General features: G+C 39.1%; 3 protein-coding genes and 1 pseudogene across 6 annotated transcripts in view; 2 read left to right on the top strand and 2 right to left on the bottom strand.

Annotated features, from left to right (window-relative positions):
• vegfab (vascular endothelial growth factor Ab) overlaps nt 1-13,473 on the top strand; it is a 21,505-nt gene extending 8,032 nt beyond the window's left edge. For 2 of the 4 annotated variants that reach the window (XM_047804093.1, XM_027151525.2), the window contains exons 4-8: nt 2,169-2,245; nt 2,502-2,534; nt 4,939-5,010; nt 11,746-11,892; nt 12,001-13,473. In XM_047804093.1, the coding sequence (XP_047660049.1) occupies nt 2,169-2,245; nt 2,502-2,534; nt 4,939-5,010; nt 11,746-11,892; nt 12,001-12,022 (351 nt within the window). In that variant the 3' untranslated portion in view covers nt 12,023-13,473. Of the gene's footprint in view, nt 1-2,168; nt 2,246-2,501; nt 2,535-4,938; nt 5,011-11,745; nt 11,897-12,000 lie in introns of those variants that run through there. The other 2 variants (XM_027151526.2, XM_047804094.1) reach the window with 2 other exon arrangements.
• An 11,802-nt stretch (nt 13,474-25,275) lies between these two features.
• LOC113645952 lies at nt 25,276-25,397 on the top strand (annotated as a pseudogene).
• Nucleotides 25,398-39,534: 14,137 nt separating this feature from the next.
• Nucleotides 39,535-52,189, bottom strand: naga (N-acetylgalactosaminidase, alpha). The gene is made up of 9 exons (XM_027151678.2): nt 51,964-52,189; nt 49,602-49,758; nt 47,091-47,231; nt 44,517-44,728; nt 43,968-44,062; nt 43,667-43,828; nt 40,790-40,987; nt 40,546-40,686; nt 39,535-40,389 (listed from the first exon to the last, which is right to left on the bottom strand). The coding sequence occupies exons 2-9, from the start codon at nt 49,754-49,756 to the stop codon at nt 40,219-40,221; spliced, it is 1,275 nt and encodes a 424-aa protein (XP_027007479.2). The 5' UTR covers nt 49,757-49,758; nt 51,964-52,189; the 3' UTR covers nt 39,535-40,218.
• A 5,535-nt stretch (nt 52,190-57,724) lies between these two features.
• LOC113645474 (glutamate receptor ionotropic, kainate 2-like) overlaps nt 57,725-72,089 on the bottom strand; it is a 51,113-nt gene continuing 36,748 nt past the window's right edge. The window contains exons 9-17 of the mRNA XM_047804422.1: nt 71,309-71,416; nt 71,089-71,202; nt 69,364-69,570; nt 67,103-67,326; nt 65,051-65,169; nt 62,923-63,140; nt 62,441-62,666; nt 61,520-61,770; nt 57,725-60,619 (exon numbers count right to left, since the gene is read on the bottom strand). Coding sequence (XP_047660378.1) covers nt 60,455-60,619; nt 61,520-61,770; nt 62,441-62,666; nt 62,923-63,140; nt 65,051-65,169; nt 67,103-67,326; nt 69,364-69,570; nt 71,089-71,202; nt 71,309-71,416 — 1,632 coding nt within the window. The 3' untranslated portion in view covers nt 57,725-60,454. The remainder of the gene's footprint in view (nt 60,620-61,519; nt 61,771-62,440; nt 62,667-62,922; nt 63,141-65,050; nt 65,170-67,102; nt 67,327-69,363; nt 69,571-71,088; nt 71,203-71,308; nt 71,417-72,089) is intronic.

Genomic DNA, 72,089 nt, shown 5'->3' with positions numbered 1-72,089 from the left:
ATTAACACCCACTGGTCCTTTATTTACACGTCGACAATCTCAAATCAACCCTCGTCGTATTGTAAATGCAAATCAACCGAGTTCAAATCAAATATTTCCCTCCAAGAAGATGCAAGTTTTCTACTACAGATTTCCCAAAGGAGTGATAATAACAGGAGTAAAAAGGAGTAAAACTGGAACGACACACGATGAATAGTTTGGGGTTTTTTCTTCTTCCATCTAGACTCACTACTAGAAAAATCTGGTATTTTATTTCTCTCGTTCAAAATGTCTCACGTCTTTCTCCGTTCGTTTCCGTGCTGTTCGCACTTACGTACGTATTATCTAATAATTTGCCTTCTTTTTTAAGCTTTATTTGAAAAGCACATACTACATTCAAGGAGCTGCACAATAAAGTAGTTTGTCATAAAATAGACCACTTAGATTACATAAGGTGTGATAAACCTTTAACTTTTTCAAGCCCACACTTCTTTCTCTGAAAAAGTAGACTTCTCTTATAAATAAAAAAACTGGAAGCTTCAGTGAAGGTTTTGCTGTGTTTACGCCACCTGGGCATCACGGTTATTATGACATCCATGTACGGCAGAGGAGAATACAGGATTTAAAAGAACCGAACGAGGCCTAGGTGGAAAACACCTACTGTATGAAGCCACCAGAACAACATACAGCAGGCATGTTTAATTGTGTTGGCTTTGTAGAAGCCAACATTCTGTTTTCCTATTTAAGCTTAGACAAAAATTTATCAAGAGTAACTCCTCCTAGGGCTTTCTAAGCGATCCGAGTACCGGTACTTCAGGTACCGGGTCTCAAAGTGGCCTATTTTCCCATAGATTCCCATTATAAACTTTGGAGGTTTATAACTCGGCAAGCTTTCGAACTATCTACACCAAACTCAGCCAGCTCCTTTAGGGTGATGCTCTGAACAAAGGTGTACCGACTGGCCTTCCGGTTGTCCCGCAGCCCCGCCCCCAAACATATGCAAAATCAAAAAACTTTTTACAACATGGACATGTGACATATCAAAACACTCAGGAACTTCCTCACGTGTATTCTGATGACATCACATGATGTCACATGAAAAAAATAATTAGCACAACATGGACATGTGACATATCAAAACACTTCCTCAAGAGTATTCGGATGACATCATATGCACCCTAGCTTTCTGTCTACTTGCTTCCAAAAGTAACACTGACCCTTATTTCCACTCGCCTCCAAAAAGCACCGGCCTTTGCGAATACTTGCATCGTCAAAGCCAACATCGAAGTTTTATCGCGACAAACTTTACAAATCTAGTTGTGTAATCCTTTCCTTTCTAATACACCGATTGCACCGCATTGTACGTTTGTAATGTTAAATGTTTTATTCATGCGAATCTTAGGCACATATTCAGACAATGAATATTGGAGTTGACCTACTTAACACAATCGTTATTAATGCTGGAGTGTGAATTTATGAAAGCCAAATGTCGTAAGAGGACGTTTTGTTAGTATTTTTTAGCATTTGTTAGCATCCGAACAGTGCCGTAAATGTGAACCCGATTAACAGTTCGAGGGCTTGTTGAATAAACCTTGGCGTGTCGTGTTGAGTTTGTTTGAAGACGTGTTTCACGGTACAGAGGTTTATAATCTATCATCATACGGAGTAGCCAGCATCTGCGTTTTAGCCGTATCACCTACAGTCTTTGACGTCTGGCTACTGTGTGTAAAAATGAGATCCTTAGCACCTCTTTGGCACCTTTGCACCAACAACACTTTCAAATTAAACAGCATTTTTCATTTCAGACTTCTATTAATAAGTAAATAACTATACACTCCATGGAAGGAAACACGGGCACTTTCTTCTTTAACGTCTTATAGAAAAGAAAAAAAAATACTTGACTTTTCATCATTAGCTTTATATAAATGCTTATGAATGTGTTATTAAGCCCCAGTGTAGGAATTACAGACTGTTATAATAAATAAATACATGGGTTATCACCACACATTTTTTTATTTAAGGACAAAATTCTGAAGGGAATGAAATGTTAAGCCTGTTGTGTATATATATATATATATATATATATATATATATATATATATATATATATATATATATATATATATATATATAAATATAATTTTGGATGTGTCATGGTGTTTTTTTGTTTTATTTTTTATTTTTTTTAGGTACAAAAATTAAAACCCATGCGCATCAAACGCAACTATCCAATGAGTTTTGCAGAACACACTGAATGTGAATGCAGGTACAACATTTTACTGTACACAATCTCAGCATGTTGAATTTATGTTGAACTTGAACATTTCCCTTTCTTTTTACTGTTAGTCGTGGGCAGTAATCTGTAGAGGTTTGCTTCCTGACTTTACCTTCAGTACCTTGTGTAGAGATTAGAGGCAGCACAGCTTTTTTTAATTTTGTACTTTCAGCCCTGTTGATGTCCAAAACGGTACGCAGAAACGTAACTCTCTCTCTTTCTCTCTCTCCCTTCTGTTTCATTTTAGAGTAAAGAAAGCAATGCAGGAGAATACAGACAAGTAAGTACACACATTTTCAAGTCCTGATTGTCTGTCTGTTTGGCAAGAGACTGTGTCTGGTATCAGTAGCTCCATTTCTTTTCCTTTCTTTTTTTCCATTCTCATTCCTTTCGGACCGGAATATGAATCCTATCTAGAGCTTTGACGTATTTTTCTCCTTGTTTGTAACGTTTATTGCCATGTATTATCTAGTAATGTTTATCATAATCATCAGCGATCGATCACAATTAACGTCATTCACAGAAGTTAGCTTTATTTAGTATAAATGTTCATGTTTATTGCATAAGTGTAGTTTATGATTCGGTAATAAAGGTAGCTTTGCCAAAGAGCATTCGACATCGGTGGATTTACAGTGCAGCACTATTTAGCATTTCACGGTGTGTGTGTGTTAATGCTAACACGTTCGGTAACCGTTTTATGATTTAAAGTAAACGGTTGATGGCGAGTTCATAGTCTCTGATATCTTTAGTGGTCTCAGATAAGAGCGAGCTTTCGATTCTGGCTTCTACACTTTATGATTTTCTTCTAAGACACCAAACTGCCTTCCTTATCTCAGAGTTGAAAGGAAGCTTAGCAAGATCAACATCTGCTTTTGTGCCCCTAAATTATCGGTACCTTTGTCCTTTGTGGCGTTCACAGAGAAACTTGTTTTGCGGGTCAGGAATATCGAAGTGGTGTCTGGAGGCAAAGGTTATACTGGAGAATGTTGTTACGCTGTCTGGTAAACAACTGTGCGCTAGCCGTCGGGAAATATATGGTTATAAAACACAGTGGATGGATTTCATTACTATTGCCCAATATATAATATGCAAATTATCTTCCAAGCTTCCTTCTGGATTCTGGACCACATCGCATAACAATCAGTTAAAGCGACCGCAGATAAGAGTTTCACATTTTAATAGTTAAACAATGCCTGAAGCAGAACCATTGCTCTGACCGAATACAGCTTCTTCTTTATAAATCTACTTGGATATTCTAGGAGCTCATGCGAAGATTTCAAGAAGAACATAATCTTAAGTGTTGACCAACTCAACTAGCCTTACCAACGTCGATTAGAAATCTGTGCTCTTAATTTGCAAAATGAAGAATATAAAGTAGCTTCGTATTCTGCACGAAGACGTCCATGATCCATTTTTAAGCTGTAGAGTTATAAAGTTCTCTCAGGATAAAGAGCTATACTGTATGAGGTTTGGGATGTTTTGACATTTCAGTTAGCGGTGTTCAGACTCAAAAAGGTCTATTTTGGATGCACATCGTAACGTTTACATCTGAACCATATTATTTTGTAAGCTCAACTACTGTTTGGTGTTATATTACTTTTTTTTGTCATCTGACTATTGCTTATTAAGCATCCCTCAGTCTCAGTAAATAGCTAATACTGTACATGTCACCAATCTCAGGCATTTAAGCCTATAAAGCCTATTGAGAAGTTATATTTTCTAAGACATTAGATTCATGCTGAAATATTAGATTTAAACAGTTTAAACAATGAAAGGCCATCAAGTACTGTTTTCTCTCTATTAAGTAAAGTATGTCTATGACATACAACTAAAACTATCTCGACGTGAAGAATGATCGTCTAAACAGCGAGCAAGTTTATACTGTATGGTTCATTCATTTTTTTGCACCTAAATATTATGGAGAAATTTAGAGCACTAAGGTCATTAAGTCTCTCCACGATCGAGCTGTTATTCTCTCTCCGTATAATAATCGTGATCCATTTAAAAACGGCAAACTAAACAGCACGACTTCATTTTTTTTAAAAGTAAGTAACCATAAATAAATTGTTATCATTGATTGACACACGTCTACTGTGAATACAGAATAAGGAAGGGTCCGGGTAAGGAATGACTGGCTTTAGATGTGTCCACATGGTTGGTCACCGTTAGTAGAAGGGAATGTGAGGTATTTTGTTTATCAGCTTGACGCCACAGGAAGGAGATCCGATTCAATTGAAATTCAGAAATTTCTGGCAGTTTGTTCATTAAACAAAACACATGTAACTTTCATTGCTTACTATCAAATAACAGGTTGCCATTTCTGGGCCATATTTTAAACTGATCCTCAATGTGTTTGAATTATTTGTCATTTGTGTCTCTACTTTCATCCGCCATGTCATCCATTTTAAAAATCACATTAGTGTTGTGTTGTATTGTCTCCCCATTTATTTCTTCTTTTATATATATATATATATATATATATATATATATATATATATATATATATATATATATATATATATATATAATAACATGGGAATTAGACTCTATAACATTCTGTGAGTCAGTTAATGCCTCTTTATTCCCCCTATTATTTTCCTCTGCATTGGCTGCTTATCTGTTGCATCATTTTCCCCAATTCAGTTGTTCTACTTCGTTGTTGTTTGTTTTTGTTCCTTTTCCAGAAAACCCCGGAAAGGCAAGGGGAAAGGTCAAAAGGGAAAGCGAAAGAAAAACCGCGACAAAATGCGGGATTTGTATGTTACCTCAGCCTTCTCCTCCACCCACCTGCACCTGAGTGTTATGCTCTTGGTCATCAGATTAATTTGGGAGGAGATTTGTTATCTCCTTTAATTAACCAAAATCACAATTAATTAGCATTAATCCATGGCAAGTACATACTGAGAACTTAATTTCAATTTTGTTTAAAGAACCAAATCGAAAACCGCAACGCAGCTACAATCCCCAGCCTAACCTTCTTCACACTTAGGGCCTGATTTGCTAATTGACAAGTACAAAGAAATGTAGGGGTGTAAAGTAGAGGTCTTCTCGGGTCTAAAGAAATGTACCTGACCCGAAGTGACCCGGATCACTTTTTTACCCAAAAACGACGTGCATAATTTTTTTTTTTAACAAAGATTCGACCCGAGACAAACCCGGAAAAATTAGCTCCTAGTCCGACCCGACAGCAATTTTTTTAACCCGAGTGGACCTGAATGTTGCATACTGTAACTCTACACTAAAGTAACCGCTACAGAGGGATTCAAAATTGATTGACAGGTCTGTTTCAACGAAAATTAACTTACCACCAGCCACACGTCGCCAGCCACGTGTCGCAAGCGGTCTTGGCAAACAGAGGAGCGGTTGGAAAAGGACTCGAGTCGATGCACACACACAAGATACAGCAGTTCGGGTCTTCTCGGGTCCGTTCGGCTAAAACACATTAATTTTAAATTACACAAGACCCGATGCCGCTATTATTATACCCGACCCGTGTCCGAGGCACACATGAAACTTTTAGACCCGAACCCGCTCGGGTCGGACCTCGGGTTTTCGGATCTAAGTGGACCCGTGAAGACCTCTAGTGTAAACATCGGGCTTCTACATGAGGTAGTTTAGGGATTTTGATTCTGATTTGATTACAATCAAAGACTACTATCTACTACAACTCAGATAGTCAGATCATTACACCCCTAGCATGCAGAAACTGGCTTAAGTATACTGTACTGACCAAAAATTGTCTTAAAAAAAGTCCTCAGCAAATCCAGCTCTGATTGGTAACAAAAGAAATATATTAAGGGACAAGATGTACAGAGTAACAGAGCGCCCTTTGCTTTCTCCAGCTGCATGCTGCTTACAGATAACGATACTAATCCTTTAAGATCTTTGTTGAAATCTTGGCTATTGTTTTTCTGTCTTTTTTTCAAGTCTGTCCTATGTTTTATGTCTTGAATGTTATTTTTCTAGTCTTTTATCAGCGGGTGTTACCCACATCACTGTGTTGTTGAGCTTTGATAAGAAGTGAGATCAATTCTTGGTTCGGTTTCAAACCTATGAGTTCTGTAAACCAATCAGTTTGGTCCGAGACATCACTGTGTAGTTTTCCTGGTTATGATCGCATTTAATATCAAAAGCAGACGTTTTTGGGGTTAGTTAAAGAGCAGATAAAGTGTAAAGAGGCAGGGTGATGTTCCTGTACGAGGACATCTTTTTTAAACCATTTACCACAGATTTTTGCTCTGCACATCCATGTGTTTTGTCAAAAATATTGAAATACACATAATAACTAAATCCCCTACAAAGAATAGCCCACTCTAAGCTTATAAGATCTCCTCTCTTTGCTAATCAATTCTGTCGCAGTGACCCATTAGACATTCTTACTGACCTTCTTGTTATAATCTTGAATGAATGAACAAGGTGTTGTAGAGTTATTAAGACTGTAACAGGTTGCACAAAGTCTTATAATACATACAGTATTTTATGTATTAGGAACACTATGTTTGTTTTTCTATAAAAAATCGTCTTAGACATTTATTTTGTATTTTGTTTTATTGTGTCAGTAGAAAAAAAATGGTTTACAAAAAGAATTGGAGTTACTAAAGAAAGCAGCATACAAGGTAACAACATTAATGTTGTCTGCAAACAAAGGTAGTCAAAGTCCAAGACAAAGCTATGGCATATTTTGAAATAGCCCACGAGGCAAGTGTGTATTTAAGGGCGCTGTTGCAATTTGAATATCAACACAAATCTTTACTAATTGGAATATAATGTTAAACATGTAAACATTGAATTTAAAGTTCTATTTTTAACCTTTTTTAAGTTCTTGAGTCATTTATTGATATGACACTGGAGCCAAATTCCATTAGTCATTCAAAAACAAAGAGAAAATTACAGAATACTTCAACCAATTGAGACCAAATTGTTTTGACCTCCATAAAGTAGGCAATGGCTATAAAAATAGCTCTGTGCCTGAAAATTCCCATGTCCGGTCGGGGCGATACTTAAGAAGATTAAGACTTATTAAGATCAACTAGAGCTGTAATGAACCTGGCTGGAACAGGACACAGGTGTATTTTTCACCCACGCAGAGTAATGAAGATGGTTAGAGAGACCAGGGATCCAGGGATCATGGTTAGAGAAGATTTGCAGAAGATGAGGGTCATCAAGTCTCCTAATGCACACTAAGACAACACATCCATGCCAACAAACTATTTAAAAACCTTTTCTTGCATCTGATGACAAATGTAAGCCCTAGACACAGATGGAGCACTGCATGCAACTGCGTTCTGTGGTCAGATACCGCAAAAATAGAGCTTTTGGGCAACAAACACAAACACTAGAGGAGGGTTTGGTTATAATGAAGGATATTTATACAGGAAAGGCCTTAATCCTGTCTGCTAATTATGGTGGAGGATTTGTGATGTTATGGGCCTTTTTTTTCCTTCGAAGCCCCAAAGAATCTTGTTACTTAAAATGTCACCATGAACTGCAAGAGGTATCACTGGATTTTAAATCCAGCTGAATTTACCAAGAAGGTTTAAGTGCACAAAATCGGGTCAGTGGCCACAGAATCAAGCTGTAATCAAAATGCACTGAAAACCTATGAGGTGAACTCAAGAGAATCAAGCATTAAAGAAGTCTACATGCTGTTAAGGTTCCATAAAGAGGTGTTACATGGTGCTTCATTCAGGGGTAACAATAACTATGACCGGTGGATTCGTTAAAATGTATAATGTGTGTGTGGTTTATTCAAATGTTAGATTTCTCTATATTTTAGTTGAGCTAATTAACCATAAACAAACATTTCCTCAACCCATGTTCCAAGGGTGCCAATAATTCTGGAGCTGATAATAATAATAATAATAATAATAATAATAATAATAATAATAATAATAATAATAATAATAATAATCCTTGTAATCATTGTTCTATTTTGTTCTATGTTCCATTTACATTTATGGCATTTGTCAGATGCCCTTATCCAGAGCAACTTCTCTTCTTATCTCATTTTATACAATTGAGGGTTAAGGGCCTTGCTCAGGGGCCCAACAGTCTCAGCTTGATGGACCTGGGATTTGAACCGACAACCTTCTGATCTGTAATGATGTTTCTTCCTTTGTGGACTACATTTGCTCCCCTGTTCAGTGGTTACTACAGAATTTAATGTACAGTGATCCCTCGTTTATCGCGGTTAATGGGGACCGGAACCCCTCGTGATAGGTGGAAATCCGCGAAGTAGGATTTTCCCTAAGTTTGACCTTTTCACTGATGGTCATCATCTTCCTCTTGGGCTCACTAGAGGAATCTTTCGCAGAGGCACGGCGCTTAGGAGGCATTGTAAGGGCTTAACGAAAAGGTAATTTCGAACACGATACGCGAGACACAGTTGACAGCATGAACGAGAGTGGCGAGATACAACAAGGGAAGAAGCTGGGAGAGGATGCGATGATGCTCAACCGATCAGCTCAGATCTCGCGCCGGGAACCAATCATGTGCCTTGTCTGAGTGCCCGTGGGTGTGTCTCGATATCCAGCGTAGCAGCTTCTGCCACCTTCTAGAATTCAGCAAACCTAATTGGTTCCTGGAAATCCTTGGTTCTTTGGTTCCTTATGCATGCTAAACATGGCAAATGTTGATAATTCCGTACACACAAAAATGAGTACAATCACTTCAATCTACTCTGGTTCTTCAGGTTCTTCCACCTGCTCTGAGACACAAGCCTTGTCCTGATATTTCAGGCAATGGTGTGACAGGCATAAGAAGAAAGTGATCATCACTGGTGGCAACTTTGATTTCTCTAATTAGTAGTCGCAAAAAAGTATCCTGAATCCCAGAGCCGCTAGCACGTGTGCTCTTATATGGGATTTATTCCAAGAATGATTAATTGGAGTTGATGTTCTGCCCAGTGCTTAATGTATCAGCCATATCTGCAGGGGCTTCTAGACACTAGCATGTCCCTCCTGGCTGTGCTGTGCTGGGCGATTTGGCAGTGGATGCCACCTTTCTGTAAACATAACAATGTTTAGGAGCTAGAGGAACTAGGCACTTCAGTCAACCATAATCCTGCAAGCGCCTGGTGTGGGGAATCTCCCTCATGCCAGGGATTCAGTAAAGCTCTCAGAGGAAAACTATTGGCCCACTGGGTGACAGAAATCATCACCACGGCATACAAACTGACTGAACATTCAGCCCTTACTGTGATTTGCCATTCAATTCCATGAGGAGTTTTCCACCCTCATGGGCACTACCTAGAGTAGAACCATGCCACTCCAGGAGCTCTGCATTGAAGCTACCTGGGCATCACTACTTATCCTTTTGAACACCTTTCAGGTAAGTCAGGATCTTTGTGTCAGGGATTATCCAGATGTTATACACAATACCTGATGGTTAGAAAGGGTGAAATGGAAAGCTAAGTGCAGATATACAGTAACTGGGGGCCTACGAACACTGGATATTCAACTGGTAAGATTTTGAGAAATTACAATTTAATCATCTCTACATAATATTTAATTGGCATTACATCCAGTGATGTTTACTTTGATTATATTATTATTATATTATTATTATATGATATTATATGATATTATATTATATTATAAGAGCTGTCTGTGTAAGAGCTAGTTACATGTGCAATATAAACAATTACAAATTCTTATCACTAAAATTTAATAATAAATGCTGATCATTACAGTGGAATCACTTAAAAATCCCCCAAATATCCTCCACCGTTGTCATTACCAATGACAGCAAGTAGCTCATGACTCCACAGTGGGTAATATTACTAGCCTTCCCTACTATGACTTCCCTTAACCTAAAGATGGTGGAAATGCTCGCTTCCAAACATCTGTCTTGCAAGTTATTTTAATGGTAAATCTCTATCAGGGATCAATAAATATTTGGATGAGAGCACATTTTTGGTTACCTCCTCTTTATCGAGCCACAGTTATATCTGTAACTAATGTTTTATCATCTTAAATCAAGCTTTAACTTTCAAAATTCATAGAAAGTCAATGTAAGAGTTTAATTGTACAATGATATTTCGGCGAGATTGTTGTGTGTCATGAACAAAAGTCTTGGAAAAAGTAATGGCAACATTTATATACCATACAACACCAACATGGCCAGACAGTTCCTTAAAGATACAGGCAACATAAACATACAGAATTTAGTAAGCGATGCTGTGTCGATCCTGATGAAACTCCATTCAGTTATTATTACTTCTTTATAGAGCTTTACAGCTTTGTTAGGATTCGTGGAATCACGTCGGTCAAGTTCACGAACGGTTTTAAATATTAATTGTGTTATTAATAATAATCTTGGATCATGCTTGTCTTGTTTTGGGTTTTGTTCTCTGCAGTTGCGTTTATGGCGAGATATTTTAGGGCTGTATTAATTTACCTTACAATGAGGTTAAGCCCGTTGTGTATACTTTACATTTTGTGAAAATGGTGAGCACTTATGCAAAAGTTACGTAAATGGTTAAGGCATCGGATTACAGATCGGAAGGTTGTGAGTTTGAATCCCATCTTTGCTACCACTACTGGGCCTCTGAGCAAGGTCCTTACTCCTCAGTTGTATAAAATAAGGTTAAAAGAATAATGTAAGTTGCTCTGGATAAGGGTTTCATTCACAAGGGTTTTATTAGCTACCAATTATTATCGTAAACAACAGGAATAACCAGAAGGAACTCACGCAGATCTCCCCTTTCTGTTATTAAACTAGACAGGAGGAGAATTCACAGATCCTACAGTATATTATAAGATGCCATTTCTCCGTTATTTGCAATGGAATCGTCATATAGATGTTTTAATACTACATTAGCATAAACGTGGTTGATTATTAAATAAACTTCTGCTATTACCGCTTTTCCTATCGCCTGGCATCCACACGAAATGCACGAGCACCTCAGGCTCATCTGTGAAATTGTACAGAGCACGTGGTTTATATATCTGATATATTTTCTTAAGACAAAATACAGGACCACCGAGTGGAATAAAAATTATTCTTAGTCGTTTTTTATTATTATTATTATTATTATTATTATTATTATTATTATTATTATTATTATTTTGTGATTTGTGTATTGATGTTAAGCATTGCCAGACTTTAAGTAGAGCTAGAGGGGAGATGTCCAATGGAAATGTGTGTCTGGTGATATGTGGCTACCGTGGTTACATGCCTCACACCTCAGCAGGGCTTGCAGGTGCATGCTACGCTGTGCATAACGTCTCCAAATCCCCCTGCGCACACTCAGGTGGGCCGTCCCCATGACTACCCCGAGACTCGGCTCAACATAATTCACTGCTTGCTGATTTTTCCTGTTCAAAAAAAAACTCACCCAAGCATCTTTGTGTGTCGGGAGCAAGTCATGATATGCATCTCATTGACTGATTTGATTTAAATATGATGAAAATATTTAATATTTAAATATTACTTAAGTCGTTTCTTCTCTTTTATTTCTCTTCCTGTCCCTTTCCTGTCTCTGTCCTCAGTATTCATTGTAAACCCTGCTGCAGTACATGTTCTGAGAGGAAAAAAAGGCTATACGTTCAGGACCCTGAAACATGCCAGTGTACCTGCAAACACTCGGAGGCTGACTGCAAGCAAAAGCAGCTCGAGCTCAATGAGAGGACTTGCAGGTGAGTAAGTGGATGTGTGACACGTGTGAATGTGTTTTGTTGTCGTATCAGTCTGAGTCGGATTCACCTGGTTTTTTTTAATCCCGTTTTATCCTACTTCTGTTTTAGATGTGACAAGCCAAGGAGATGAAGAGTGATCAGCCTATATGTGCTTTTTTTTTTCCTGAATTAAGGCATAAACACTAATAATTAATAGCACCGCACTTTGAACCTTCAATATAGATCTGTCAACCCTGGACTCTTGAAGCATTCCCCTTCGAATGACAGCGAGTGAGTGAGCGAGTGTGAGCGAGCAAGTCTTCCCCGTGTAAATATCACCATAAATGTGTATATTGAGTAAAGATTTGAGTGAAGACTGAAAAGAACGGTACACGTAGAATTGCTGCTATATTGCTGCCTGAGACGGTTGGCCGCGTCAGTGCTTTTGGCTACACATACGAATACTCACTGATGCAGCATATCACTGGATTAGCCATGTTTCCATATCCATTCATATGAACATTGACAAACAACAACGGATAGACACTTTTTAATGGGACTGAAAATGAACCGTACGTGAAAGAAGACTGGAGTTTGTCAGGACCGGCCTCTTGAAAGATAACCGAACTGTTCTCGATATCCAGCGTAACTCGTCTCTTCGATGAATGGCACAAGAATCGTAGAAGAAAAAAAAACAACAACAAACAACAGATCTTGTTTAATCTGCTTTTTCTTTTTTTTTTTCTTTTTTTTTTTTAAGGCATGCCACTTATTCTATACGGAGATCACTTTGCCTTGATTCTGTGACTTGACTTCATTCTCTACTGAACGACAGATGACTACTTGAGATTTATGGTCACTTATTTCTTTAAAATTGTGTGTATCTTTATTATATATTATTTTTTCTGTCATTCAGCTTACAGCGAATCACAAAATGGAGAACGCAAACACACAAGGTCATTCGAATGTTTATTAATATCCATTATTTTAACACGTGACCCCTCAAGTCCATAATTTATATTTTCAGTATTCTTACTGTCCATATTTAATTGGTTCTATTTATGTGCAGTGTTATATTCTGATCTGTTGCTAATCATTTTTATCGTCGATCGACGATCCGAAGAAAGCGAGTACATTCCCTCAGCTGATCATTTCTGTCTTTTCAGTTTGCCTCAAAAATGTTTTTCTCTGCATATATAAGGGTTGTGTGCTTTCTAAGAAAAAGCTAGGTGTGTGCGTGTGTGTGTGTGTGTGTTTGTGTTTGCGTGAGAGAAAGAGAGATTGAGGCAGTGTGTAGTACAGTATGAGAGACAGGGAAACTAAACTAGACTTGTGAGTGTGTTTTGAAGGCTCTTTACCTATAACAATAAAATATAGCCAAAAGAAATCTTAGGCTACCAAACACCTGCTACTTTTTATTTTTATTTTATTGTTGTCATGTAGAAAAGGTTGCCAAGTTTAGTTTATTTACATTCTCAGTTATTTATTTACTCCCTGTACATATGTCTAGATTTAAGGTCTTTTTTTGTGTTTGTGTAATGTAGTAAAGTATATTTATTTTCAGATTATATTACTTTTTTTTCTATAAAATGTTTGAAAATCTGTGCTTTTCTCTGATCATTGTGTTTTATGGTACAATTCCATTAAAACATACTTTATACTGTATGAAATTAAATTAAACCGTAGTCTGGGGCAATTTTCAAATATTAACCTTAAAGTTAATGTGTCAAAAGAATCGTGTCTTTCAAAGAAACGAAGAAAAACATATTCTAGTTTTCAGCGTAATAATTAATCGGTAATTAAATGGTTTGAAGGATTAGAAGATTTAAAATCTTCTTTAAAGGTTTCGTAGGATGAATACACGTTTTTAGTTTCTTGGTTTTATTGACAATTACTATATTAAATTTGAGAATTTAGCGGGGGGGGGGGCATGGTGGCTTAGTGGGTAGCACGTTCGCCTCACACCTCCAGGGTCGGGGGTTCGATTCCCGCCTCCGCCTTGTGTGTGTGGAGTTTGCATGTTCTCCCCGTGCCTCGGGGGTTTCCTCCGGGTACTCGGGTTTCCTCCCCCGGTCCAAAGACATGCATGGTAGGTTGATTGGCATCTCTGGAAAATTGTCCGTAGTGTATAAGTGTGTGTGCCCTGCGATGGGTTGGCACTCCGTCCAGGGATGTATCCTGCCTCGATGCCCGATGACGCCTGAGATAGACACAGGCTCCCCGTGACCCGAGAAGTTCGGATAAGCGGTAGAAAATGAATGAATGAATGAATGAATGAATGAATGAATGAATGAATGAATGAATGAATGAATGAGTGAGTGAGTGAGTGAGAGAATTTAGACAAAAATCGGTTCAAAAATTACAATTCAATAGACATAATATAATTTTAGACCCATGAGAACATGTTCCTACATACAGCGAGGGATGAGAAAAAAAATATTTGGCAATATTTAGAGCTTTCAACAAATTAACGAATCAAATACTGTACTTCCAATTCAACACACACACACACACACACACACACACACACACACACATACACACACAATATCATTGTTTTGCAATGCCTAATTGATTCACGGGAAACATTTGGTCTATGTTGCTGAGAGCAGTCCACAGAAACCTTTTTTTTTTTACATATACTTTGCCTTGTGCATTTAAATCAAACCTTGGTGTGTGTGTTCATTTATGGTCCATTTTGTTTAGGCAGGTCACAACACAACAATTACACTTGGTTTACAGACCGAAACAACTGGACCAAGTCTGGCTCTTGTTTCAAGTGAACTCTAGTGCGGTCAACTGCAGTAAAAAAAAGTAAGCTGATCCTGAATCGACCCAACTGCAGGAACTTAACCATTCATGTATTTTGGGTTGCAGGTAGCGCTTTCCTGCATATACGAGCTGCTAAACTGAGCCGTGAGGTGTAAAACGAGCCGTAGGACAGAGCCGAAGTGCTGCAGAAATGTAATACGTTCTGGATATTTGGACCAAACAAAAATAGCCTTCAAAAAGATGATGGGTAATGTTTGTGATTTCTACATGCACTTAGCAAAAGGTTATTTTTATTTTTATTAAAGTAAAAAATTCTCCTCAGCCAATGTTGTTCTTTGCTTTTTGGTTATTAGGTACAGGGGAACCAATGAGGTTTTTCTCTGATTCTGACACAAAAACAAGACAAAAAGCTGTGAAAGCAAATTAAATTGAGGAACAACTGTGCTCTGGGGAAGTGAACTAGGTTACACTGACCCTCTGAGACGTTTATGAAAAATTCTGAAATAATACATGCATAAGTGCTAAATCCTTAGATCTATTATATTTCACTTATTATAAGTGCTTTCTGCAATTTTTTATAGAGTCGCAATAATTCAGATAATTTAATAATATATTGAATGAATAATAATTCAATAATTCAACATTTTGGATTACACTGAGAACTGTTATGGTCTTTCATATGTAAGCGAAGTCAATATTTTGTTAACCATATCTTAAGCAACCTTAAACTAATTCATGTATTTTCAAGTCCAGTCCTGGAAAACTTCCGATTTGCTCAATTCAAAGTTTCCCATGCTCTCGATTACACCTGATCCGATATACAGAGAGCTTGGCAATACATCCATGAGCTGTATCGGGTGTTCATAAAGAAGAGTAAACTCTGCAGGGCCCTCATTTGTATCATCTGACAAATGTGGTTCTCATGAGTCAGATGGTAAATTAGTTTCTCAGGTCTGTCTAATATTAACAACTACAATAAAATTGAACAAAATATTTACAAAATAATTAGATGCGGCCTATGAATTCTAGCATTCCGGACCAAAATCGTAATGATAAGAGGGAAATTCAACTATTATTATTATTATTTAATTCCAGAACACAACCAGAAACAAAACAAATAGGGTGCACTTACTTAGAAACTTAGTTTATAGAGCTACAGAGCTACTATAGAGCTACTATAGAGCAGAAGTGTGTGTGGGTTTGTAGAATGCATAGCTCTTACTCTCTGCCAATAGTCTTTGAAGAAGTATGTGCCAATAGTCTCTACAGTCCCAAGACTGTTAATAAGGCTTAAAATCAGTTTGTCAGGACTTAGCAGTGTTTATTTTTTGCAACAAGTATTTTTACTCTTTTTACAAGTCCACTCGTTGTGGATTAGAGACCATTTTTGAAGTGATTTGACCATGTGAACCATTTGACAGCAGCAACGTTCCCCTACCTGTGCTATAAAAAGTAATCCAACCTCTCTCCCTCCTTCCCCAGGAAAAAAAGCCCTGGTTTAAAGACTCCCTCATTGGTTAAATACACAAAGAATGCTGTAAGTGATTTAATCCGAGATTAAGGGAGGAATTTGCAGAAGGCCGATATACAGTAGGCATTCTAAAATGACTTAATGCAAGTCTAATGCCGCCTCATTCGTTAGTTAAATTTATCGTGAATTACAATATCATAGATGTCATTTCAAATAAATAAATAAATAAATAAATACATTTTCTTTATAGGGCGCCATGGCATGTATTGTACTGGTTACTGGTTAGCATTGCCACCTCACATTCTCATTGGTCCCCATAATCAGCCATGAACTTGGGTTACTGGCTGTAAAAGATTTGCATATTCTGCAAAAGTTAAAATCTGTAATATTTTACTCATCCTTTTTGTTCAATATCACTTTTCTTTTTTCCTCTACTCATTAAGACCTATTGCCACAATCACTACAGTGCACTTGTTGTCCTTGGTTGTGTGACCATCCTGTGACCATGTGTCCTTAAACTCCTGGAACTGAGGCCGATTGTAAACCCTTGGGACTAGTGTTGCCCAAAATGAACACTGAATACAGACATAATCTCGCTCAAACTAATTGATTTTGGAGCTGAAGCCACATACGGTGTGCCTTGTGCTTGATCGAGATGCACATCGGTAGCACGTTCATTCATGCATCCAGAAAACAAACCAACAATTGAACCATACGACTCAAATCTGTCTCTTGTTACATTCATTAAGGAGTTGGACACCGCAACCGACACAAACATAATCTAATACTAATAATCAGAGTGCCAAAGTGTTTAAACAGATTTATTCACTAGCCTCAAGGTACGGTGTTATATTTAGTATAACATCTTCAAATTTGTAGATCATAATCATAAATTACATTGTGTTCACTGGAAAACTCCCAAAATATTTTCCTTACAAGAAGAGCATGTTATTAGCGTTCCCGTACTATAATCCTACTGAATGGTATGGCTTTTGGCATAGGAATCGACCACTGAAAAAACAGCAAAGAAATCATACTGTACTTTCAGTAGTGAGTCAAAATATCCCTACTACCACCAGAACTGATGGATTTATGGTTGATACAGTACATTCTTTTATCTGTTTGTTGTCCGGATGGCAGAAAGCAAAAGCAAAGCAAAATTGTAGTTAAGACACCAAATCAATCTCATTCCATGCATTTCGGTTGAAGCATGAGACGTGGTAAGCTTCCAGAAGGGTTATCTATTCCCTTAGCGGCTAAGACACCAGAGTATGAAATAAAACATTTTCAGACATGGAAACAGTATCTTCTCACAAATTACTGTCCCGTTCTGTATCAGACTAGACGAACCATTTACAAAAACCCAGACACTGATGCAATACTGCACTGTATCCTGACAGCTATTGCAAGCTCTCTCAGTCCATACTGTATATGATACACTAATATTAAGTTACTACTATAGACTTCCTGTCAGCTCAAACCAGACCGGTCATTTTCCTCCCCATACAGGGTGTTTTTCTCACCATTCTGTGTAAACTCTAGAGACTGTCGTGTGTGAAAGAAGATAAAATAAAGTTGAAGAAGGTTGAATGAATCCAGCTTACCAACATCCATGCCATGGTTAAAGACAGAGGTCATTTTTTTTTTTCCATATTCGGATTTATAATGCCCCAAATGCACAATCAATCCACTCCAGGTCCTAATATTAGTCTATTGTATCAGCCATTGCAGGCTGAGATTCACATAGCAATGACTGTGCCATGATGCTAGAGCTATTATTTTGCAGAGAGGTGTTAGGAAAGTAAGAAGTGTAGTTACCCTGAATGGTACATACAAAAGAAATCAGTGTTAGAAATATCAGGTTAAGTTATTAACCAATATTCTGGAACAAATAGTTTATATCCTACAAATAGATTATATTCTGAGAGAGATAATAAGACTTTATTTCAGATCATTTCATCTCAATGTGAGGTTACAGTAAGCTGTCTTCCTGAATAAACCTGAAAACAGTAATGCAGTTCCTAAAATTGCAGCAAGATTATAGACTTCTCCATTGGTGGGTGTTAGAATATAGCCTTAGAAACAGATTGTAGAGCTTTCCATTTCAGTCTAGACATCACAATCATGGCTTATCATATTTTCTTCTTTTTTTTGACTCCTGAACCTCAAATATATGACATAAGTGACTTAAAAGCTGTGCAGAATCCGAACATCTAAGTACCAAAACAGAATTTAATGGTCTGAATTACATTCAGGCCTAGAAACAATGAGACAGGGCAGGAAAACATATTAAAAAACACATGGCAGCGGTAAAATGCCACAAGAAGCAAGGAAGAATGTATCCCATCTGGACCCATGCAACAAGGGTGCACCGAGCTCAGTGCACAAATCCCCATGTTTGTTATTGTCCATTCAAGCTACTACCCATGACCACTCAACCACTCATCCCTGCAACAACATTTACCCTATTTCTGTAGTCGAACAACAAGCTATGGAGGAGTACATTCAGGTGTCACTCCAAGAGGCGTACACCTATCCATTCACATTTATTACTTCTGCCTATTTAGTGGAGAAAGGAGAGGAGTCATTAGACTATTTATTACCCTTTGACTCTATGGTCTCTGCAGTTCTTGTTCAGCTACGTTCTGCCAAGATGTTCATGAAGCTGGAGTTTGTTCCTGTGCTACAGTACATCCTCAGCCCGGTCAGGGTCACCATGGATTTGGTCAAGATTAATGATGTCAGATACTTATCCATCATGCAGTACCAGCAGGGAGAGCTTTTGAAAGTACTGTATTCTTACTTGATATGCTGATCACCTGACCTAAGCCTGTTTTGTCACTCTGTCTTTGCTACACAATTTGGATGCATTTGCCTGCCTTTTTATTAAAACACCTACGTAATCGGAATGGCATCAATCTCAGCCAAAACAGACTAGAGGCAGATATAATCAAGAACAGCTAAACAACACAAACTAAAAAAATGTAGTGATTGATAAACAAACAAACAAACAAACAAACAAACAAACAAATAAATCCCCCCTGCCCTTCCCCAGATTGTAATTCGAACACTTCTTCCATTACCAGATTTTCTGTTTCTTTTTAATGCTTTTGAATTTGTGACCTATGCTCCATAACCATGCAAGTCGCACAGCCACCAAGTAAGAAAAAAGTGAAGTCTGTTTCACCTAAGTGTATGAAAATTAGGGCATAGTGTATGACCACCCATTTTCTTTACTCGAAAACCATCTGTTGCAAAAAAAACATAACCTTTGCTCCTTTCACCTCAGACCACCCTCTACTCTCTGCCACACATAACTGCAATATTTCTGTAGCTGTATGAAAGGCATTCCAGCCGAAGGAAACATGTCACGATGTTCCCGAATACGTGTCACCAGCAAATATATGTTCCGGTTTTTCTTCTTTTGAAAATATTTTGGGATGATTTTTAATTCGGTAAAATAAACGGCACAGTGGTAAACAGAATACTGTATTTTTTTTTTTTTTTTTTGGTGACATGGTGACGTGACATACGGCTAAGTACGGTGACCCATACTCAGAATTTGTTCTCTGCATTTAACCCATCCAAAGTGCACACACACAGCAGTGAACACTCACACACCGTGAACACACACCATTTATGCTGCGGTGCCCGGGGAGCAGTTGGGGGGTTCGGTGCCTTGCTCAAGCTTCCCAACCTTCCCAACCTTTATTGCCCCGAAGGGAATTTCTTTTGCACTCAAGGAAGCCACATTAACATCCAACAACTTTACAAACATAGAAGACACGGAAAAAAAAACATAAACAACACAAACACAACAATGATAGTGACATACAATAATCAGTCCAATATCTAAAAAATGTTTAAAAATTTTTAAATCTTTAAAAATTCTATGTACCCGTGTCTAATCTGTTCAGTAACTGAATGCTCCTCGGTACAAATGATGTTTAGTGTTTGTTGGTGGAATTCGAAATCTATATCCAGATGGGAGCAAGGAGAACTCTAGGAAAAGTGGGTGGGATGGATCATCCAATATCCTCAATGCCAGATTGAGGGTATACTGATCTGTAAGATTGGAGATGCTTTTAACCAGTAGTTATTCAGCTGTTGAACGGTATTTTATCATATATATATAGATATATATATATATCAGGTATATTGCTTTGATAAATCGTTGTGTGTATGCGCATGCCTGAAATAGTGCTTGTGGGTTTTTTTTTTTTATATGTCCTTGTTTATTTCCCCTTAGTCATAAATCACAGCACAAGGGGAAGCGAGAGCAAGGGTGAGCTGAGTAAGGCGAATCCTAGAGACTGTGAACAGAGTTCAAAAAAATCTTATAACTGCATGTATTACATCACACAGTCTTTAAAATAGCATACTGTATGTAGTCTAAAGAGCTGACCTAACCTCACAATGTAGGCAAAAACTGACAAGACATATAACTGTTTTTTTATGTTATTGCAATCAATCAATAAATAAATAAATAAATAAATAAATAAATAACATTTTGAGTTACAGTTCATTCTTTTTGAAAATATTCATCAAACTGATTCATGAATATAATACTGTAGAATTTAATTTCCAATCGGTCAGAGGTGGGGGGGGGGGGGTGGTTTGCACGGTGGCTTGGTAGTTAGCACGTTTGCCTCACACCTGCAGGGGTGGGATTTCGATTCCCGTGTGTGTGTGTGTGTGTGTGTGTGGAGTTTGCATGTTCTCCCCGTGCCTCGGGGGTTTCCTCCGGGTACTCCGGTTTCCTCCCCCGGTCCAAAGACATGCATGGTAGGTTGATTGGCATCTGTGGAAAATTGTGTGTGAGTGTGTGAGTGAATGAGAGTGTGTGTGTGCCCTGCGATGGGTTGGCACTCCGTCCAGGGTGTATCCTGCCTCGATCCCCGATGACGCCTGAGATAGGCACAGGCTCCCCGTTACCCGAGTAGTTCGGATAAGCGGTAGAAAATGAATGAATGAATGAATGGATTGGTCAAGGGTTGGACTGTTTCTTCCATGTTGAGAATGAGATATTAAAAAGAGTATAAAAGAGTTTAAATCTCGTCTGTTTACAAGGGATGGTAGAGTGGTGCAAGAAATTGACAGATGGCTCGGTGCTGTGTCAGCAGTTATGTGGGCACTATACCTGTCTGTTGTGATGACAAAAGAGTTGAGCTGAGAGACAAAGGTATCAATTTACCAGTCCGTCTACATCCCAACTTTCACCTATGGGTACTGATTAAAAGAAGCGAGTCACAGATAGAAGCATCAGAAATAAGCTTCCTTCATAGGGTGAATGGGCTAGAGATATGTTGAGGAGGTTCATGGATCTGGTAAGAATGTCTCTTGGATGCCTCCCTGGGGAGGTGTTTTGAGCATGTCCAATGGGAGACCAAGGACTAGATGGAGATATTCTATATATTATCTTGACAAGGAATTCAAATAAGCAAAAGAAGGTAGATGGATGGATGGATGGATGGATGGATGGATGGATAAACAGCATTAGTACCAATCTAAATGTCACAGTTCACTTTCCAAAGACTACTTTAGTAACATTTGTGAGGCCACAACACTAAATGTGTGTACATATGGAATGAAAAGTTTCAGAGCGATGGTTCTGATATTCCAAACATGGGACATTTCTGAAATATTTAGTATGAAAAAAGTAATTTAAGTTGCATCCACTGCTTCAACTTTTACAGCATGAAAGTTTTTTTTTTCCAGCATCTGACTCTTTATTCTGATTATTCGATTAATGTAATATTTATAACTAGGACTAAGTGAAGAGAAAAAGGCCTATGGTTGAGCAGGACAAGCGTTAATAAAGCCTCATGCAGAGCAAGATCTTGGCAATGGAGCACTAGAGTCTAATATTACAGGCAAACATCGTTATCATGGGAATCTCCTAAATCTTTAACAATACAAACAGACACAGGTCACATTGAAACACAAAGGAATATCAAACACAAAAACAAGGCTTTGACCTAATGAGACAAGAATGAATGTCAAGAAGTCTCAAACAGATGGAATATACACAATTTAAATGTAAATACAGTGAATCTGGTCAAATCTATAAACTATAGCTGGTGTGACTAACATTTTAGACCATAGGTTGTTGTAATAAAGGAGGGAACCATCTCATGTCAGATGTTTCCAAGTGAACATCAAGGTCCTGGAGACATTTACCACAGGTGATGTCATATCCAGGGTTGTTAGTGGAATCCACATACCTCCAGGATTAGATCCATAATTTCTACCACATGTGTGGCAACAAAGGTCTTGGAGTGGCATGAGACAGATCAGACCCATGTGATGTCTGTGGTAAAATCAGCCCACAAAAGCTCCTGAAAATTAAGGGTTGTCCTTCTACAAAGACAGATGCAAGACAGGCATTAATGAAAGCTATGCGAATCTCATCTCAGCATTTTCTGGTGGCATTTGGGTTCTACTTTTAAGTCTTGCAGTAATAAATGACATCTCCACCCTTCCTTCGTTGCTTGACGGGCAAAAATAAAAAGTTTCTGTTAGTGTAACACAAAATCAACAAGGAAAGTTGTTGACTAGTTTGCAGTAAACTGACAGGCTTTCAAACTTTCAATAAAACGGCCAGTGCACATTTTTATATTTATGATATAAACTTATTTTTGAATATTTTATAGTAGAATATTCATTATTTATTTAGTCAGTCAGTCATTCAGTTATCTTTATTAACCACTGTATTTTGGCCATGGTCTTGGTGGCTCTAAAACCTCAGAAACACCTCTAAAGTAAATCGGTAATAAACATGACTAACAGCTCTAACCTGAACATTCATTCATTCATTCATTCATTTTCTCCAGCTTATCCGAATTTCTCGGGTCACGGGTCACGGGGAGCCTGTGCCTATCTCAGACGTCATCAGGCATCGAGGCAGGATACACCCTGGACGGAGTGCCAACCCATCGCAAGGCACTCACACTAATTCACTCACACAATCACACACTACGGACCAGAGATGCCAATCAACCTACCATGCATGTCTTTGGACCGGGGGAGGAAACCGGAGTACCCGGAGGAAACCCCAGAGGCACGGGGAGAACATGCAAACTCCACACACACAAGGCGGAGGCGGGAATCGAACCCCCAACCCTGGAGGTGTGACGCGAACGTGCTAACCACTAAGCCACCCCTTAAACCTGAACATATTGATGTCAATTAAAATCGCTTGGAACCAGTTTTAGTGGTGTTTTAGTGGTGTATTTGTTAATATTGTAAATATAATCTAAAGTCAAAGGTCAACGTATAAGTTTTGTAGGTGTGACCAGTTGTATTCATTGTTGTATTCTATACTGTATGTACTTCTTCAGCCTTGTTCTCAAGTCAAGGTTGAACGAATGACTCATTAAGTGAAAGGCATCCCGATTTTGACCTTTGACCCATTTGCATTAGATTTGGCTTAATGCCATGCTGCAAGGTGAAGTGTAATTTAGCAAACCTTGATGCATTTGTGTAAATCTGAGCAGCCTTATGCATGCTTCAGGATTCATTTAGCCTTTTCACTTGTGACCCACAGCCCCCAAGTGGGCTGTTGTGGTACTGATGACAAATAGGCTAATTTTTTTTTTTAGTAGTATTATTATATTTTTGCCCAGTTCAAAAATCATAATAAATATTGTACTATGATGTCACTGTGCAGAATTATTTCCATAGAGTATAAATGTTTCATTTACTTTCCTGTAAATGACCAAATGAATACACTTAAACCAAGGATGTTGCATTGTCTCGTTGCATGGCTGAGGATGTCACTCTGCCTCTTTGGGTCTCTGATTACATTACTCCTTCTTGCCTTTTGCCTCATGAGCACATCACGTTCCCTCTTGCTTGGAAGAGGATGTGCTTCTCTGTCAGTCTCTGTGGAGAACATTGTGACTTCACCTTGGGTTTTATGCCCCCACTGGCTTTGCAGTGGCTGTTGCTCAAATCTCTGGCTCTGCTTTTGGCACTAGCCAAATTGAGGACATTTATGTTTAAGGAGAACTGTTAGTCACAAGAATCTGTGTTGTGAGCTTATGCATCTTTCCACCTGTGTTATGCTGCCCTGTGATGCAGCATCAGCGGCAGTTAGTGTGCGGCTTTCCCGAACACACAATTTGGAGGAGCAGCAGTTCAGATGAAGAAGCAACCATGCAAGAAACTAGTAATTTCTAAAGCCTGTATTCACAAACCGTACTCATATTTCCAATATTGAGTATGAACAGTTTGTATGATTCATATTCTACTTATGTGAAGGTTTTTCCTCTTATTTCTAAACCTTAAAGCTTACTTCCATCTCCTTGGAGGAAGCATTGACATTTAAAAAAAAAAAAGCCTTTTGTCTATGTTAGTCTTACTGGGTTTTGCATATTTTGTTTGTACGTGTTTGTTCTGCCCTGACCTATGCCTTGTTTTGACCTCTACATATATTTTGGATACAGGCCTATGTCATGATTAAAACATTTGAACTTCACCTTTATATATCTCTATGAGAGGTTTGTGGCAAATTGCTTTGCAACCTTATGGATTCAGCAGGGAAGCCAGATTTGTGCCACAGAATCTCAGGAACAGCTAATGGGACAAGAACATCAGTGTCTGTTCGATCTTAGTGCGAAGGTGTATATCCTCCCAGGAACTCTAGCATCCATTGCTGTGCTTTGTGCTCCAGGCCAAGCAGTTTGACTAACTATTGCTAACTCCTGAGAGCTTCTGTGTAAAAGATTCCTCCAGTGTTCCCTCGATTTTGGAAATCATGAGAGGATTTCTGAGTCCATGATTGTTGCTTCATGAATCTCTTCAAAGGCAAGGCACTCAAAAAGGCTATTAAAGAATGGGAGCACTGAGGATAGAGTACCTCACCTCACAAACAATTTACAGAGCTGTTCTTGCATTCAAAGGGAATGAGACGGGAAAGCTACTTTTTTCCTTTACACAAGGCTCCTGTCATATAGCTGAGTACACACGCTAGTGAACAGTGGCTGGTATAATTCAGTGCTAAAAGCAGTATTCCTCCAAGGTTTGAATCTAGAAATTCTCACTCCGATAATGTGCCACAACAAACTTTACTCCATTACTGATTGCCCCATTCACTTGTATCTCCTGTTACACACCTGAGGGCCCTTTCTTAGCAAGTGGACCTCCCTCATGAACCACATGAAGCTTCTCTGCCTTTTGGCCAAGATCATGTGTAGTATTTGTTCTTATCAGTTTAATATCTGATACGTCCTCTATATGAGGACTACATATTAAATGGATTTTTAGAGCTGCTACATCCCATGCTATGGTCAAAAGCTAAGCTGATGGTGATTACCACATGATAACATACACTGTGCTAATCAAACACGCATCAAGTTTTGGATTGTATCCCAACAAATATTTTGCATATACAAAATTCTGTGAAATTATGCTATGCCTTGAAGGAAGGAACTTACCACAAGTCAAGCTGACATGCAAATAAATATTGGTCTTTGGTTGTCTGTCAAAAACTGCTAATTGCATGCAAACTGAAGAGACGTTTTTAGTGTCTTACTGCTAAATAAACATGCAAAAGCAAAGTTTTATACTACTTATACTGTTATAGGATGTAGATTTCACATTAGGACGTCACATTAGAGTCAACAATGAGTAATAAATCTGCTACAAAGAACAAGCTGGATTTATGCAAGTCATGCAAGTCACTTAAATTAAAAAAAAAAAAACCCTGGCAGCATTAATAAACTTTAGAATAGTTCACATAGGTCTGTTTAAATCCTGTCACCTACTGTATGTCATCTAGTACATTTTAAAAAACCTGCATTTTACTTTTAATCTTAGTCTTACCTTCACACACACAAACACTCATGCACATACATAAAAGCGATGCAGGATCAGAGTTTCTGTTGAGGCCTATTATAGAAACACAGTATCGCTACTCCTAGTGTAAGTAAACACCTCTGGTCATAAGATCTCATACACACACAAACATGCGTCTTGTGAGAACCTTCCACTGACGTAACTATTAATGCTGCTAATTAACACCATGTCTAAATATATCCAGATCAAATCTTTATGTTTTTAATTAAAAGATGCAGTTTTTTCCCCCTCACCGAGACCAACTAAAAGGTTCCCACATGGTACAACACACAAAACCCATTATGTTTTCCACACACAAGCAGAATCCCAGTAACTCCTTAACTTTTGTCTGTTAGATGAAAGTTAGTTAGCTGCGTATTTATTCGGTATTAAAAGTTTTATTTGTGCCACCCAAAGGAAAAGGTTTATCTATCAACAAGTTTCTGACTCTTAGCACATCTCTGACTTGGCTGCCATTCTCTTTCACTTTCACCCTCTCATTGCCCTGTTGACCCCTGTTCTGAGTGCAGGGATAATGTCATCACCATGAGGCATGGGGCTTGAAATGATAGCACAGCACAGAGGGCAAGCGTTCCACGCGAGCTTTAAACAAGGGGCCTGGGGGGCTGCTTTCTGCTGTGCAAGTCCAACGGTGAAACAGAGCTAGAATCTCACCAGGGATTTTTTGGAGAAATGCCATGAATGCATGCTACATGAGCTGACTGTTATGGATGAGCAAACCAGTGTCATACAAAACCCATGGCTCTTGGCAGAGAGTCATATAGGTTATATGTGTTTGGGATAAGAGCGGTGGTTTGCATTTGTGTGGATGCCAACAGAGTCTCGTAAATAATAGCTGACTCAAGACATGGAATGTCTGTGATCAAGGTGACTCGGGAAGAGTTTGATAGACAGAAAAGCTCCTGTGCACTCCTGAGACTGCATGTCATTGACAAATCACCCTTCACATAACGAAAGTGTAATGAAAACCTTTCCAAAAAAATGTCGGATTATGCAAAACAATTTCAAAAACAAACAAACCGTTGACTGACAGAGGAGAAGGCAACGAAACGGGATATACTGACTCTGTTAAAACATGAAAAGTCAGCACTAGCTTGCAAAGTCTCTGTGTCTTTTTGTCTCTGTCTTCCTGCATGTCTGCAATGGAAGCCTGATGTTCCATTTATAGCTGTGGCATGTTCATGTAGTGCGGAGAAGCAGTTCCACTCAGGTCAAATATGGCTCTGACATTTTTCACCAGGACAGAAGCCAGCACACAGCAACAGTGGAAGGTTCCCTGACCTAGACATTCAATTATCCCACGTCACACTAATATTCTCCAAGCTCTGTCTCTTTATGTCAAATTTTGATGAATTATGAAATGTGAAGAGAGAAAAGGAAAATTGTCTTCTCTCTCTCTCTCTCAATAAATAAATAAATAAATAAATAAATAAGTGCATGTGTATTGACTGGACTACTAACTAAACTACAGTTAATAACAAAAAAATTTGCTAGAGGATAGAAGATCTTAAAATCTATCTATGGCAATTAAAAAAAAAAAACTAAAAAAAAAAGGAGAATTTTTTTTACATATTTAAAAGAAAATTACATAAAAGCCTTAAATACAAATAGCAAGTTTTACGATCAGATTTTGTCCACTCTTTTACTTTTGAGCATTTTGACTCTAAACGCTCTTTCCGATCTTAAAACCAAAGCGTCATCTACAGTCATCTGCCACCATCTTGGGAATAGGTGACTGTGTCTCCACTCAGTTACTGAGAAAAGGAAAAGTTGCAGTAGAATGTAATAAAATCTCCACATCCATGTGTTAACTGAGACCTGGACTACTAGCTACTTTTTGCCTCTCTCTCCTCTAACTATGCTTCCTCTTTATGAAAAAGCTTAAGGAGTGGTGACAGGCTTGCTACTCTACCAGAAGTGGCACTTCACACTCATCTTACAAGCTTATCCTTCATCTGTCTCATCCTTCATCACCCACCATGCCTTTCACCCTAGTACTCGTCTGATCGAACCTCATTCAATCGAGTTCCATTCTTCTTGACTTCTTTCAGTTGCCCTGGTTTCAACTACCCAAACTCTCACTTACCTGAATTCTGACATCTGTGCTGGATTTGGATTTTACTCACAAATACATCCACCTGTCTCAATTCTAATGAATTCTCCATTATAACACGATGCAGTAGATTCCAATTAAAACCATTTTTTCAGTCTGAAACACTGACAGCCATCCAATGAAAAAGGGTCCCATAACATTACTGTAGGCACGAGAAGCTCTGCTTATTCATGATATTCTTGGCATCATATATAATAATTCTTGGGTTACCATGGTTACAGCTGCATATTCCCTTAGTAGACTAGAATCTAGGACAGATCACTACCTGCTCCCTGTATAGAGAGAACTACAGTATATGTTTCTGCACCCAAAGTGTATTTACCAATTGAAGTTCTAAACAGACTCTTAAAGTGGGCTCACAAGGTAGCCAAAGGCCATGCTCGTCTCAAAAGAACACTTAGGTACCTCACACACTATCCAAATACTGTGACAACACTATTGCTGGCCCACATTGATGTAAGATACTACTCAGTATCTTAATTCATGTAGTAAATCTTCTACCAATAAAACTCATGCTGCTGCCCATACCACAAATACCTTGGTCACGTACAGCATTTGACTTTATCACAGATGCACAGATCCCACCCTCTGAATGCTCCATAACCAATATTCACTGTTGAAAGGATTGCAATAGTATGCAAATTAAGCCCTCTTAAACCTTAAAGCAGCTTTTCAGACACCATCCTCAGATGAATGGGCAAGTAGAGAGGACCAACCAAAAGATCAGAAGGTTCTTCAGGAGACACTTAGCAGTTACAAAGGCCCCAAAAGTCAATTTTGGCCAAATTCATTCACTGGGCTGAGTACACTCAGAACTCTTTGACGCACTCATCTATTGGTCTAACCAACCCTGGGTTATTAACTGCTACTGTTCCCAGGGAACCCTGCCCAATCAGAAGCTCCTGCAGTTCACAAGTGGAAAAAGGTGTTAAAGGGGGTACACACAGCTGTTCTAGGCATCATGAAGTCAAAAGAAACAGGCACATTGGAGAAACTCCATGTTTCCACTCTGGTTGGTTCCCGGTCTGGTTGTCCTCTCACGACGTTTGACTATGGCTTCCTAGCCAAAATTCGTTGGTCCTTTAGAATTCATTATTAAATTTTGATCAATCTCAAGCCGACTGCAATTGCTTAGACAACACAACAGGGTGGCCCATCTACAGTATATTGTGAAAATTCTTCTGGAATCAAGATAACAAAGGTTGTGTGTGCTGTCGCATCCAGAATAGCCACTGTTCCAACTCCAGTGCTAATCTGTACATCACTCTCTTACTCACCTGAACTGTGACACACTTGTTTCCCTTAATACTAACAACTACTGTACATCCAGCAGGTCAATACATCCATTGAGTCAATCCTTAGCTTACTGTCTGTGTATTGTTTCAAACGTTCTTCTTATGTTTGCATGGGTTTCCTCCACACTCCCTGGTTTTCTCCCATTGTCCCAAAACACGTAGTTAAGCACATTGGTACTTAAGTCTAAATGTGTGTGTCAAAATGTTGGCCTGCATTGAAATGGAATCCAAAGTTCCCAGGATTGGCTTAAGACTCAATGTGACCCTGACCAAAGTAAATCGGTTACTTAAAGCGAATGATTGACTAAATTTACTGTAGTAGTATTTTTAGCTAATGTGATGATTATGATTATTATGGTGTTTTCTGCAAAATTGCTATATGTCTCATTGTAATTTCAGCCCATGGCAGTTTTTGTCAGGTCAGAACCATTCGAACAGGGATAATGGGTGCATTTGAAGCCGTGCACTTAAACTTCTCATTTGTTAAAACAACACAAAGCCATTCTGTTAAGGAATAAAACAGAAAGGCAAATATTTGGCCCTGACCGAAGCAACAAAGTCATGTGAATGGTTTTATCGTGCAGATTTTTCCACCCGCAGGGATTGGGGCACGGTAAAGAGAGTGAGCACATGTCTTTACCTGTATAGATCAAAAGGAAAGCTGTATCATATTCAAACTTAATTATCTACTGTATGTTATGATAAAATTTGCATTACATTGGTGATCTGTTTGTATATGTCATATAATTCTGTAATAATGGTTCATAATGCAACTTATTGGCATGGCATAAGCAAATATTATGATCAAACATGACCTTAAGCTTGAAATCTACATTGAGCTACATTGTGATAGTGTTCAGGAAAAAATAAAAAAGTATACAAAATAAATAAAAAAAAAACAGTAGCGGATAATTCTCTTGATGCTCTTGATTGGCAGCAGATGAATCAATTACTTACATCCAGTAACTCAAAAACATCAGCACTGTGTACACATTATACAGGATTGATTCTGAGCACTTGCTTGCACGGTCATACTTTCCACTGCAGAGTCACATTTCCAGGTTACCACCATACCACCTTAAAATGCAACAGAACAACGTAATAAAAAGAAATAGAGCAGAAATGATCTGTAAGAGAGAAAGACTTTTTCCATGGAATAGCTGAGTGATCAGTAAACGCAAGTATCTTTCCACAGGAACAATGAGTATGTAGTTCCTAATAACCACCATGCACTGTGGCAACTCATGTTGGGCTTAAATACCAGACAGATCAGTACAAGTGAAGGCTTTGGAATTGAACATTATGAGCAGAATGGTATATAGAACCAGCTGTCAGGATGCTAATTCATTTAGGGGATGTTGTGGGTTAATATACTTAAATGAAAGAAAGGGCATTTATAAACCACTGTCTGTAAAAAAAAAAAAAAACCCCACAGAGGCCCTTCTTTCTTTCGCTGGACTTGGTTTAAGCACCTGGTTAATATTTAGTGGTATTTATCCACTCATAGCCGGGCCTCTGTGTAGCAGGGAGTGAAGGTCAGTGACGGGTGCCTGAAATTGTTACCACTAATCACATGCTTAAAAAACAAGTACAATCCATCTTGAATAACATCCACCACCTCCACCACTTTAATGTGTGATGCAAGTCAACAAGAATCAGGGACTGGTCACCTACAGTATAGTAATCACTTGAGCTTAAATGATAGAACTATTTCTGTTTGATGGAAAATACACTATAGATTTGAATACTACTATTGGGCACATTTAATAACCACCATCTTTTAATATTATATTTAACATACCATGAGATAAGAAGAGATTTGAGATTAACCTCTACTATTGTGATGGAAAGGCTAAAGTTTGGAGAAAGAAAAGACCTGCTCATGATCCAAAACAATACTGTGGCTTAGTGGTTAGCACGTTCGCCTCACACCTCCAGGGTTGGGGGTTCGATTCCCGCCTCCGCCTTGTGTGTGTGGAGTTTGCATGTTCTCCCCGTGCCTCGGGGGTTTCCTCCGGGTACTCCGGTTTCCTCCCCCGGTCCAAAGACATGCATGGTAGGTTGATTGGCGTCTCTGGAAAATTGTCCGTAGTGTGTGAGTGAATGAGAGTGTGTGTGTGTGTGCCCTGTGATGGGTTGGCACTCCCTCCAGGGTGTATCCTGCCTCGATGCCCGATGACGCCGGAGATAGGCACAGGCTCCCCGTGACCCGAGAAGTTCGGATAAAGCGCTAGAAAATGAACGAATGATCCAAAATATACAAGTTCATTGGCCAAGCATGGTAGAGGTTGTGTTATGGCTTTTGGCGCTTTTTGGCGATATGGCGCTTGCACGACTGCTTCTGGAACATGATTAGTTATCATTACTGAGGACATAACTCATAATGGTAGCAGCAGAATGCATTAAAAAGTATACAGAAACATTTATAGAGATTTATAGAGAATATATAGAGAAATGCATCCAATCTAAATAGGAGGAACATTTATTCATCATGCAGCAAGGCAATGACTCGAAACACACCGCCGACAACAAAGGACTCCATAGAGGGGGAAGGTGGAGTGTTTTAGACTGGTAAACTCAATTACTAGATCTTAACCCAATTACGCATGCACTTTGCCTCTCAAGACGCAGACTGGGGGAGGGGAAAAGACATCCAAACCCGACAACAACTGATAAGCACTGTTGTACAAGCATCACAAAATATGAATGCAACAGTTTGGTGATGTCAGCTCTTCACTGATCTCAAACCCAAAAATCCCATATACAGTACTGTACTTTTAGATGAAACATTTTGTTGGATTTCAGCTTCTTCCTAAAAGGAGCAAAAAGCAACATCTAAAGAAAGTTAGATAGTAATGCTTTTCTACTTAAATGTGATTTCACAGTGGTGAAATCTTTTATACTGTATACACAGAGGCCCACACAGATGGCAGCCTGCCATCTTTTATTTCTGGCATAGCGGTCCATTTTAGGCATTTTTATTTTCCTCACTCTGTCTTTTTTTAAATGAGTTTTTTATTAATATCTTGGCACCGATGCTAGCCAGGTCACATAGTCTGGGATAGTTGAGGGGTAGTGTTATGTCCTGGATTTATAGATGTCTAGCATTGGGAACTCTGTGATCACAAAGCAGTTCTATTTACAGAGCAGAACAGGTCAGTCATCAGGCGCTGTCCTTTGCAGTGCACCGTTTGGAACTCTGGGCAGCAGTGAAAAGGAAATATAATCAGGTATAAGAATAAATACATGTACTTAACGGTATGGGAAAAATACAGATCACTTCTCTAAGAATCTTGGGCTAAGAATAATTTTTTTTATCTGCTGACTGATTGAGCATAAAGTAAAGTTTTAAATAATGCTAAGCATGGAGGTTTCTGTATTTATAGACACACACATACTCTCTCTCTCTCTTGTTCAATAAAACTGACTCCTCATAACACCCTGAGTTTTTTTTCCTCCGTTATCCATGATGTGTATAATGATAGGGTCACATGCTCCTATCTAATCTCTTCATCTTTAAGCATGAGAAACCTCGAGCTCAACAGATTACACTCCTATTCTAGAACAGATACTACTGTACATTCTGGCTAAGTTTGAACCAAAAGATGATTATACACTAACATCTAGACTTCCAGGATGTTTGTATGATTAAAGACTTAAGTGTGATAGAAAGGAGAGCTTACAGGATGTCATGTCATGATAACATCATTGAGACATCCTAGGCTAAAGACATACCTGTACCACAGGGTAATAGAAGAATCTTCCATTGTACTGTTAGCTCCATGCAACCTGAATCTCCAGCAAAAAGGAATAGTTGCCAAGATCTTCGTCAGCCGTCACTGCATCAAGCACAAAGACTAACTCAAAAGATTTTCTACTGTTAGTTGTTTTGTACTGCCGTTTAAAAGAAGGATCTCATTCAGAGACATAGGCGAAGCACGGAAGAAATGTATAACAATGTAAAATAGTGAGCATAAATCAGCAGCTGGAAACAAGCTAATCAGCACAGATCAACATAAACATCTTGTAAATACAGGTCATGAGCTTCAGTTAAGATTTACATCGAACATCAGAATAAGTGCAGTTTTTGCACCCAACACCAACAAGTCAGTTTGTTTTTGTGTGGATTTTAGAAAAGGTATAAATTTTATGCATTCCTGATGCCTCAAATTAATGAACTGCTCAAGTGGTAAGGCATGGATCGCTTTTAATTAACACTGTTCAATACTGGACTAAACCGAGGGGTACTGGAAAATTCCTTTGACATCAGGATATCGAGGAGAAATTGCTTTTTCCACTCTGTTTAGGTTACACCAATCTGTTTGGGTTGTTGGGAGCCCCAGCAACATTTTAAAGTCTCATGGACAGAATACTCAGTCCAAACAAAGAATACTCAGTCCAAACAAAGAATACTCAGTCCAAACAAAGAATACTCAGTCCAAACAAAGCATTTCATTAAATACTGTGCTTAGATATCAATCATCTATAGTACTGATTGACAGTGGCAGAGATCACAGACTAATAGAAAACCCAAAGAAGTGTTCAGTTGGAGGGGTGGAAGTGCAGTATCTGAGCCATGTGCAGGTCCATCCTCAAAATGATAAGACAGCAGCGATGAAGGACTGCCCAAGGCCAAAGACGGGGTGAAACAGTTCCTGAGTATGACTGGCTATTATTGGAGGTTTGTACCTAATTTGTCGAACCACCCTTCTGACTGACCTGATGCTTATAGTGAATGAATCCCATAACTAGGAAGAGAAAGAGATCATTATAGCTGGCGACGCTTGTGGGACACACAAACACAACCAGGAGCACGAACCTGAACTTGATGACATGAAAGCTGCAAGTCTGTGATGGACCCTTTTTTTTCTATTGAAAACTGAAAAGCATGGAGTGAATGAATGCGAACCTCAGGCTCGGGTAAAATTCTGCCTGCCTTCCATTTTTCCTGTAATCCTTAAACCGTTTAAAATAAAACTCAAAGTCTACACTTTCGATTTCAAATCCATCGTGCTGGCATACACAGTCCTATATTACTTGAGCATGTGCATATATAGTGCAAGCTTTAAATTTAAAATGCCCTGCTTTACATTAACTTCAAAGTATACAGCTTTTCTGTCTGGCTCTCCCTCCCTCACACTCACACACACACACACACACACACACACACACACACACACACACACACACACACACACACACACACACAGGCAGCTGACTGTCTGGCAGCGCACACGGCTCAGCTGAGCACTTCGAACGTGCAATTTGCCATGTCCACTGTTGCTAAGGAAACCATCTTTACAATAGAACAGTATAAGAATTGGACTTTACACTGAGTCAACAGCGGCCACTGCTGGTGAAACCAAGCAGTATTTAGAGAAAATAAATCTTAACTTTAACAGGACTTGTTGCCAGAGGGTAATCTTATCTCACTGGCTTTAATGAGTCTTTCATTCTTTCCTGAAACTAAAGTCAATAATGACTCCTTACACTCATCATACTGGAATGAAATAAAAGGAATAAGAATCCTGGATGTAGATAAATAGACAGATATTATTTGTCATATAACTGCTGATTGATGGAGCTACTTTTCCCAAATGAGACAGATTTGTTAGAAAAACAAATAAATTGAGTTAGATTTTTGCAATTAAAGAGAGCACAAAAAAAAACAGGATAAAACTGGAAAGTTAGACATAGTTCATATTTAATAGTTTAGATGGGTTAAGATCTGTTCTTTCCTACGTTCCTCACTATGTAGTAATAGTGTTCACTCTAAATATCGCACCAGTAGAGATTTCTTATAGTGAGTATTAAGTTTTAACCACAATTTCCCAATAATGAATCTTTCAATTGAAAATTAAATTTTTCAAATGTTACTTAGATGCTTTTATGCATTACATTGTTCAGTATAACAAAATTCAGTTGGGACAGCTTGTCCTTCTAAGTCGTATATTGTACGTCCGGAAAGAACGTCTATTCCTTTCTGTTCAAGTGAACATTTATAATTATTTCTGAACTTACAGTATCTGTAAAATATAACGCTTTATTTGTGTTAATGTGGAAAATTCTGTTCTCTTCTACCATCGTTTTACCAAATATCACATGATCACATGGGTAACATAATATTTGGGTGCGACCAAGGACGATCTTTTGTAAAGTATTTCCATGTACAGACAGAAAACCAACACGGTAATTTCAGAGAGCTCTTTTGCAACATTAAGGCTATAGGTTTAACTCCCAAAAATCCCACCTTGCATAAGAGAATGGTTAAACACCAGTTACAGATCGCATATGATACAGTATATATCAAGAATACAAAGCCTCTGTTCTTAGCAGTGAAGGAAATAATACAACACACACTGAGTCAAGTAAAAGAAGTGATAAAGGAAAAGGAGTTCGAATAAATGGTAATTTGGCTAAAATAAATAAATAAATAAATAAATAAATAAATAAATAAATAAATAAATAATAAATCTCTGAGATTTTATGTCTATAGTGAAAACCAATCTGAAATAGTTTTATGTATGACGAATGCATTTCCAAACACTTCTTTTAAGTGAGCCCAGGCTTATTTGAAATGAACTCCAACTCAATTATCAGCAGTATTTAAAATTCATATTAGCTGTTTATAGCTAACTTTGCTTAAGGCTGTTGGAACTTTAGCAGTTTTTAGGTTTGTTAGCTCGTTTCATTATGGATGTTTCCACCTACATACAGTATAGTTAGTTATCCAGCAATTATTCCCCTTACACATGATCCTGGGTGTTCCCTATAGGCTGTAGCTACAATTACATAATTCTATAATGTAAAGATAAATGGCTTAAGGTTAAAGCTAATGGCTTACATGTACATGATTCTGCAGGTCGGACGTTGAGCTGTGAAATGCAAAGACGTCCAAAGGGTTTCCAATAGCATAGTGTACTAGGATAATCAAGGTGGAAACTGCGTTAGGTTGATTGGGTCTTGAAATTGTCTGACAAATGGCTTACAGTCTTTCAGAATTAAAAAAAAAAAAAAAGCTTTGTTTCTTTCAGTCTGTAAAAATAATTTAAGAAATACAGCAGATGTGTTAAATAATTATAAATGTAATGTAAGCATTTTACATTGTTTATCTTTAATGGTTTTTTTACAGTGAACTTTGTGCTCAAGAATGTAATACGATTATGTGTAGTTTGTTTGCCAGATTGGACAGATTCAATTAAATAGAAAATTAAATTAAATAGGATTGTTGAACAAAGAACAATGATCTTTGACTTTAACTCTATTACTCAACATCTGGGTCAAAACACACGGATACAAGGATCAGCTCATTCACAAAATGAATGGACATAAAGTCTAAGGTGACAGCCGACATAAACTATAGTCCTTTTTCAAAGGTGCATTAAAATCCTATTACACAGCAACCATGGGCATGTTTCTAAGTCAACACCATACACACATACGTTACTAATACTCAGGGCCTTTATGCCAAACTGCTTTGATCTGTTTGCTCAGTGATGATTTGAGCCAAAGTCTACAGTAACAACAGTTTATTCAGATCATTTCAGAAAGAATGATTCATTCATGCACTGTAGAAATAGGAATAAATATCCCCGAGTATAATAACTTGCCGAGACATGCCGTTATAGAGTACCACTGGTAACATGTCTGTGATAAAAGAGTAATCTTTCATTTTCACTCTGAGACTTGTTTTTTAGATATTTGCAATGTCTGGTTCTCATCATTTCTCATAACTAACCAGAGCCGGAGTGTAATTTACAGGAGAACTGTATTGCCCGGTCCTATATCTGATGTCATACAGCTCAAGCATCCAAGACCTCATCTGACACTTTGTCCATAATTGTGTGTGGGCTAAGGGAGGGAAAAAAAAGAAGAAGCATTTTTCACCGAGTACGTTTACACACACAGACACACACACACTAGTGCAAATATTAACTACATGTTTTGCACTGTATGAGGTAAGGGGTTATTTAGATAACCTGACCTTCAAACTCAAGGGCATATGCATACACATACGCCTACACAAACACATTTAGTGCAAGAGGTGTGATCTGCAGTGTGATTGGAGTAGCAAATGTGGCTCTGCAGCTGTGCAGGCCTACGTGAGCATTGGCATGAACACACTCCTCCTTCACTTCTGCGGTCTCTCTCTTCTCTATCCTTCTTTTATTAACTCTGTCCGTTTCCCACTCTCTCTTTGACTCTAAATCCTATCCCCTCCTTCCCTCCCTCCCAGAATTCTGGCATCACGTTCCAGAGACCTTGATAAATGAATGATCACGTCACGTTCAGTCCTTACCAGATACCGGAGACTTGTGAATAGCCAGGCAGAGACAACAGTGTGAGCAGTTCTCTCTCTCTCACACACACACACACACACACACACACACACACACAAAGCCTGTGTTAAAAGGAGCCTTTCTTTTTCTCTCTTTCCTAAAGCCAGAGTCAAATATAGCAAATCTGAAAATATGAAATAAAGCAAAGGGTTAAATTAAAAGTATAAATCAATTCAGAGACAGTCAGTCTGTCTCACTTTCTTCCCATTGAACTGACTTTTGCCAGGATGACTAAACACATCTGTAAAAACTACTATGGTATTATAAGTGTGTGGGTATGTCTATGGCTAGCAGTTTCCACTCTTGTCATTTAGAAACTAGTCATGAACCAACCGTCCAGTGCAGCTAACTAAAAAAAGGGCACCAAGTCAAGGTTCACCTGATACCCACCACATACCTATACAGCTCCCTCTGCTACATGCAGACTAGCAAAGAAAAGAGGGCTTGTACATGTACAACCATTAAGCACATATTGCAGGGGCAGACTCGGAAACCGACACACACATTCACTGTGACGGTACAAAGGCATACATCCAAACTGTCCAGAACAAGAGGGAATGATGTGTGTCATGGCCTGTGGATACTATATCATCATGGTAAATACAAATCATTTTTAAGTCTAGGCAGAAGTTCTTTTTTCCTTTGAGGTCTTTCAGTTCATGGTCAGTTCTCACACACTTGGCCTTTGTTGCCATCTAGTGGAGCCTAGATAGATACAGGATACATCAGCATCTATCAGTAGCAGAAGTGCACATACTAATAGCATGTAAATTAACAAGTACAGGTTGAATGAATGAATGAATGAATGGATCAGGTTATAGTCAGTGAGTCTGTGCAATACATTAAATAAAATATATCAAAATTATTAATAATTTTAAAGTAAACAAAAACAACATTAAGTAATAATAATAATAAATGAATTCTCATTATAAACTATATAGTTCTAACAGGAAACCTGAAATGTTAATAGGTTTTAAACATATAATATATGCAAATATTATTAATAAAGATAATGCAAAATAGCACATTATCATTCTTTTAACTATACGGTGTATCATCTGCATAACCAATGAGAATGTTGGAGTTATGCAGAGGCACACAGTCATGATTAAACAGGGAGTAGAACAGAGGACTCAGCACACAACCCTGTGGGACACCCAAGTTCAGGATGAGGGTAATGGACATGTTATTGCCCAAGCTAACAGATTGTGATGGTTAGGAAGTCTAGAATTCCATTGCATAGAGAGGTTTTGATGAGCATAGTGATCAGTTTACTGGGTATGACAAAATAAATAAATAAATATAATGCAGTACAGTGGTGTTGTTTTGATGGGTAAAAGCTGAACACAGTACAGTGAAATGGCATCCTTAGGGAACCTTTACAACAGGAGGCAATCTGGTGGCAAATAACAATTTACTAAATGACTAAATACTAAATTTCCAATTCAATATACCACATTTTTAATTCTTGTAATATATTTTATAGCTTCTGTATTGTACATTCACTTTAATTGAATTAATTAATTATTTTTAACACTATTATTACTCTCACCCTTTTTATCAAGGTTTTTGGCATGCTTTGGTAAATGTGATGCTGGCACAAAAAAAAAAAAAGACCATATCGTAGATTATAATCGCTTTGCAAAAGTACCATTAATGAACTGCTCGTGTTGCTACGATTGTAAGCTATATTAAGCATGGATGTGGTTGCATTGAACTATGGGATTCTAAACATCATATAGAAACGTAAATAGTGCAAAAAAAAAAAGTGTGTAAAACTGATCTAGAGTTTTGGTTAATAAAATGCAGCAGGTCTATGAGAAGATCAGACTTTTAATCAAAAACATAAAATGACCATTTTTAAATAAACTGATTTCCATAGTACGTGTTTAGATACAAGACCCTAATTACCAAGGAAAATAATCTACTGCACCACATATCTAAATAAAATAGTCTTACATTTCATCCCATAAAAGCAAACAAGTAAAATTCATGCCCACTTTATTCACGAGAGAGGCAGCGGTAGCTGAACGATTAAAGGCTCTGGGTTACAGGTCAGGGGTTCAAACCCCGGCGCTGCCGAGCTGCCGCTCAACTCCGATTAGACTGGGATGTGTGAAGGACGACATCGGTTTTATTATAACTTCATACATGCTGATTGTAAACTAGTGTCCCTGAGCATTAAGTGAAAGATAATTAAAAAGTTCCCATTCCTCACCGAGATTCCTGAAGTTGTTTACACTGATCAAAAAAAAAAAAGCCTGCTGAATATAGGCTGCTTTCTGTTTACTTCATTCTGTCAATGTCTGTTACAGAAGTCTAGTGTATTTCCAGTGGACCCCCCCCCCCTTAATTTTTCATAGAAATGCAGACGATAAAAAAAGAACCATTTAATTTTATACATTCAAATAATCTCTGTTTTTTTAGCCTACAGGAGGGGAAAAAAAAGGTCACGATGGCGGCACCACGATTGGATAAAAAAAAAAAAAACAAGATCATTTACACGATGAAAGGATCGGATTTACGATTGGCTCGGAAGAATTTGGACTGTTTCTGCCACTCAGTTGGAGCAACATACCACATGACCACGCCTGAGGGATTGATGGAGACAACAAAACCTGTGGTGTCCTTCAGTGTAGGCATGGGCTTCTGCATGAACACATCATAGACCTAAGAGAGAAAAGTGTACAGCTATTACTTCACTAAAATGTGAATTAAGAACATACGAGAGCGGTGTGATAGACGAATAGAACTCTTTTGGAGAAACTTTATTGCATCAGATTTCTGAACGTTTCTCAATCAAACGCACACAAACGCAGCACTTACTTTATAACTGCCAGGTGCGTAGTTGAGCTCCTTCAGAGACGTCGAATAGCGGTAGGGCATATCTGTTCTTCTGCTGAAGAACACCAAAGCGCTTGCGTTATTAGATAGAGGACGCATGAACACCTCTATACCACTGCCCAGCTGAGAGAAGGAGAAAAACAGAAGAAATGGTTCTAGCAAGAGTGATGGTTTGTAGTACAGGGATGTAGTATCATCAACTCACTTTCTACCCCACAGTAATTACCTTTTTCAGGCGTTTTCCTTGGATGCCCAACGGGTCCTGGTTAATGCTGATGACCGCTTTGTTCTGCAGTATAGCCTGTGCCCCACTGCTTAGGGTTCGCAGGTCATTAGACATGAATAAGGGAGCTGCCATTATTGCCCACAACGCCATTTGAGAACGAGACTGCTCCATGCTGAGGCCAAAATTTCCTATGACCAGCTGTAAAATGTAAGATTCCATACGAATTACCACCATTAGCGTTGGCACTTACTCATTAGCGTTGGCACTTACACGCTAGCTGACAGTAAAAACATAATAGCTATAAAGATAATCGTTCATTAATCAATCGTTGCAGTCACATTGCTGATGAATTTAGACATTCTGCAAGTCCAAGACTGTCCGTGTGCTTAGTGGTTTATCATCAGTTATTTTCTTGGTAAGGTAAGTTTATGGCTTTTAGTGGATCTGCTTTACTTTGTTAAGTATTGTTTTAGCACAGCGATGTCCAATCTTATCCACAAAGGGCTGGTGTGAGTGCAGGTTTTCATACCAATCAAGCAGGAGCCACCTGTTTAATCAGATGATCTTGTATTTCAATAGACTAAGGTGTGGTGTCTGCTTGATTGGAATGAAACACCAGCCCTTTGCAGATAAGATTGGACACCTGTGTTAGTGTGTCTACTGTACACAGGTCAAAGCATGTCAGACAGACATGATGTGAATGGGGGCACGGTGGCTTAGTGGTTAGCACGTTCGCCTCACACCTTCAGGGTTGGGGGTTCGATTCTCGCCTCCGCCTTGTGTGTGGAGTTTGCATGTTCTCCCCGTGCCTCGGGGGTTTCCTCCGGGTACTCCGGTTTCCTCCCCCAGTCCAAAGACGCATGGTAGGTTGATTGGCATTTCTGGAAAATTGTCCGTAGTGTGCGTGTGTGTGTGTGTGAATGAGAGTGTGTGTGTGCCCTGTGATGGGTTGGCACTCCGTCCAGGGTGTATCCTGCCTCGATGCCCGATGACACCTGAGATAGGCACAGGCTCCCCGTGACCAGAGAAGTTCAGATAAGCAGTAGAAAATGAATGAAATGTATGAATGATGTGGATGGCAGTTCAAATTCCAGGAAGCCTGAGCTGTGTTATGCCCCTGTCCATGCATCTCCATTTGATATTCTTAGAGAAATCACAGATCACACCATCTGAATTTGGCATCAAACATGGACATGCTCAGAACCCGTAGACATGTGGTTTCTGCTTCAGGATGATCCAGCTTATTCTCTTTGCACAAGAACGCAAAGAAAAACCCACAAACATCTTCAGGAGAAATACAGGCTGCTTTGGAAAAAAAAGTGTTGTTGTTTCAAGGCGCACAATGAGGAGGTATTGAACACAAATGACCTGCATGGTCGAGTTGCCAGGACAAAGCTGTTACTGTGCCCATGCCACAAAAAGGCCCTGAGTCATGTGGAGTGATGAGACCAAAATTGAACTTTATAATCATAAGCATAAACACCATGTTTGGAGAGGAGTCAACAAGACCTACGGTGAAAAGTACACCATCTCCACTGTAAAGCATGGTGGTGGATCTCTCATGTTTTGAGGCTGTGGGAGCTCCAATGGCACAGGCAAGTTCGTAAAAATTGATGGCAAGATGAATGCAGCATGTTATTGGAAAATACTGCCAGACAATATGCATTACAAAAAAGTTAAGCATGGGACGCTCTCGGATGTTCTAACGTTACAATGAACCAAAGCACAAGGCAAGGTTGACCCTCCAATGGCTACAGCAGAAAAAGGTGAAGTTTTTAGAGAGACTATTACAATCTCCTGACCTCAAGATTACTGAGCCACTTTGGCAAGAGCTCAAAAGTGCTGAAAAGATTGTATTGTGAAAGACTACCAAAACATGTACGGGAACTGGAGGCATTTTGCCACGAACAGGCAGCTATACAACCTGAGAGAATTAAGGACCTCATGCACAATTATTACAAAAGACTGCATGCCGTCATTGGTGCTAAAGGGGACAGTAACTGATATTAAAAACTAAAAAAAAGGGTATGCAAAATATTGAACAGGGATTATTTCCTTAGTTTCTTTTTTGTTATGTTTTGTTAGATGACTGTGCCATTCTGTTCTGCCTTATATACTGTATTAACAGGAGTCCTATAAGAAATACGATACATTTGTTTTGTCTTCTCACTCATGTTTTCTTTTAAAAAAAACAAAAAAAAAAAGAAAGGTAGACATCTTGCAAATTTTCCCAAGGTATGCAAACTTTTGAGCACAACTGTATAAGTCTCCTTTATGCCGGCACCCAGGTGATGGAATGAACTTCCCTGGTTGTCTGTACAGTACAGAGTCAACTACATATGGAGACTGAAGACCTACCTCTGAATTACAAATACCGCTCATCCGAACTTCTCGGGTCACGGGGAGCCTGTGCCTATCTCAGGCGTCATTGGGCATCGAGGCAGGATACACCCTGGATGGAGTGCCAACCCATCACAGGGCACACACACACACACACACTCATTCACTCACACACTACAGACAATTTTCCAGAGACGGCAATCAACCTACCATGCATGTCTTTGGACCGGGGGAGGAAACCGGAGTCCCCGGAGAAAACCCCCGAGGCACGGGGAGAACATGCAAACTCCACACACACAAGGTGGAGGCGGGAATCGAAACCCCCAACCCTGGAGGTGTGAGGCGAACATGCTAACCACTAAGCCACTGTGCCCCCTGAATTACAAATTAATAAAGTAATTAAGCATTTGTTTAATCTACAGACTTGCTAAATTCCTTTCTAACATGCATTTAGTATGATAGGGTCCCTAAACGCTGATGGTGTCTCTGTAAGTCGCTCTGGATCAGGTGCTCTAATGTAGGAAACAATAATCCTACCATGTCAGGGTCATTCCAGCGTCCTGGTCCGGCAGCAGGCTGCAGGACATCCTGGTTTTCTGTAAACCAATCCACAATGTTCAGGATGCTGTCCCACGAGTCCTCGATATCACCGTAATTACGCCACAGGTTACAGATCTCACCAAGCAGAGTGTAATTTACCTAACAAAGAGGAGGTACACCGTGTACTTTAGAGACATTTTATATGCTTTGCTTAACGGGTTTAACTTGGCTGGATGTGTACATTGGAGCTTACTTGGAAATTACTTCATTAAATAAATTAAATCAGCATTTCACTCACTTTAGGAGGAAGCCCTCCTTGGTACGCAGGCCAGCTGCAGGAAAAGCCGATCGGACGGCCGGTGGCATTAAGGGCTTTTGACATACGTGGGTAGCCTTTAAACAGAATCAATTATTCATATGATTGACGAGGTTAGACATTTAGATATAATACAAATCACTCGTGTGATGTTTCATAGCTTTCTTCTTATCCTATCATGTGATGCGGTTTCACTTGCGGTTTGGCATTTTAGAACATCAAAATAAATTTGATATTTTTGATACATAGACATTTTTCTTCTTTCTTAGAAACCTTGTCTTAAAAAAAAAAAAAAGACATTTTCCTTTACCAAACCCTGAAGCCACCATTGTAGCATTAGTAGGATGAGGAGATGCATGAAAAGTCATAATCGGACTCTCAACGATGACCAAAAATTCATAAGACTTTCAACCAAAACTAGAAAATGAACTTATAAATAATAGCAACATATACAAATATGGACTGATGATGTTTACTACCCTAACTTTTCCATGTGTATATCTGCCTCTTTCCAAAATAACCCTCTCTCACCCTGCTCTTGGACAGTGGAATTAGAGTAGCAGCCATCAAGCTTAAGCATGTCCACTTCCCAATCAGCAAAGGTCTGAGCATCGATCTCTATTTTATCCAGGGTCGTCCCGGGGTATCCTGCACAGGTATAAGTACCCAAATCACCGTAAATACCCAGCTTCAGCCCACGGTCATGAATGTAGCGTGCCAGTTTAGCGATGCCACCTGGGAACCTGTTTAGGCAAACCAAACACATAGTGACACATGTTAAATAAAACTATACTGTACATACAGACAATATCCAAGGATTCATTTCATTTTAACGCCTCTGTAGTGGTTAAGGCTCTGGGTTGTTGATCGGAATGGTCGGGGTTCAAGCCCCAGCACTGCCAAGCTGCCACCAGGTGCGGTGTATCATAACTAACGCTGTGCTCTGACCAAGTATCTCATGCTAGGAAAGGCTTTTTTCCCCCCATCAAAACTCATTCTACTAGGGTCAAAAGTAATCGGACAGTTCCCTTGTATTTCATCACAAATTTAGCAGTCTGGGATCGATTCCTAGTGTTGGACTGAAGAGTTGTTGCATTTGGTAGCTGCTCTTGAGAACTCGCTATCCAAAGTGATGTCTATGCAACTGAAGGATGCCATCGTCGGGTGGAAAGGACAAGACAGACCCATCAGGGTGATAAAAGGATCTTTAACAGTGGCCAAAATGAACAATTCTTACAACAAAGGAATGCGGTTGAGCTCAGTAACACCAAAAGTCCTGGAAGTCCTGACTACAGTAGACAACTAAAGTGGATGGAAACAGAATTCGTTCCTTGGTGAAGAAAAACCCCTTCACAACACCGAGCCAAGTCAGGAACACTCTTGAGGAGGGAGATCATTGTCAAAGTCTACAATCAAGAAATCTTCTCTTGGATGTAAATTCTGAGGTTTGACTTCAAGATGCAAATGTTGAGAACACTTGAGTACAGAAAGGCCAGATTATTAATGAAGTCCAGCTCTCGATTTTTTTCTGCAGACATCATGCAGTGTCTGAAGGTGGACACAAAAGTCTAGCAAAGTATCTCAAGAGCAGAAACTTAGCATTTGATGATATCCATTGGGGCCTAGACATCACGCTGTCATTGACTGCAAAGGATTTGCATCAAACGCTATGAATCATTTTTGATGATTAATTTTTAAATTAAATGTTCATTTGTCCGATTACTTTTGAACCTGTGAAATTGAACAGAAATGAATTCCAAAAAAAGAAAAAAAAATAATTTGCTAATTCTGTTGAATTGAAACAATAACATCTTGATTGCTTGCATTCAACTCGTTCTAGTGGTATACAAGTGCAGAATTATGACCAGACAGCCCACACTTTAGCCCTATTCGGACGGGATTAGTTTTACGTGGGGACGTGGGGGTAAAGTAATTATTACCAGAGCTTCTTTGTGATTTTAGTCCCGTCCGAATGTGCCATCTCGGTAATCATTACTGACATTAGCACTATTCGGATGGGATTAGTTTTACGTGGGGACGTGGAGTAATGCAATTTTACCTCAGGACGTCTGTAATATTAATTGGTCAATTCGCACGGGACAAGACATCTCAGTAAAACTAGCAGAAGTGGGAGGGGTAACTCGTTTTACACACCACAGTAACCTCCTTGTCGTCATGTGCGTATGACGTTGCTTCCTGTTTCAAGCGCCTCCATGCATGCAAAACGCGCCAAAAACTACTTTTAAACAGGAAATGATGGAATTTTACCGTACATATTTACAGCGGGTCTATTCGGACGGGATTAGTATTACCTGAGGTAATTTTTCCCGACCTTTTTACAGAAGGTAAAAGTCGGCGTAATCTTTACTGACATAAGCACTATTCGGACGGGATTAGTTCTACGTGGGGACGTGGGGGTACAGTAATTATTACCAGAGCTTCACGGTGATTTTAGTCCCGTCCGAATGTGCCATCTCGGTAATCATTACGGACAATGTCAGTAAAGATTACGTCGACTTTTACCTTTTAAAAGGTCCGGAAAAATTACCTCAGGTAATACTAATCCCGTCCGGATAGACCCGCTGTAAATATGTACGGTAAAATTCCGTCATTTCCTGTTTAAAAGTAGTTTTTGGCGTGTTTTTCAAGCATGGAGGCGCCAAGTTGTCTGTTTGCGCACATGATAACAGGAAGCAACGTCATACGCACATGACGACAAGGAGGTTACTGTGGTGTGTAAAGTGAGTTACCCCTCCCACTTCTGCTAGTTTTACTGAGATGTCTTGTCCCGTGCAAATTGGCCAATTAATATTACAGACATCCTGAGGTAAAATTGTATTACTCCACGTCCCCACGTAGAACTAATCCCGTCCGAATAGGGCTTTAGAAGCACTTTACACTGATACATGTATGAATTGTTTTCCATTTTTCTTCTTCTTGTTCCATAATATTAATAAGACAATAAATATACATATAATGACGATATGCGATACGATTTAAAATGGTGGACTAAAAATCATTATGTGTTATATATAAAACAAATCATTATTAATGAAATAGCAATATCATTTTTTGGACATTATTTTGTGAAATATGTTACAGTGCCTCTTTGGATCTGCCTGCAGTCGTCCTTGTGCGTCTCTTTTCTTTAATGCCCAGCAGTCATCGATGTTAATATAGACATAACCGAGCTCCCTCCAGCCGTCTTCAGCAAGTCGGTCTGCCATGTCCCTGAACAGCACTTCACTAAATAAACAAAACAAAAAGCTGATGTTAACAATATTATCTTGTTACAACAGCACCGGTCATGAAGTGGGATGTATTAGACAGTAAATAAACTGTCAGTTCTCAATGGTGATGTGTTGGAAGCAGGAAAAATGGGAAAGTAGTTACGACTGGGTCATTGCAGCTGTATAAGAGCAGGTCTTGTAAGGTCTTCCTGCTGTGCAGTAGATCATTCATTCATTCATTCATTCTCTACTGCTTAACTCAAACTCGGGTCAAGGGGAGCCTGTGCCTATCTCAGGCGTCATCGGGCATCGAGGCAGGATACACCCTGGACGGAGTGCCAACCCATCACAGGGCACACACACACTCTCACACACACACACACACACTACGGACAATTTTCCAGAGATGCCAATCAACCTACCAGGCATTTCTTTGGACTGGGGGAGGAAACCGGAGTACCCGGAGGAAACCCCCGAGGCACGGGGAGAACATGCAAACTCCACACACACAAGGCAGAGGTGGGAATCGAACCTATTTAGAGTTTATTACTTAATTTATGCCGCATGCTAAGCCAGGGACTAATTCTCTTGCTGTGTTAAAACTCTGTAAAAAAAACTGATTCATGGAACCCAAGGTGGAGGTGGGAATCAAACCCCCAACCCTGGAGGTGTGAGGTGAACGTGCTAACCACTAAACCACCGTGCCCCCCTTGCAGTAGATCATAAATACCAAAAGTGCTCCAAGGAAGGACAATGAGTCTTAATCGCCCATGTAGCCGGTTCAGCAGCTCACGGCCGTATCTGAGATGCTCTGACTCGGTCGTCTAGCCATCGCGTTTACCAGTAGATCTGCTTAACTTGACCAGACACCATCACAGCAACTACACCCAATGCCACTGAAACCCAGTGATCTTACTGTAGCTGGCACAGAAATGAAGCTACCGTCAGGTGATTAGTATCCTGTGAACTAATTTATGTAGAAGAAAAATGCTAGCTGCGATTATACCACTATACGTTGAGCACTCAAAAGTGCATTAAAAAAAGAATACAACCACTAACCTTCACTGACGTGTGTGTGACAGTTTCCCCAATCAAGGTCAGAGCAAGCTCAAATGTCTGTATGTTATGTCTGTAACCCCCTGTGTGCTGGTCAGGTTATTATTTATTTATATAACAGTCATTTGTTTTTGTTGTAAATCACAGGAGAGCTGAATTTCAGAGCCAACGTCTGCAATAATATTTAGTTTCTCGTTCTTCTATCGTTGATCATATTTGGTTTATCACAAAAGCGAAAGACACTTTCATGTTAAATGTACGTTTATTTGTTAGTGTTAGGATTATTTTAACAGAGCGAGACAGAATATTAAACATTAAATTAAGGTTATACATTAACTTGTATTTGATTGAGTGAATAAGTATTTGATCCTCACTCCTGACTGAGTACTTGGTGGAGAAATCCTCGTTGCCGATCACAGAGGTCAGACATTTCTTGTGGTTGGTCACCAGGTTTGCACACATCTCAGGAGTGATTTTGCTCTTCTCCTCTTCAGGGATACTTTCCAAATTCTGAAGGTTTTTTCCTTTTCACAGATGTTCCATGAGATTAAGGTCAGGACACTGACTAGACCACTCCAGGATCTTAATGTGCTCCTTTTTGTTCACTCCTTTGTTCCCTTGGCCATATATATTGGGTCAATGTCATGCTGGAAGACCAATCCACGACCCGGCTTCAGTGTTCTGGCTGAGGTCAAGAGGTTCTCATACAAGAGTCTACGTCACATGACCTGTTCAACGTTCCCTCAATGCTGTGATGTCTTCCTGTACCCTTTTCACAGCCCCAAAGCAGAATGTTTCCACCGCTCAGAATCATCCTTTACCCCATGAGGTGAGATCTTGCATGGAGCTCCAGGCTGAGGGCAATTAACCGTTATCTTGTATTTCTTCCATTTTTGAATTATAGCCACCAAAAAGCTTCTTGCTGATGGTCTTGTAGCCCTTTCCAGTCTTGTGCAGGTCTACAATCTTGCCCCTGTGGTCCTTTGACAGCTCTTTGTTCTTGCCCATGTGTTGAGGATTGAATGGAAGAGATTGATTCTATGACGAGTATCTTTTATACACATCTGCTGGTTGGTAAAGGCATCAAATACTTATTTTCTAATGCTAATTCATTTAGAAGCTTTTACTAATGCTTTGTTTTGGTGATATAATAAATCGCTCTCTGTTAAAAAAAAACCTACCGTAAAAATTTAGACCCTTAATTTCATTATAAGGGGGTAAACGTACAAAATCTGCAGAGGATCAAATAATTCTTTCCGCCACAGTATGTATAAATTCTGTGCGTCTTTTCTAGGTTTGAGAGTAGAATGCATTTTGAACCCATACTCACCTAATGCAGTTGTTAGGATCATTTTCACAGTCAATGTCACAGCGATATCGTTCCCATGCCAGCCAGCCCATGGGTGGCGTCCTCATCAGCCCATTGTCCAAAGCCTGGGTGACAGAGGAGAACACCAGCAAAATAATAACCACTGTATGCTGCATGCCTGAAAGAAAGCATCAAAAATAAGTGGTCAGTGAAAGGGCTTTACTTACATAAAATATGCACAAAAATCACTCACTCATTTTCTACCGCTTATCCGAACTACATGGGGAGCTCAGGCGTCATCGGGCATCGAGGCAGGATACACCCTGGACGGAGAGCCAACCCATCGCAGGGCACACACACTCCATTCACTCACGCAATCACACACTACGGACAATTTTTTCCAGAGATGCCAATCAACCTACCATGCATGTCTTTGGACCGGGGGAGGAAACCGGAGTACCTGGAGGAAACCCCCGAGGCACGGGGAGAACATGCAAACTCCACACACACAAGGCGGAGGTGGGAATCGAACCCCCGACCCTGGAGGTGTGAGGCGAACGTACTAAGCCACCACACACACACACACACACACACACACACACACACAAAATAAGTTTTGTCACAATCAACTAACACCTTCATGATCAGATCGCGTGGTCGTTTATATAAATTTAAAAATAATTGATCAATGAAATATTTAGTGAAGAGACAGGATACTTAAATATGTTCTCTAAAAGTACTTTGTAAAATATACAGGATAGTCAAAATGTTCCTGTACAAACAAACAAACAAACAAACAAACAAAAACAAAAGACACCTACAAGAGTTTCTTCAGTAAACATGCAAAATGGCTGAAATAATCTGAGTTATTGCTGTGCCAGAATTACCAGAGGATAATGCATTTGTCTTAATATGAAAAACAAGAAGCTGCAGTTCATAATTGCCCCTTTTCCACCGAGGCAGTTTGAGTGCTGGTTCGGAGCCTAATTTAGAACCAGTTCTTGCTTTTTCGACCGCCACAGTACCGGCTCTGAACCAGGAAAAGTGGTATTAAGTAGCACCAAAATATTGCTGGTCTAGACTTAAGAACCGCTTGTGTCAGGAGCTGTGGGCGGGGCCGGGGGCGGGGCTACAGAAACCTTGTGACTCCTCACCTGATGACTCCATGTGAACCAAGAACAAGTCTACATAACTGAAATTCACACAAAGGCAGGACCTTCCCAGGTAAACAACTACTCAAACAAATGAGACGTCTGGGAGGACAAAGACATTGTTTTCTTAGCAGTGAGACATGACATTTGACTTGGTTTAACAAATCTATTGGATTTCTTCATTTTAACACAATCCATTGTAAAGGTTTTATCTTCTGGAAAGGACTATCGTGTGATTTACATGGGTTTGGTTCAGTCTTTTTCCAGAAAGGACCAGTGTGGGTGCAGGTTTTCATTCCAACCCAGCATCAGTTAATCTTGGCTTTCAGTAGACTCAGGTGTGACTTCTGCTTGGTTGGATTGAAAACCTGGACCCACACCAATACTTTGGTAAAAGATCGGACACTCCTGGGTTACGTCTTGCCAAGTGTCAAGACTGGCACTTTTGTCCGGGTTCAGAAACATTTTACAAACGCTTCTCAAGAGGTTTCCACTTGATCTGTGACACTAAAGGTTTATTTTCTGTGTTTTCACCATGGCAAGGACTGTCAAAACAGTCCAAAAAAAAAAAAAAGAGTTATAAAATATATTATATATTTACATAACATAACATTATAAAATTATATAAACGAGACATTTTATTGCCTTACAACCAATGACAAATCGTCCTCTGGAAGTTAAATGATGGTATTGTAAGCACAATGTTTAGGGTTTTGCACTTTGTATCGCAGTAATAAAGTTACACACTTTATAGTATTGTGGCTGCACAATCATTTATTCATTACTCGTTACATTACAATACAAGACATCCCTCTAACTTAAGATGAAATATGTTATTGAGCATCAGAAACACCTTCAGCTCATCCATACACTCCTGTACCTTTTGGTCAAAGTAACCTTTATCTTATAATATCTAGCAATACAGTCAGTTCAATGATGTAGACTAGCGGTTAAGGCGTTGGGCTACTGACCAGAAGGTTATGGGTTCGAATCCCTGAGCAAACCCCTTATAAACCCTCAAATAATAAATAATAAACCCTGAAATAAAAGTCAAAACGGAAGTCACCTTTGTTTATCTAAAAACTGATGCTTATTGCATGCACATTGCAATGAGAATTAATCTTGTTGTTGCTAAAAAAAAAAGAAAGAAAGAAAGAAAGAAAAATAAACTAGTTCAGAAAACAACAATGGACTTTGTTGCTTTTCGGCATGTTCTCCTTTTAAATACTCACCGAATCCGACGGAGAAATTCCCGGAAATCACCTTTTCCGGAAATGAGATTTGTGCAGCTTGGACAGATTAATATCTGAAGTTTTAGGGGTTGAGATACAGAAACCTGTCGGTTGTGTTGGTCTCTAAATAAAGCACAGAGTTAGTCTGAATGTGGAGGTTAGTGCGGTTTTAAACGCATGTGATGCGGACGGTTTGTGTGTCATGTGTTCTCACAGTCAGCTGACTGTAAAAGGGTTGTGTTTCAATCGCCCTACCTTAGTGCCCTAAGCATTGTGCTCCACATCACACCAGGGCGACGTCTGCTGGTCAAAGGCGTGTACTGCATCGTGAAATCACAAGAGATACGCCTCTACATGCTGGGCAGTAAGGGCAGAAATGCATAATCTCCTCGATTAGATAGTAACCCTTATCTGCTTGGAGATCCTGGACTGTATTATAAACTATAAATGGGATCAGAGTCCATCTTACAGCACCAAACTTAACCCATTCTGTCTACTGGGATGTTTTGGGGAGAAAGAAGAAAACCAGACAACTAAGACGAAACTCATGAAGACGTTGCACATGCTCAAGATCTCTACACAGACACTAAGCTGTATGCGTTTAAGATCCAAAATTGGAACAAGGATCAATTAAGAACACTGAAGCCCATGGGCAAATAAATCATGGAGCCAGCTTGGTGTCATTTTGGTAGACTATATACTGTAGATGGGTGACTCAAAAAATTAGGGGAATGATATGACTATACAGGATATTTAGTTATTTGTTTGTTTATGTTTCTGATTAATGCTACAATAACTGTATTTACATAAAAACCGAATTATCCAACTTTCATTTTTATCCACAATCACAAATGTTAATAAAAAAACTTATTAACTATATATTTTTTTAATAGTTTCCATACTTTTGTATGAAGATTCATATTACTGATTTAGTGCCTGTGTACAAAATCTATCAAGTTAAAGGTAAGCGTTTGTTTGTTCCTTCATCATGTGACACACATCTGCTAGTCATTTTCCTCTATTGGCATTTAAACATTTACATTTGTCCATTTACATTAATGGCATTTAACAACAGCCCTCATCCATAGTGACGAACAGAATCTGAGAATTAAACAGGAGGCCAGAACAGCAGATAACACACGATACAAACAGACATCCACAGCAATAACAAACACCTGTGCTTCCTTTATTGGGCTTCCTTTATTTGTTAAAAAAAAAAAAAACACCGGCTGGTGGGATAATACACTTAGGACAAAAATACGTTATACAAATTCCATTTTTCATTCCATGAATCAGATTTTTTACAGAGTTTTAACACAGCAAGAGAATTAGTCCCTGGCTTAGCATGCGGCATAAATTAAGTAAAGCTCTAAATAGGTTCGATTCCGAATAGGTCTAAATAAACTCTAAATAGGTTCGATTCCCACCTCCGCCTTGTGTGTGTAGAGTTTGCATGTTCTTCCCGTGCCTCACGGTTTCCTCCCCCAGTCCAAAGACATGTATGGTAGGTTGATTGGCATCCTTGGAACATTGCCCATAGTGTGTGAGTGTGTGAGTGAATGAGAGTGTGTATGTGCCCTGCGATGGGTTGGCACTCCGTCCAGAGTGTATCCTGCCTCGATGCCCGATGACGCCTGAGATAGGCACAGGCTCCCCGTGACCCGAGGTAGTTCGGATAAGCGGTAGAAAATGAGTGAGTGAGTGAGTGAGAGTAGATCAAATGGGTCCTCGCTTTGGGAAAACCATAAATCAGCTCACTGACAGAGAGTGTTTTTACAGCTGACTGCATCAGTTAATCTCCTCAGTTCTACTTGTTGGACCAGATTTGGAAGAAGTACAGGCACCTAAAGGATGCCTGTGTAGGATGCCAAGCCCCTGCTGCTTATTGGGTCTGATTAGCCACATGTCATCACTCCCATTAACCCTGTCAGACCCAGGTCAACGGTTGGTGTCTTCTAACCTCGATGGCTCCATGGATGGATAAGTCATCACCACACTGACCTCGCCATTCAGAGAGAATCTGGCAGGTCGACACTGTTCAAAGTCATAATGAAAAAGAGTTGAACTTTTCACTGCATGATCAGGAGACAATTAAGCTTTTCATTTCTCGTTAATGTCTTAAAATAATCTATTTGTAGACAGGGATTTTTTTAATAAATGCATCATTATCCATATTATTACATTTATTCATATTATTCATGCTTAAGCCAAAAGGTATTGTACCAAGAAGCCTAATGGCAAATGGTTTAATTTTAAATGCATGTTTATTTTCTGCTGTTTTGGATTATAACTTTAGTCAGATTATTTGTTCTGTAAATTACACATGTATAGTTACTAAAGAGGCCAGTACACTTCTTGACTCTTTCTTATTGATGTCCTGACTGACGGGAATGTATATTTATTTAGTATTATATTAGTATCGGATTCGGATAAGCGGTAGAAAATGAGTGAGTGAGTGAATGAGAGAGTGAGTAGTATCGGGATTACGTCTTCAGCATTTGGCAGACACCTTTATCCAGACCTTTATTACATTATCGCATTTTTATAGAAGTGATGCTTAAGGGCCTTGCACAGGAACCCAACAGTATCAGCTTGTTGGACCTGGGATTGAACTCACAACCTTCCGATTGGTAGCCCAACACCTTAATCACTAGCGTAGTGGTATTATATTGTTTGTAGGTTTTGATTTGGAAGCTCAGGTTATCTGATGCCTTCGTCTGGCTCATTCCTCTTGCCCTTGTTGCTTTAAAACTAAACTGCAAGCACGATCACTATAACCGGCTCTGCACTTTAACCTTCTGTGCCAAAACACAAATAACAAATATCTCTAACATCTTCAAGTGATGGGGACATGGTGGCTTAGTGGTTAGCAAGTTCACCTCACACCTCCAGGGTCGGGGGTTCGATTCCCACCTCTGCCTTGTGTGTGTGGAGTTTGCATGTTCTCCCCGTGCCTCGGGGGTTTCCTCCGGGTACTCCGGTTTCCTCCCCCGGTCCAAAGACACGCATGGTAGGTTGATTGGCATCTCTGGAAAATTGTCCGTAGTGTGTGAGTGTGTGTGTGAGTGAATGAGAGTGTGTGTGTGTGCCCTGTGATGTGTTGGCACTCCGTCCAGGGTGTATCCTGCCTCGATGCCCGATGACGCCTGAGATAGGCACAGGCCCCCCGTGACCCGAGGTAGTTCGGATAAGCGGTAGAAAATGAATGAATAATCCTCTAGTGATTTCCTTATACCTGTCAACATTTCTCACACCACTTACTTTGCCCTCGAGCGTCATCTCACCAGAACAATGAGCATCTGTTCTCCTGAAGTGCCTGACGATGTAAAACCCCTGATATGTAACACTTATGGAGTAGGTGGTGAAGCCACAAGATGGCTCCATGTTGCCATGTTGGACATTGGACACTCAAGTCTTTTTCATAAAGTTTGTGCACAAGGGCAAAACACAACTGCTTAAACTTCCTAATTATTTAGGTATATGCTGGTTACTTTATTGCCTTTGCCTGATATTTGGTCAACACTGTTTGAATTCTAATGCCTCGGTCAAACAGGAAATAATAAAGTTCCTAAACACTCAGGGGAACTTAAATGAAAAAAAGAAATGCCAATATGTTTCCATTTCTTATAATACATTTATTTCAGTTAGAGGTAAGATTTCTCTTAAATTTACAATATGATACGATTTCAATGAACCACTTTCTGTATGTTCAGACTGTTTACCCCTGAATGATTTTATGTCATCCCAAAATGATAATTCAATATATTTAAAAGAGCATTATGTAAGTATTATTACTTTTGTTATTAGTATGGTTACTACAGGTGATAAGCCTTGCCTCCATTCCCTCCCATATACACAAACATACTGTATATAGATTACGTTATAGATACACTACAGAGTTCCTCCAGAGTTAGCATGCTAACTGTAATTGGTATTAACATGGACTGCTATGACATCACTTTAAAATAATGAGTTAAACTGTTTATAGTTGCTAAAAGTACCTGTTAATGTGTTACCATTAGATACCATCCGATGCACCTCCATGTCACTTCTGTACCTGTACAATCTGTTGCACCTTATAGTATTTTAAAAAAAAGTAAAAGTGACATACGGCTAAGTACGGTGACCCATACTCAGAAATCGTTCTCTGCATTTGACCCATCCAAAGTGCACACAGACACACACACCATGAACACACACACCTGGGGCAGTGGGCAGCCATTTTATGCTGTGGCGCCCGAGGAGCAGTTGGGGGGTTCGGTGCCTTGCTCAAGGGCACCTCAGTCGTGGCCGGCCCGAGACTCGAACCCACAACCTTAGGATTACGAGTCAGACTCTCTAACCATTAGGCCATGACTTGCCCCATATATATATATATTTACACATATACATATATAAGTACATATTGCATATAATGTGCAGTGCTGCTGTAAGGATGCCCAATAGTACACTGTGTGTACTGATTATACTGTATGTATGAGCATATTGCACATGTTCACATAACTGATTATCTATATCTTTATCTGTATAACTGTTCTGCAATTTCTGGAGTTTGCTCCTGAGAATTTCACTCACTGAGGCGCATGTGCTGTGGTGATGTGACAATGAAAATGACTTGACTTAAAATTCGGTGCTCCACGTTATAGGGAGGATACAGTAACAATAGATATGCTAGAGATAAATACCAAGTTAGAATGATGCTAATGTTGCTTAAATAGGAGAATTAAATAAATAAATAAAAGCAGCAGTGAATAGTGAGACTACATTGTAGATTAAAACAAGGCTTCTTTCAAAAACCTAGCTTTTATATGCATCTCCATTCTTCCCTTATAGATGACCTACAGCCATTTGGACTATCAAGAGCAACCTAGTGTGTGATCTTTTATATCATACATAAACACTCTTACTTATTACTGTGGCTGAAGATGTTACCATTTTCACCTGACTTGTGTTCTCTGCTATTCACCCTCATGAGGATGGTCAGAGTGCCTTCATTGTCCTTCTGACTTTATAATGAGGTTTTTATAATGTTCAGTGTTAGCTAGTAAGCATTATTAGCACATTTAGTTGCAAGGGAGAGAGCTAGCGCTACGGACATGAAGATCACGGCACTCACTAAAAGCTTTGCCTTAGATTTGAAAGTGATAACAATGTATGTGCTGTACTTCATTCATTCTGTGAAGTCTCTGTCCAAATATTTTAAAGCTTTATACAGATCGCGTTTATGTACCTGTGCTAATTCCATAGCTAGGTTACTCCTCTTGACTGCTAATACTGTATAAAACTTTGCTGATGTTTATTCTGGTTTATCTTTGTTATTTATGTGAGATGGGACAGAGCGAAAGGGTATTTTGGAGTGTCTATATACAGTAAATGACAGACAGGAGGTCACATAAGAACAATAACCGTTGAACAATTGTACGATTTATTTGTTTCATGTTATACATTTTTTCCCAGTTTATTTGTGCTAGTAAGAATTTTTTGTAAAAAAAAAAAAAAAAAAGAAAATGCCTATTTCACTTTTAAATATAAATCTTTTTATTGGTTAGTCAACAAAGTATTCATGAGATACTTTTTAACAATTACTTATAAAGTGGTTCCACCTCAGACAACCTAAAACACGTACATAAACAGAAATTTCTGGCAAAGTAATACGGTTAATGATCACAGACTAAGAAACACAGAGGAATCGCCGTCACACCAGTTAATTAAACCACAGGCTTTGCTGCGCATCGCTCTGAGCATTGAAAATGAATAGGTGTCATAATCGTGTACGCGCATTTCATGTGAAATCAAACGACTCTGTACAATAGAAATCATTTTGCTGAGTAGAATTTAAATGACTCAGTCATTATCTGCTATATTTCTGGGAAAAGGTGAATACTGTAGATCTTACAATTAATTCTATGGTAAAAGCAAACAAAGGAAAAAAATTAAAAAAAGAAAGCCGGACCATCTCAGGAGGAAAATACTGTATTATAAGAATAGCATCATTGGGAAATGGCTCAAAATAATTATTGTAGTAATTATTAATTGATATAAAAAAAAAATAGTTTGTAAACCCTTAACCACCTAGTGAGCAAAATGTTATGAGCCAGCAGACTTTAACTTGAGTTTTATTGTATTAATGTGAGATGTGTGTACTGTAGCTCTACTGGTTGGAAAAAATCTTACATCATTATTTATTCTTTGATTAATTCAAACATTTTCATACTTTTTTTTTTCTCACCCTTGACTTGAAGTCTTGGTCTTCGCTGGTGCAGTGTGTAATGTGTCGATGATTGGCTTTTAGCTCAACCTTACAGTTATTCTTATATGCAAAGTAGTGATATTTTTATAAAAAAAATAAAAATAATGATTACAGTGTTTGTAATCCAGGTCTGTTATACTAAGCGCATGTTTATTCTTCTTAAGATCTCAGTGAGTGGTTTAGTGACGTATTCAAATAATTCATCCAAGCCAATTTCATCATAATATACTGTACATACACACAGTGTTATGGATCTGAAAATAATGTTATTCTCCAATCTTACTGCTATGCTATATAGCTATAGTGTTGAGTATTTAGCAAAAAAAAATAATAGTGTTAATTAATAAAAGAATTTTGGTAATTTAACAACACTATGCCTAATACAGTGTTTCCACTGTGCAGTGCAGTTTTTATGGGACGTAAGCACTCAAAGTTCCTGACCTGGTAATTACTTTCTGTCATCTAATCGAGTTTTAAACCATAATCACTTCATTTCATATCGTAATGCCAATTAGTGATTGTTTTAAAATGCATTTGAACGTAAGTTTTTGGTTATAATAAAGTTATCGTATGTTGAATTTCCTCTGAACAGATCGTTGGACTCTTTCAAAATTTTATGATGTTTCCATTCATGCCAGTGAAAATAAACAGCAACATAAATTTAAGCTTCAATCGTCAGTTTAGTTCATACAACAACTATCATACAACATTTGTTGTTTTACAATCTTTTGTGTCAGCCAGACATCTCTTAAAACATACTTATTTATTAGCTTTTCCCAGGTCTGAAGATTACCAGAGACACAAGGTGTAGCTCAAAAAAATAGCATAGTACGGTGCCCTGTAAGTGCAAAACATATTAACAAACCAAAACATTGACAACAAATCAGAAATCACGACAAACTGAAACGCAAATTCGTAAACATGACAGCAAAACCAACAACAGGCCAGAATTAGCTGAAAACGAAAACGGTAGTTCCTTATTAAACATCACATGCTTGTTACTGATTGGCTACAGTCTGCATTAGTTTAAAAACAAATGTGGAAGTTTACAATAAGAGGAATTATGTGCCTACGGATGCTTCCATCCATCCATCCATCCATCCATCCATCCATCCTCTACATTGCTTATCCTAAGAGACTCGGGGCACAAGGCAGCGAACACCTTGGACGGAATAACACTCTATCACAGAGCACTACTGCACATACACACACACACACACACACACACAAACACACACACACACACACACTCACACACCCATTCACAATCCAAATCAACTAATAGCCCATGTTTTTGGACTAGGGGAGGAAACTGCATTACCAAAAGAAATCTCTGAGGCACAGGGAAAACATGCAAACTTTACACACACACACACACACACACACACACACACACACACACACACACACACACACACACACACACACGACAGAGGCAGAAATCAAAGCCCCAACCCTGAAGGTGTAAGACATTCTAGATGAATGTTAAAACTCACTTAAAGAAAACTGGGTCAATCAGAAGCAAGAATTAATTCTATCCTTACTAATCCTGTTATTACAGTGTTATTACAATAACAGAAGAAACTTTACATTAAATCATGTTCACTGGACTAACTGGAACACAGTCTGGAAAAATCTTTATGGTACTCAGACACCATGTGGTGACGCTGTTGTGTTTTTGGTTCGTTAATGCATCTTGCAGTTTGAGGCCACTGTAGCTTAGGGTATGTTTAGCTAAAAAGCCACTTTGCCTAAACAACTTTCATACACATTCGACGTGAATTTTTTTAAAGCCATTTTCAAAGTCTTCTTTTTTTTATACATAAATCAGGGTTAAAAACCGACATAGCACAAACTGAATTTGATAAATGGAACTATTATAAAATGGTATTATTCAAATTCTGAGGCTCTCCATCCAGGGAGATGTGGAACATCTACAGGAATGGATATTGGTACGGTAAGAACAAGTAGTAAAATCTCATTCTTATGCTCCTAACAGTGTGAGGCATAGCAAGAGACTGATTTAAGCTGATATATTTGCTATGCAGTTCCGTAAAGGTTTACAGATCTATTTTGCCCAGGTATCTGGATTTCCACAGGAAACATCTCTGAGGACAAGAGCTGGATTGGTCCAGGTGGACCCAAAGGCATTGTGGAATTGACTCCTGCCCCAGGCTCTCTCTTGCCCCACACTTTCTCACACCTCCCTGAGAGGGGAGAGAGGCAGGGAAGTGATGACCCTCAAGCCATGGTCTCTTTTCCTGGCAGTCTTCTGTCATTGAAGGTGTGCATGTTTATCACTTCCTCAGTTTTGACAATGGTGGGAGGCTGAGGTTTTTGTTTGAGTCTCCGCTGGCATTTCAGAGACACGGTTAGCTCGTCCACCATGGCACTACAAAATGATCGCTGGGAAGGATAAAAAGAAGAAGAGCAGAAACAAAAGAAAACATTGGAAGTAATGCTTCATATGACATATTTCATTCATTCATTCATTTTCTACCGCTTATCCGAACTTCTCGGGTCACGGGGAGCCTGTGCCTATCTCAGGCGTCATCGGGCATCGAGGCAGGATACACCCTGGACGAAGTGCCAACACATCGCAGGGCACACACACTCTCATTCACACACACACTCATACACTACGGAGTACGGAGTAATCGAACCCCCGAAACTGGAGGTGTGAGGCGAACGTGCTAACCACTAAGCCACCGTGCCCCCATGACATATTTCATAATCTAATGTATTATATAATTATAGCAAAAAAATAAACTGTGCTAGTTTATGTGGTACAGTGAATAAAATATGCAAGACTCATGATTGGAAACTCACTCTGATTTATTGTCTCTCAGTCTATTTGCCGGCCAGTCAAAATGAGTGGGAAGTGAATCAAACATTGATTTTTGTCCCGTCTCTTAACACATACAGTATAGATCAACAACTTGAATCTGGACTGATTCTTGACTGGAGAATGAAAACTAGAAGTACTGAGGTACATAAGAAAAATTGGTATGCTGTCATCGTCAGAAGTGTCACAATGGTCATAACAGTGAAATCGATCTTTAGCCGAGAGGTGAATGAACCTCTTAACAGGGCTGGACTAAGAGAAATGCCTTAGATATTAGATTAGCTATTGTTAGCTATCCACATACAGTAATAGTACATTGTATAAAATACATTTGTACAAAATTGGTGGTCACCTGTTGTTTCCTTTAGTCATTAAGTTGCCAATTCTTTGTATTTTGATTACCTTAAAAAAATGACAAAAGATCAGAATGTGTTCCCTGTGAACATGTACTGTACCCTTACCTTCTCCATTTGTGCATTCTGTTTGGACTTGTATAGTACTTCACCCACAGCAACAAAAACAGAGAGAACCAAGCCTGCAGCCAGCACGATGAAGATACCCCCGATGTTTTGCACTCCCAGTGCACTTGCCTCTTTGCTATCCTCTTCTGGACAACCATTTCCTCGCCACCATTTCTCTTTCATCATGTGGAGCTTTCCTTCTTCTTGCAACTGCAAAATCGCTATAGTGATCTTGTCCCGGTAAGCAGAGCCTATGAGGACAAAACATATCACTTTTTGATCGTTTACAGAATCTGTACGTACGGTACGGTCGGGATAAGATTTCTGGAGATACTGTACAGTATGTCTCTCAATTATGTCGAAGGTCTGTAGTGAATATAAGTGATTTGCACAAGATAAGCTACAGTAAGTATACTATAAGTCACAGAAATGGGAGGACCTTCATGATGGACTGTTACACTGAATATACACTTCATATGAATTAAAAAGAAATCGTTGATTTCAATTTTTTATAATCCTGATGTAATCCGTTTGGCCAGTGTAATATTATATTGGTTCACATGACCCAAACTTCTCTAGAGCTTGTACCTATTCTACAGTACAGTAGGTACTCTCTAAATCTCAATATAATCTATTTTTATCTTTACCCAGATCTGTAAATATAGCTAAATGTATTTAGTTCAGTAGGTGGTCATCTTGTAGAACTTGTACTGTATTAATCTTGGTATCTTTCCAGCTCCTGTGGAGTAGTCAAGTCAAGAAGCTTTTATTGTCATTTCATCCATACATTATATAGCTGTTGCAGTACACAGTGACATGAGACAACGTTTCTCCAGGATCATGGTGCTACATAACACAAAGACAGAGCTAAGGACTTAGTAAGTATTCGTAGCCACAGTATAAACTTCAGGAAGTATTTACCCATAGGTGTTCCCACTCCATAAGCCTTGGAATCTATGAGGCCTCCAATCTGGGTGAGATTACAGTTGCGCTGAGTGACAAACTCAATCGTTGTGGACTCCATGAGGAACGCGTAGTCAGAAGTCAGCACTCGCTGGATGCCCTCTTCTACACTCTTTACCATCACAGATTGCTTCCTGCTATTCATGAACTCCCACATCTTATCATAAGTAGAGATCTTTGTCTTCTACGTAAGGAGAATGGAAAGAAAATATTTAGTGCTCGTTCATTTTAAAAAAACGAATAGCGAAATCACTGTGTATAAATTGTTACCAGGTATAGCGTGCTTTATATAATTTCTGGTCATTTTTTTTTTGGCAAGACATGGATTTGTTTTAAAATTTGAAAGGGGCATAATTCTGAATAGGCTGAGTTAATACAGCTACTCAGATGAAAATGGACTGCTAAAAAAAGATCTCTGTCCTTGATTCTAGCTGTAGCACCTTGAAGAAAGTCATGGTAGCTCCATCTTCGACTACACCATAGGAGATCTTGGTCTGCTTAGCCAGGTCATCAGCGGAGTCAATAGGAGACTCCATTCTCTCCACAGTGAGGAAGGCAGCGAGGTTTGCTGTGTATGATGAAATGATGATTAAGGTGAAGAACCACCAGATTCCTCCAACTATTCTGGTAGACAAAGCCTTGGGCATCAGTTCAGACCCTGTAGAGGACAGTACGTTAGAGAGGGGAACAAATGGCAGAACAGGATTGAGAAGGATTAAATACTGATGAAATAATGGACACACGGAACAACAAAAACCCAGTAAGAAGGTTCAATTTCTTCATCCAGGTCTAAATCGTTCATCATGAACCGTTTATATTCTACATTAAAACGGCTTTTCTCACATGAATGAGTGATTGTAAAACTTCGTTAAACACAATCCTGGGATTCTGACGTCTGAGGTTTCACACTGCTCATACCTTACCCGGGGTTAACAATGAATCCTGGCTTTTCATAAGCTGACATTTCACATGCTTTAGCCGTAATGTTGTAACACGACATCATTTCATATCTGCATCTGTAAACCTTTGGGACCACAGAGCAGGACAGTCGTAGTTCGGAGCAGAGTTTCATAAAAAGCTGTGTTAACCCCACTTCAGACAAGAACCTAGGGTTCGGTGCAGTGTCAAAAGTTTCCAAATTTCTGTGCTAAAGTACGCTACGCTACACTACATTGTACATCGGCCTCATCGTTTACTTTTAAAAGACATCCGCATTTCACTTACCTACAGAATATTATCATGAGTTTAAAATAAGTATTTTAAGTACACCACAAATAATAAGTAGAACAAAGAACAGCTGTTAGGTTTGAAAGTAGACATTGATACGGAGAACCATTTACTTTTCCTCTTATCTCTTTCCAAAAAAAACATGAGCTGCATAAACTAAGCTAAAATAGAATAAAGTTTATATCTCTCACCCAACTGAAAACCTTGTTGGGTCTTACTTTCATGCACCCAAGGTAACTTCAAACCTTGTCACCACCTCCCACTGACCTCTATGGGGCAAACCACAGTAACAAGGGACTCTGTAGTGTTTATGCCCTAGAGTGAAGTGTATAGCAGTCTCATATCCTCCTTCATATCTTCTGTATTAAGTGCCATATTTTCACTGATCTCCATAAACAATGACCTCAGGACTTTGTTGTTTCATGGTTTATCAAGCAAGATGAGTTAGCACATGGCTGCTGCGGTGTTTTCTGGTATCATTATTTTTAGAAGAAACTCCTAACAAAAAGATTTGTTCAGTGTGTGAATGTTACTCTTTGGTTGAAAATGCTTAAATTACAATCTATTTAATAGGTAAACCATGAAATGCTGTGCTAATGTTAATTTCACAGTGTATCTTTTCTGTGCAGCTCTTCTCTCGAGTTCAGCATTAACCAAGACTTTCATTCATTCGGGGAGCCTTTGCCTATCTCAGGCGTCATCGGGCATCGAGACAGGATACACCCTGGACGGAGTGCCAACCCATCACAGGGCACACACACATACACACTCTCATTCACTCACACACTCACACACTACGGACAATTTTCCAGAGATGCCAATCAACCTACCATGCATGTCTTTGGACCGCGGGAGGAAACCGGAGTACCCGGAGGAAACCCCCGAGGCACGGGGAGAACATGCAAACTCCACACACACAAGGCGGAGGCGGGAATCGAACCCCCAACCCTGGAGGTGTGAGGCGAACGTGCTAACCTCTAAGCCACCGTGCCCCCTTAACCAAGATGTGATATTAATTAGTAATTATTTCTAGCATTTAGCATCCACTAAAGGAACAGCAATGAAGCATTTACGTACATATCTTGTTGAAGAGCATGCAGGTAAATATGAATACGCTATGAATTTCAGCATCAAGCTGTTACATGTATAATGAGACTAATTGAGCTTCTGTGTTTTTTACTGAACTGACGCTCTGTCCTAGTAACTCCTACTTTACAATGCATTAACATACAGAGTCCTTTGCATCCTGTAGTACCAGCTCTAAACCAAACAGGGGCCCCAGAGAAGCCGACTGGGCCACAGTGAGCCAGATAAGTAGCACACACAGGCTGAAGCTTCTACCTTGTTGCATGAGAGCCCCAACTCCAAACCAGAAACTATTTAGCAGAGTGAAGTTATTCTCCACCATGTCAGAATCAGGGTTACAGGGATGAGGATTATACCACTCGTATGGGCTGAACCTGACAGAGAGAAAAAGAGATAAAAACATGGTTATACAAGCATTATAGACAAATAAATGATGGTCACTACTTATAAATGGATTACCATTATCTCGGTATCCCATCTGTATAAAATTGGTAGTACATCTGAATATTTTAATATTAGTGTTTTCCATTCATTTTTTTGCTAATTATACCTTCCTTTTAAATTCAACAGATTTATTCAAAAATATTAATCACTATTTCTAGCTGCTAAAACCCTATTGTCCAAAAAACTCTTACTGTCATTAAATAATTAAGCAATCCACCTTGACCAAAGATGACAGAGCTGATATGTCTTATTAAATGTACAGTATATACTGTATGTGTCTTTGCTTATTCAGTGTATAGAAACGAAAGGTAAACACACACACACACATATACACACACATATATATATATATATATATATATATAAACACAGCAGTGTTTTCATCTCCAGCCCAGACTGACAAGAATCCAGCATGATTTGCTGATTTTACTGATCAAAGCTACCCAATTCAAATGACCTGCTCATTAACAGGCTGAATATAAGTGTCACGGCAGGTAAGTCACCAAACGCTCACAGTGTAGGACTGGAGTGGATGAACTGTGATGTACAGTCAAGCTCAGAATTATTGGATCAAAACATGAAGATGAATATACAATGCCATAAAAAGTTCCTTTTTTACATTATTCTATATATTCTATTTATGAACACTTGTCATGCTTCATGGATTTCGGTCTTCAAAAAAGACAAAAACACCGGGAAAAAAAACCCCCAACAATTTACTGTAGGAAAAGGTTTACAACATCAACGGGTTCTGTGTGAAAAAGTAATTCCCCTCCATAGTTACTTAGTCAATCATTTAACTAAATGTATTTTTTATAATAACTGGGTTATGCCAGCAATGCTGAACTATACAACACACACACACACACACACACACACACACACACACACACACACACACACACACACACACACACACACAAACTCACAGTTCTGTCAGTCTCCTTGCTCAGTGAATAATTCTGTGTGTGTCTGAATATCTAAACATCAATGAGCCGGTGACTGATGATGAGTCTAAAGCATGTTGTTTTATATATATATATATATATATATATATATATATATATATATATATATATATATATATATATATGCAATTTGAAATAAGCTAAGATTTCTCAGGTTCTCCAAATGACTAAAAGAACCTTCCCAGAAGTCACTGGCCTCCTCCAATAGCCAATAGAAGCTTTACTCAATAAGTCAGAAAAGAACCCACAGGAGCATCCACTCCATAAGAAACGCAGGCCTCGTTCACAGATATGTGAAAATCGCTGCTAAACAAGTCATCTGGCAAAAAAAAAAAAAATCACCCTGATAACTGCTAATCATTTAATACAAAACTGATGACTCAAAAGTAGAATATTTAAAAGACATGAGTCCCGTTCCACCTGTCGTAAAGCTAGCTTAGCATTCCTTAATAAGAACCTCATAACAACAGTCAGACATGGAGGTGGTAGTGCGATGGTGTTTTTTCTGTATCGTTTCCTACACAGGATTAGCCTGTCTTTATTAATCATAAAAATAATTCATAAGATAAATTTTGTGTTCCAAGAGTCAGACAAACTAAACTGACCCATTATACAGTATAACATCATTACAATCTTGTCCTGTGCATATTCTGAACCAACTTAGGTGACAATTGTGGCTTTTCTTTTTTTCAGTATCACAGTGCCATAAGTGCCAAGTGTCACACAACCTTAACCGCAATACTTCCGAGGCCCACAAAAGTGAGATGCCGCTCAAAAGTCTTGCGATCGAAAAGAAATGGAAGAATATACTGTAAAGCTGTCTTAGAGAAATTTCTACTTTGAAAAGAAATCAAAAGAATATTTTTTTTCCTCCTCACCAAAGTTGACATGTTACCTGGCTATGACAAACAGCACACAACTGACACCCAAGCAAGCCAGCAGAATATACATCCAGATATCAGCGGAAAGGGGATTGAGGAAGGAGAAGACGCCGGGGTTTGTGCCATTGGGTTTGCGGTACAGGATGCTGATGCCAAGAGTCATGAAGGGCTTTGAAAAATCGATCACTTTCTCCCTCACATATGTTATCGCCAAGGGAGCCACGGCCAGATCTGCTTTCTGTTAAACAAAACAGCAAAGAGATGCAAGCAATTCAGAAACATCGATTCATAAACCTCAAATAATGGACTCATTTTTAGCATTATATCACTTTAGACATAAATGAAAAGCAATTAATGTATTAATGATTTAAATATGTTTATTGCAATGTGTGAATACTTAAACAACAGAAACAATAACAGAAACCGTGCCACAATGTCATTGACATTCGACTGCTTGATTAAAAAAAGAGATATTTATGGATTACTGTGTAAGGCAAAAAAATCTTGTGCCATTTTAAACCACAAGGAATCAGACATACTACGCTTCCAATGTTTAGCTGATCACAGAGCTAATTTATGATAAAATAAAGGATTCTATCATTAGTTCATTCGACAGTGTTTGCTATGTTGGATGATAGAGTGTTTTTACACATGCACATGCTATGGCTACACGGTCCGTTAATAAGGTCCGTGGAGAAAAGCTTAACAATGCTCTTCCAACCTGCCAAGCTCTCATCCATCTCCTCCAGATGTCTTTATCTCTCGGGGCTAAAATTCCCCATAAGCCCCAATTAAGAATGGGATGATACAAGGTAGTGCTCAAAAATCCATGGACTACAATTCCCATCAGCCCCTGAATGTCAACAGTCAGACATGGTGGTGGTGGTGGTAGTGTGATGGTGTAGAGATGCTTTGCTGCTTCAAGGCCTAGGAAACCTGACATAACCGATAAAAGTACAAATTCTGCTCTCTACCAGAATATCCTGAAGGACAATGTAATGTATCTCGGTCTGATCAGACGTTTACATGCAATTGTGCAATGCAATGAATGATCCTAAGAACAAAAGCAAGTCCACCTCTGAATGTCTCAAAATTCTTCCTTAAACTAATTAAAGCAGACGTGTGGGGTGAATTTTTCCACGATAATCTGAAAGACTGATCTCCAGTTATCGAAAGCACCGGATTGTCTTATATTACAGTTTCAAAATATGAAGGATCTAAAAAAAAAATTGCAGCAAATATGCAAAAAATAGAGGAAGTCATGAAAGGCGGTATAAAGAGAATACGTAAGTGTGTGTAGACAGTTGTAGTCTGTGTGTGCAGCCCTTTGTAGTGTGTACTTTCAGACGTAAACCACTATCTCTCTGATTCAGCACCCTTTAGAAGTTATAATTTGTTGCACCAAGTTTTTTTTTTTTTTTGGTGTTTATATGTTGCTGTTTGTCCTATAATCTCACTCATAGCCTGCGTTTCTGTCTTGTGTCTTTGATTCGGATTGAAAAAAAAAAAATCCTGCTATCCCTGACAACCACATACTGTACTGTATATCCTTTGATGACACACAACTGTAGGCTTCCGATCCACAGAGCATAAGATTTCATATGAATGAATTAGAAAATTACATAAATCTTATACCATGAAGTTCACAGTAACCGGGTAACAACCAAACACCTACTGTACGCAAAATAGCACTTTCTATCACCATCATCAAACCACCAGCTGGGTTAGCATTCAGAAGAATGGTCTTCATACCTCAGATACAGTTCCAAAGTCTATTCTAAAGACTAAGGAGCCCTCGTTGTGGTAGAGACACGAACAAGCGCCAGCTGGGGTGGAATAAAACCGTCACAGAGAATAAGTATTTCATGAGTGATGTGAAGTGTGATAAACTATTGAGTAAGCCTCAAATACTAGTGAGAATAGGCCTTGAACATGAACCTGCTATACATCTTATACAACAGAAATGGGTAGAAGTGTTAGCTCTACAGACCCATGGAAAGGAAAGAGTGTGTAGCACTCAGACATGGGAGAAGTGCGATAACTTTAAGCAGCAATGCAAGAGAATAATGAGTGATAGAGCTTGCTGTCTTCTGTCTTCATTTTTTCCTCTTTTTTTTCTGTTATTCAGCCTTAAACTACATTACTCCCATTTATGGAACTTGGCGTACACCCTTTATTAACATTTATTACCTCACCTGAGTGATACTGGCTGCATGGCAGGTCCGAGTTTGAACCCACAACCTTCCAATAGTGTGAAACCAAAACACAGACTTACATGGTCCATAAGTTCTCGCACCATGCCGTTCCACTGGCCTGTGCTCTCTTCTACCGCTCCATACTTCCCATCCTCCACCAACTGGATCTCGTAACGGAATCCTAGAATAGCGGCAAGCTCACGTAGCAAGTCCACACAAAAGCCCTCGAAGCGGTCGTTGCCACAGAGAGGCTTATCTGACTTTTTAAACATCACATAGGGTTCTTCCTGTACGCATAAGAAAGCAGAGGAATGAAAAGCTAGACTCAAGGCTACAGTAGACGCATTACCATATTATCCTCAGGACTATTTGAAAGAAGCTTGATCTTTCTTTGGTAGACTGAATAAAATAATCTAATCAATAACAATGACCATCATAGCAGGTTTTCTTATCCGATTTTACATTAAACACCGCTCAGTGAGTGCCGCTGTGACAGGAACCTGTGGATGTAGACAAACGTTTTTTTTTTATTTTATAGCTTGAGATGTCCCCACCTTACACGATGCAAGTATCAATCAGAGTTAGAAACTGACTTGTCTCTGAATATACTGAACAATTTATTACTAGTAATGTTCTCTGTAAAAGAAAGACAACTGTAGCTAAGAGTCAGCTTGATTTCTGGGTGGTGCAACAAAGTTAATTCGCATGAACATGAACATAGCACATTCGCCTCACACCTCCAGGGTTGGGGGTTCGATTCTCGCCTCCGCCTTGTGTGTGTGGAGTTTGCATGTTCTCCCCGTGCCTCGGGGGTTTCCTCCGGGTACTCCGGTTTCCTCCCCCGGTCCAAAGACATGCATGGTAGGTTGATTGGCATCTCTGGAAAATTGTCCGTAGTGTGTGAGTGAATGAGAGTGTGTGTGTGTGTGTGAATGAGAGTGTGTGTGCCCTGTGATGGGTTGGCACTCCGTCCAGGGTGTATCCTGCGTCGATGCCCGATAACGCCTGAGATAGGCACAGGCTCCCCGTGACCCGAGAAGTTTGGATAAGCGGTAGAAGATAAATGAATGAATGAATGATCCTGCCTCTGAGGTGGCCTACTGATTTTTAGAGGTGTTTCTAGAGTCAATGTTTTTTTTTTTAAAAAAAAAAAGAAAAAAAAGAAAGAAATGTGTGCAGGCAAATCACTTAAAATTACGTTCATTCATTCACTACCGCTTATCTGAACTTCTCGGGTCACGGGGATCTCAGGCATCAAGGTAGGACAGAGTGCCAGCCCATCGCAGTGCACACACACACACTCCGGACAATTTTCCAGAGATGCCAATCAGGCACAGGGAGAACATGCAAACTCACACACAAGGCGGGAATCAAACCCCGACCCTTGAGGTGTGAGGCGAACGTGCTAACCACTAAGCCACCGTGCTAGACAAAATCATGTCTATTATTTTTTTTTAATTGTCTAATTTTAATCTTTTCTCATTCTTTTAATTTGCTATTTCTAGTTTAAAAATAAAACTAATAAATAACTAAGTGAAATTTATTTTTAATTTATGCTCTTTAAAAAAAAGTCTCTGATTCAGATGCTGTGTCTTATGATGTGGATTAACGAATGTATCGGCTAATCATTTAACCAGTTGCTACCGAATCTCAGTCTAAAGTAGCTGCATATTTTTTGCATTGGAGTTAGTAACTGGTTTCTACACACGCATTAATCCCTAGATGAAATGATATGCTGAATCACAGTGATCTGTATCTGAGAGTGTTTATTAGTATTTACTGAAATATTAAAAGTGTATATTTACCAGAATTGTGGCAACCTTCAGTGATTTGTTGAACAACGCGTTTGTAACATTGGCCATTTTACTCTTGTGATGATCTGTTATGTTTAATCCATTCAGAGGTTCCCATGTACCAATCTGTTGATCCCATAGACAGAGGCATATACAGTATAGAGTGTACTGAATTTTTACGCAGGCATGATAAAGAAATATATAAAATATACACATTTAAAAAACACTATACCTTTTCCAGCCCTTCCTCTTTCAGACTGATCACATCTAAATCGAACTCTGTTCTCAAGCCGTTGGTTTTGTTGAAGAGAACTCGCCCGGTCAGACCGTCCCAAGAAGCCTTGGGAAAACATAATGAGACATTCGATTACATGCTTAACTTCTTACAGCTGTAAAAATGTCATGTTCATTTTTAGCTGATGAAGAAAAAAAAGATTAGAAACTTGCTTTGAATATTTACATGTTTAATATCACTATGCATAAGTATTATTAAGTCCTTTTATTTGTGTGTGTGTGTGTGTGTGTGTGTGTGTGTGTGTGTGTGTGTGTGTGTGTGTGTGTGTGTGTGTGTGTGTGTGTGTGGGTGTGTGTGTTTGATCTCCTGTCCTACACTGGCTTCCTATATAGAGTGTATCCCTGCCTCTCTCCCAGTGCTGCCGGGAGACATTCTGTTTAAAGGATAAAGCAGTTACTGAATATGAAGGAATAAATTCATAGAAACTCATCCCCTGTGTCATATAGCAACCCAATTCTCCAACCTGAGCCAAAGCTCAACACCCATACACAAACACACACCCAAACACACACCCATACTCAAATACACACCCATACTCAAACACACACCCATACTCAAATACACACCCATACTCAAATACACACCCATACTCAAATACACACCCATACTCAAACACACACCCATACTCAAATACACACCCATACTCAAATACACACCCATACTCAAACACACACCCATACTCAAATACACACCCATACTCAAATACACACCCATACTC

This window comes from Tachysurus fulvidraco, chromosome 19 (genome assembly GCF_022655615.1).
Source record: "Tachysurus fulvidraco isolate hzauxx_2018 chromosome 19, HZAU_PFXX_2.0, whole genome shotgun sequence".
Lineage (NCBI taxonomy): Eukaryota > Metazoa > Chordata > Actinopteri > Siluriformes > Bagridae > Tachysurus > Tachysurus fulvidraco.
The sequence above is the reverse complement of the archived record's forward strand: the minus strand, read 5'-3'. Positions and strand labels throughout refer to the sequence as shown.

Coding starts and splice junctions, on each gene's coding strand:
- naga (XM_027151678.2), bottom strand. CDS start 49,756: ATGCAGCATACAGTGGTTATTATTTTGCTGGTGTTCTCCTCTGTCACC. Junction 44,063..44,516: donor TTCCACTGTCCAAGAGCAGG/GTGAGAGAGGGT, acceptor TTCTGTTTAAAG/GCTACCCACGTATGTCAAAA. Junction 40,988..43,666: donor GCTGGAATGACCCTGACATG/GTAGGATTATTG, acceptor TACATTTTACAG/CTGGTCATAGGAAATTTTGG.